Source organism: Dipodomys spectabilis, unplaced genomic scaffold (assembly GCF_019054845.1).
Source record: "Dipodomys spectabilis isolate Male_0828 unplaced genomic scaffold, ASM1905484v1 ptg000141l, whole genome shotgun sequence".
NCBI classification, from domain to species: Eukaryota; Metazoa; Chordata; class Mammalia; order Rodentia; family Heteromyidae; genus Dipodomys; species Dipodomys spectabilis.
The window spans coordinates 2,365,383-2,421,885 of record NW_024870818.1 but is presented as its reverse complement, the minus strand read 5'-3'; the positions used below and the strand labels follow the sequence as shown (position 1 = coordinate 2,421,885).

At 41.1% G+C, this 56,503-nt stretch overlaps 1 protein-coding gene across 1 annotated transcript; it reads right to left on the bottom strand.

Moving 5' to 3' along the window:
• Positions 1–423: 423 nt before the first annotated feature.
• Rab1a (RAB1A, member RAS oncogene family) lies at positions 424–33,428 on the bottom strand. Its single transcript, XM_042691129.1, has 6 exons — positions 33,192–33,428; positions 15,743–15,815; positions 12,508–12,603; positions 5,176–5,271; positions 2,655–2,786; positions 424–2,433 (listed from the first exon to the last, which is right to left on the bottom strand). The coding sequence occupies exons 1-6, from the start codon at positions 33,212–33,214 to the stop codon at positions 2,236–2,238; spliced, it is 618 nt and encodes a 205-aa protein (XP_042547063.1). The 5' UTR covers positions 33,215–33,428; the 3' UTR covers positions 424–2,235.
• Positions 33,429–56,503: the final 23,075 nt, after the last annotated feature.

Below are 56,503 nucleotides of genomic sequence, written 5' to 3'. Positions count from 1 at the left end.
ATGGGAACAAAAAATGGTTGACCAAAAAACAGTTAGTACAAGATAAGCTGGAACATCAATTTTATGTGCTAAAGAGGATTTTTATCTAAGACCAAAACACAGAATGTTGCTGGTCACACCATATTACAGTTACTCTATAAGGATTTCCCAGAGTTTGCCACTTAGAAAATGCTTCATTAGGAAAGTTACTTTATGTTAGCCACTTAAAACATGACAAGTGAAAAGGTTAATTTAAAAGCCCCTAGTAGCCTTGGAATGTTTGTACTTGGAAATTGTGCTAGAAATTGGAATATATTTTTTCCAAAAAGCCAACAGTGAAACGTTACTAAGTTGTGGTTGAGACTATCATGGAGCAAAGAACACGAATTTTCCAAATGCCTGTAAATACATTAATGTTAAATTCATGTATTTTCTTGATAACTCACCAAGCAAGAATCAAGCAAAGCAGATCAGACCAGTTGAACTCTTGCTGTATGAAACTAAAGTCCATGGCATCACACTAATATTTGTTTTGTATCATTTACCTATATTTTAGAAAACAGTTCTGAGCTCTTTCTTCCATTATACTGTATTAAGACAAAAACAAACCATAGCAAAACCTTTTAAAACATTAAAGATATTCACCCAAATAACTTGTTATCTTTAGGAATTTTTCACTTACTTTATGTAAGGATGAATAGATCCAACAAGCACGTCTATAATACAAAGTAAACTATGATTTTATTGTGAAATTCTCATAGATGGAAAATTAAATTGAGTATTTATTCTGTCCATTTCATTTTACAATAATCTTACCACTTATTTTTGTACCATGTATTTCAGTTGCCTGTTGCGTGAAAAATAAAGAAACTTGTAATTTTTGGCTTTTTTTTAACTTAATCTAAAGACCCCATAGTAAGATGTGTTGCCAACAGCCACATCTTAAGCCCCCATTGAAGAATGTTTTGGCTGCTACATATCTAAGGAAACAAACCTTGATCTCTGTCCCTTAAAATGCTAATGTGGGCAAAATGTCCTGTTTCCACAGTAAAAATAAAGACCCTAGGTTTGAAGTTCCTATTTAACAGAATTTTTGCACATGCAAAAATTTCACTGTAGTAAATATATTTCTTTCATCATTCCCATCTAGCAATCGTTTTCAGTTAATTTTTAGGGTAATCAAGTTTCCTGCTTTCTACTTCAATGGTTAAACTCTCCCAACATGAGTTATACACAACTGTGAAAGACGAAATAGTTGACATCTGACTCAGAGCATGGAACAAACATCAGCACACATTCACCTGATCATTTGCCAGTTAGGAAGGGCGTGCTGCTCTCCAACTCCACTGCAGATGAATTAAAGACATGTTGGTCAGCGAAGCCAATGGAGGATCAGAGATGGTAAGCATAAACTTGTTTTACACACAACTTGGGCTCCTTGAACCACTATAGTTGGTTAAGTCCTTACACAGCACAGAAGGCTCCCCCTGGGTTATTTATCAGGTCTGTTATCTAGAAAGCACAGCATCCAGTACATCTATAGTGCCTTGGTTGCACACAATAGTTGTTTTGATTATAATGCAAGGCTCTATTTCCCTTTAGCCATGAGAATTAAAACAATACTTATCACCATACAGTTTGATATACTTCCAATAAGTACAATATTTATTAAACATATCTTCAGTTGTTTTGTTACATAGTGTGCAACAAATTACAATATCTGCAGCCACAAATTATATGCAGAGTATGAAGAAACTATTAATCAGATAGTGTAATCTTTCCATTTATAACTCTACAAGGAAGAACTAGCAAATCAGATCTTACATAGAACATCTCACTAAACTTTATGCATGGAAAGTGACAGACACTGGTTGTGCTGTTTGATACAAAATGGCTGAACTTCATCTTCAGAAGACTAAACCTGACATCTAAACATGCCAATATAAACATCGAAACAAAATATATTCTAACCAACCACGGGAAACAGTCTGGTATCAGGAAAGCAACAAGGATTACACACATTATTTTATAAACCAGCACACAAAGGTTTAAAACAGTTCTGAAAATGAAGTTAGCTGTCTTGAGTCAAGGGAATAAAAAAAAAGTCAGTATTGACCATTTACAATCTCTGACCTTTGTGGAGACGGTAAGAATCTGTTGTAGTGCAGCTACATACAGTACAATTCAGGCAATTTGTTTTTTCACTTGGGTTCAGATTGTGAATTCATTGCTGTGAGAAAAAGATGGAGGCAAATTTTAGCAGCAACCTCCACCTGACTGCTTCACTGGAGTGCTCTGAATTTTAACATTGGACTTCTCTGCACCGCCAGCTGTTGCTCCAGGGCCCATTCGCTTTTTAATCTCTGCTGCCATCGTCATGAAAGACTGTTCTACATTCGTTGCATTCTTAGCACTGGTTTCCAAAAATGGGATTCCAAGGGAATCAGCAAATTCCTAGGAGAATGGTAAAAATAATGAATATTGGGAAATGATTTGCATTTAGTCCATTTCTGCCATTTGAAATGGGTATGAAGGAGGACTAAATTCACTGGATCCAGACACTACACAAACTTTAAGAGTTTTCCAAGTACACATTTTAAAAAGACAGTTTGTGGCCATCGTATGACTCCATACCCTAATCAAAATTCAGACTGAAAATCAGACTTTCAACCTACCTTTGCTGTTGTGTAGTCTACTACTTTCTTAGTGGTCAGGTCACACTTGTTCCCTACCAACAACTTGTTGACGTTCTCACTTGCATAACGATCTATTTCTTGAAGCCACTGTTTGACATTATTGAATGACTCCTAAAAGGGAGACATTTTTAAGAATAATAATACAGTTCTGGACACAAATGCTCTATGGATCAAGTAATAAACAGAAGCAAAGAGCGAGTGAGGCAACTTCAGCTATGAAATAATTATAGCACAAACTGATTTTGTAATATCAGAGGAAAATAGCTTAATATTAATGCAAAAGAGTCAGAGGCTGGCTTACCCCTGTAATCATAGCTATTAAGAAGGCTACGATAGGGCTGGGAAGGCGGCTCAGTGGTAAAGCGCTTGCCTTGCATGCCAGAGGCCCTGGGTTTGATTCCTCAGTACCACATAAGCAAAAAGAAAAAAGCCGGAAGTGGCGCTGTGGCTCAAGTGGTAGAGCGTTAGCCTTAAGCTGAAGAGCTGAGGGACAGTGCCCAGGCCCAGAGTTCAGGCCCCATGACCAGACCCAAAAAAAAAAAAAAAGAAGAAGGCTACGATAGGAGAATCATGGATCAAAGCTAACCAGGGCAGACGTCTGTATGACTTATCTCTAACTACCAAAAAGCCAGAAGTGGAGCTGTAACTCAAGAGGTAGTGTCAGCCTTGAATTAAAAAGCAAAAGGATAGTACCCAGGCTCTGATTTCAAGCCCCAGTGCCACCAAAAAGAAAAAAGAGTCTTGATTTTAAGATAATGTAATTTAAATATACTTTAAGACCTAGAAAACTTGGTAGAATTTAGGTTTATAAATAATATAGCTGAAGTGTTATTATTGAACACGTCAGAAGATGTTACTTGGGCTGAGGCAGAGGGGCACATGTACCTCAATGGTAAACTGCCTGCCTACCATAGGGAAAGCCTTGGGTTTAATCCTAGAAAAGGACTGAATAAATTTATTTTTTTTCTAGTTACGTAAGAGAAAATTTTTCTTTTAACTAATTTCATGGTTATTGGTTGACATTTTCTGAAAATTAACAACTTGTATTGGGAGGAGAATGTTACTCAGGCTCCTATCAAACTGGGCTGAAGAGGTCTTCCTGATTCATCCTCCCAAGTAACTAGCACTACAGACATGACACTATGCCCAGCTATCATTCCCTGCTTTAAAAATCACAGGGGACTAGGAAGGTGGCTCAGTTGTAGAATGCTTGCCTTGCATGCATGAGGCCCTGGGTTCGATTCCACAGGATCACATAAGCAGAAAAAGCTGGAAGTGGCACTCAAGTGGTAGAGCACGAGCTGAAGAGCTGAAGGACAGTGCCCAGGCCCAGAGTTCAGGCCCCACACCCAACAAAAAAGTAATAAATCACCCACTCAATGATTCTAATTTTGAATCTAAATGTATTTCAAAATTAGCTTTGATTTCATATATGAGATTTAACATTTGCTGTAAGAAAAATAAATTCTATTTTTCGTTTAATTTTCTGAAAATTAAAAAAGGTCTAGGGGCTGGGAAGGTGGCTCAGTGGTAGAGCACTTGCCTTGCATGCCTGAGGCCCTGGGTTCGATTCCTCAGCACCACATAAGCAAAAAGAAAAAAGCCGGAAGTGGCGCTGTGGCTCAAGTGGTAGAGCGCTAGCCTTGAGCTGAAAAGCTGAGGGACAGCACCCAGGCCCAGAGTTCAGGCCCCACGACAGGACCAAAAAACAAAAAAACAAAAAAAAAAGGTCTATTAAGTGTCTGAAACCTGTGAAGCCTGAAATCTGTTACATTTCTGACTAACAAAACAGTTTTAAACCCTTGGCCCACATTCTCTTCTACCATATATTCTCTATAGATTTTCCTACCTCTTCTCAATAGCTTATCTTCACTTACTCTTCCTAATACCCTTCTAGAGAATATTCTGCACAAATTTTATTTCTAAACCATATATTCTCCATTGGCAGAGTCCTCTAATATCTCTTTTGGAAATTCCAAGAGGAAGATGCTAATTACCAGACAACTTCCTGTTCATATTTAAAAGGGCAGGAAAACCCACATTTCCTATTTGTTCTTTTTGCGTATTTATTTAGTTGACATTGATGATAACCATATGTTTGAAAACAAATGTAAAATTACTAAATTTTCTATTTACTAAAGGAAAGGAAAATTTTGGTGCTAATCATGGGGCTTGAACTCAACAGCCTGGGCACTGTCCCTGAACTTTATTGCTTGAGGCTAGGACTTGAGCCACAGAGCCACTTCTGGCTTTTTGGTGGTTAACTAGAGGTAAGAGTCTCATGGACTTTCCTGCCCAGGCTGTTGCTTCAAACTGCAATCCTAAAATCTCAGCCCCCTAAGTATCAAGGATTATATGTGTAAGCCATCAGTGCCTAGCTGGAAAATAAATTTTTATGTTTTTTCTGCCAAGTAATAGTGGTGGCTCATATAAAAATAAAAGAACCTGAAATTTATCAGAGTAACTTTTGGCTTCATCACTGTAATGCACAAGAACTTACCTGATCTGTCACATCATACACTACGATGATGCCATGGGCTCCTCTGTAATAGCTGGAAGTGATTGTTCGAAATCTTTCTTGGCCTGCTGTGTCCCACTATTTGAAAACAAAGCATGCAATTCCATTAAAATACAGAGTTGAGGAAGAAAATAAGTCTAGTTTCTATAGGTATGAGAACTGGAATTATAAACTAACTCTTAATGTTCACATTATTAAATTACATAGTAACTGTCAAATGCCAGTAAATCCAGGGAAGATGATGCCAAAAATTTAGCTGGTGACACTATCAAAATTATGAGCTCTTTGAGAGGAGAAACTAAGTCATGCTTTTCATGTTCCCTATAGATGTCAGCAACATGCTACTCTCATGAGTGTAAATGAGACAGGACAGGCAAGGGAAATGAGGCATGGGAAACAGTCTAGAATTAAGAGACAAACAGCCTATTAATGAATAGCTTGATTCAAAGACTGTGTGCTTTAAACATATTCCCCTTAAGAACCTAATGAAATGTGTTTACAAAGAAAAATAACCATGTCAAGGATGGACACATCCTAAAATGGATGGATACCCATGTAATATCTTAAAATTTAGTAATGGGGAGTGGAGGGGCTCTAAAATCTCTGGACCCAATGCTCAAGCAGTGTGATAGCAATACCAGGTGTCTGAACAAAGAATAAATTAGGGTCAAATAATTAGAGTCAAACCTCTAACCTGCTTTTTCACCATTAAAATCCTTGGTGTTCGAGCATTAATCGCATCTGTTATCAAAAATAGCCCTAAATAGTCTGAGCCTCTGTACTACCTAACTTTGCCTTACTAATAAACTTTCTTGGTCTCTACTTAGATTTATTTTAACCATATAACATCACAAGTCAATGATTCCTGTCACACAGAGGATACGCTGATTTCAGACAGGGAAGTGGCCAAAGTCCAACGAACAGAGAAAATCCCAAATAAGATAAACTCATTGGCCAGCACATTTCATAATCACAGAGGCAATGAGGCACTACTGTAGATTAACTGCATGGCACTTTAACAAACTCAGGCAGGTGTTACCCTAATTCTAGGGAAATTAATGTAAGAAAGATGATTCCAAGTTGAGTTTTACAAAGCTCCTTTAAGAATTAATCATACTTTAACCATCTAGACTGCACTAATAATGTTTACATCACTGTACTGGTGATGTGGAGTTAAAAAAAACAAACCCATCTCCTAATTGTTAAAAATTACCAAGAAGCAAACTCAGTTTTCGGATTTAAGAGTCCTTGGCTTTAAGACAGGCAATGAGTTGGGAATGTGGCTCAGTGGTAGAGTACCTGCCTAGCATGCATGAAGCTCTGGGTTCGATTCCTCAGTACTACATAAACAAAAAGGCTGCAAGCGGTGCTGTGGCTCAAGTGGCAGAGCACTAGCCTTGAATACAGAGAAGTTTAGGGACAAAGCCCAGGCCCTGAGTTCAAGACCCTGGACTACAAAATCTAGACAGGCAATGAGAATTTTAATTGCTCTTGAACATGTGCTCACTTTGGCAGCACATATACTAATAATTGCTCTTGAACAACGGCCTCTTTTTTTTTTTTTTGGTTGGTTGTGGAGCTTGAACTCTGGGCCTGAGCACTATCCCTTGAGGCTCTTCAGTTGAAGGCAAACACTCTACCACTTGGGCCAACAGCCCAACTTCCAGTTTTCTGGTGGTTAGTTGGAGATAAGAGTCTCACAGAGCTTCCTGCCCAGGCTGTCCTTGAACCCCAATACTCAGATCTCAGCCTCCTGAGTAGCTAAGCTAGGATTACAGACATGAGCCACCAGCGCCCAGCTAGCTTCTTCTTTAAAAAATATTTTTGTATAACTAGAAGTTAACCTACTAAAACATACTGTTAGGGCTGGGAATATAACTCAATGGTAGATAACTTGTCTAGCACTCAACAAAGTCCTGAGTTCAATTACTAGCACTAAAAAGAAAACGACGCTAACATTTGAGGGAATCTGAAGACTGAAAATTAAGGTATTTATATTCATTTTGTTAAATGTGAGAAAACAATAGCACACAATAAAAAATACAGGTGCCTAAACTGGGTGCTGATGGCTCACAGGTATAATCCTAACTATTCAGGTGAGTGGGATCTGAGGATCACAGTTTGAAGCTAGCTGAGGCAGGAAAATCTATGAGACTCCTAATTACCACCAAAAAGTCTAAGTGGAGCTGTGCTCAAGTAGTAGAGCACTAACCTTGACCAAAAAAGCTCAGGGACAGTGCCTAGCCCCTGAGTTCAAACCCCAGAATCAGCACCAAAAAATTTAAAAAGCCAGGTGCATTCTAAAGCCTTTTCGAGTAAAAATTGTATCTGTTATTTAACATATTCTACTTTAAAAAATCAAAGTGTAAGCCAAGCACCAGTGGCTCATGCCTGTAATCCTAGCTACTCAGGAGGCTGAGATCTGAGGATCACGATTCAAAGCCAGCCTGGGCAGGAAAGTCCATCACACTCATCTCCAATTAACAACCAGAAAACTGGAAGTGGCACTGTGGCTCATGTGGTAGAGCACTAGGCTTAAGCTGAAGAGTTCAGGGACAGTACCCAGGCCCAGAGTTCAAACCCCACGACCAACACCAAAAAAACAAAAATAAAAAATAAAAGTGGAAAAAATATTCTAAAAGGTTTACCATTACATATTTTTTTAAAACCACACAAATCAGCAAAGTTTCATTTCTGGTTTTGTCCAAAGACTGGTTTTGCCTGAGATTTCAGAAGACTATCATCAGTAAGGAGTCTCAAAGTCTTTCCTGACATCCTTAGAGTAACTTGATCTCTGAGTCTCCAACAGGTCTTAAATCTAGGCTTCTTGTTCCAGAGCTTAACACTAAGGAACCATGTACTCATTTTTTGGTTCCAACTATAAATCCTAGGTATTTTTCACCTTTTAACTAACGTTATAAAATGCTTAGCATGTCCCTGGACTATAAAGTTATTTAATGAAAAACCAGTTTGCTTCTCTTCCCTACCAAAGGACCCCTTTCACAAAGAGAGCAAAAGAAAAGGAAAAAATTGTTTTGACTAAACATTAATATGTACTTGTATCCAACAATAGTAAGAAATAGCAGTTAAGGAGCAAAATTTCTGATGTCTCTGCCATTCTAAAAACTTTTCTGACTCACTATCCCAATAATACTAATAATACCTCCTTTTGTAACTGTATTACACTTCATATATAATTTTCTAATTACCCCTCATAGATATTTAGGAGGCACTGAGATCTGAGGATTGAGCTTTAAAGTCAGTTCAGACAGAAAGTCCATGATATTCTAATCTCCAATTAAAAGGGGGTGAGGGGACAGAAGTAGAGCTGTAGCTCCTTGAGTAAAAATCTAAGGGTAAGGACCCTGGTCCTGAGTTCAAGCCCCAGTCACGCGCACGCACGTATACACACACACACACACACACACACACACACACACACACACACACACACACACACGGGCGGGGGGGGGGGTTTAATAGCTATGGCTATCTGGATGCTTGGTGTATATGGGCATTTTTACAAATGTTTCAGGAATGACTAACACATCACAGAAAGAGGCTAGACTCTATGTTGCCCTAGTATATACTAAATGTTTTGTAATCAAAGCCTTTGATAAAGATACAGATGTCACAACTAAACAAGAAAGCTTGAAAAGATCATTAAAATATAAATTGAAAGAGACAAGATTGTGAAAGACTTAAAATATTTGGGAGGGATAAATGCAGCCAAGAAGAATGCAGAGTAAGAAGGTTAAAAAGTAAACTTTTCATTTAAATATTAAAAATATCAAAGAAGTACAAAGTAAAACCTCCTTCCTTTGTAAATTAACAAGCAAACCAAAATCATGAGACTCAAACTAGTAAGTAATATGGCTATTTATTAAGAAAGCAAGTGCAAACTTGGACTTTCTATCTTTCAATCAACACTGAGAAGCATATTCCTGAAGTCCAAAAGAGAGAATTTTTAAAAGAAAGCAATTCAAAGCCAAATGAAGAGAGGATTTATCTTGTGGACTGTATTTTATATTTACCTCATGTGTTATATATTTTAAAAATATTTTAACAAAAAAATATTTAAATAACCAAATTGCAAAAAGTTTTTAAAAACATGCTTCCAGAAAGAAGCAACTAACAAACTTCAGTGATACAGGAAAGGTTTGATAAAAATTGATTCACAGGGCAACAGAAAGAATAAACCCAATTCAAGCAGATCCAAAAGGCAGAAGAATATCAGAAGTCAAGAGGAAACTGCTGGGCTGGGAAGTTGGCTCAGTGGTAGAGCGCTTGCCTTGCATGCCTGAGGCCCTGGGTTCGATTTCTCAGCACCACATAAGCAAAAAGAAAAAAGCCGGAAGTGGCGCTGTGGCTCAAGTGGTAGAGCACTAGCCTTGAGCTGAAGAGCTGAGGGACAGCGCCCAGGACCAGAGTTCAGACCCCACGACAGGACCCCAAAAAAAAAAAAAAAAGAAGAAACTGCTGGGCTGGGAAGGTAGCTCAGTGGTAGAGCGCTTGCCTTACTCCCTTGAGGCCTGGGGTTCGATTCCTCAGCACCACATAAGCAGGAAAAAAAAGCCAGAAGTGGTGCTGTGGCTCAAGTGGTACAGTGCTAGCCTTGAGCTGAAGAACAGCACCCAGGCCCAGAGTTCAGGCCCACGACCGGACCAAAAAAAAAAAAGAGGAAACTGCTTCAGCTCAACGTAAAAAATTAACTTCTGGCTAGCATGATGTGAACTGTTGGCTCTACCACACCCTTCATGATAAATCTTTCCTCCCTTAAATACTAGACAAAAAAAAGAAAAAAACTAACATTGGCCATCTATAAGCCAAGAGATAAATAAAAACCTCAGCATGAAACTCATCTTTGGCAGCACCTTGATACTGAACTTCCAGTCTCTTTGTGAAAACTTAATTTCTGTTGTACAAGACATACATCCTGTGGTATTTGGTTATGGCAACTGGAGCAAACAAACTTGAAAGTTTTGTTGTGTGTGTATGGTGTACACACGTGCACGCAGAGAGACTCCTGGGGCTTGAACTCAGGGCCTGGATGCTGTCCCTGAACTTTTGTGCTCAAGGAACGAAAACAATAACCCATCAAACACTCATTCAGGGGCTGGGAAGGTGGCTCAGTGGTAGCGCGCTTGCCTTGCATGCAATAGGCCCTGGGTTTGATTCCTCAGCACCACACAAGCAAAAAGAAAAAAGCCGGAAGTGGCGCTGTGGCTCAAGTGGTAGAGCGCTAGCCTTGAGCTGAAGAGCTGAGGGACAGCGCCCAGGCCCAGAAATTAGGCCCCACGACGGGATTCAAAAACAAAAACAAAAAACATTCATTCAACTAGACATCATTGGTATCAATATACTGCCCAAAAGTTCACAAAGAGCTCTCACATACAATGTTGTACAAACTGTGCAGAGTAACTCTCACAGCTGTGTTATGAAGTACTAAGTTCAGATATCATCACATTCATTTTAGAGTGGAGCCGAGTCTCAAGAGAGAAAAGGGTAAAGTAAGTAAACTGCATGATTCTCTTAAAAAGTAAATACCAGAAGAGGTGACATTATCCAAAAAGAACTGTACTCATTATCTGACTTGTGAATTGGTAACCCCTCTGTATACCTTAAAAGTAACAAAATTATATTTTTTAAAAAGAACTATCAAAACCAAGAAAATAAATCTAACTCTCCTCATCCTGAATTCAGGACCCTTTCCACCTCAGTGTCCTAAGAGTTTCATAAAAAGAAAAGTTTCTAATTTTCTATATTACCTCATAAAATTGACTACTCTAAAAAATACTTATTTTCTGGGGGTGAGGGGAGGATGGGAAGGGATGGGAAGGGGAAACAAAGGAGGAGGCTACAATGCTTGATAAGAAATGTACTCATTATCTTGCCCATGTCATTGTAACCCCTCTGTACAGTATTTTCACAATAAAAAAAATAAAAATAAAAAATACTTATTTTCTTAAAGACCGTAAGTAAGTCTACAATGGTAATATCTAGACACATGTTCAAGATATATAACTCAACAATTCAGAGCTGAAGGTGTGACTCACGTTGTTACAGAGTGCCTGTCTAAGCTGCTTTAATTGTGCATTGGGAATGGAAGGTGAGAAAGGCAAGCATGGCAGAGGAACCCAACGGTGCATATCACTTGGATCTATCAGTAACTTATCCAAATCATTAAACTTCATCCACTCTCCTCCTTATTTTAAAGTTCTAGCAAGAATGTATTTTAGTGTAACAGGATTAACAGAACATTTGCTGCTCCCTATGCAGGATATGGGAATAAAGATTCCTCGGTATCCATTTTCTGAGTAAAATGAACACATTAAAAAACTTAAGTTTACTTCCAACAAAATTCTTCTTCCTAGAGATGGAACATATCATCTGAAAGAAAAAAAGAAAAAAAAAGAGCCTAGTGCCAGTAGTTATGCCTGCAATTCTATCTACTCAGGAGCCTGAGACCTAAGGATCACAGTCCAAAGCAAAAGCCAGAAGCAGAGCTGTGAGTCGTGGCTCAAGTGGTAGAGCGATAACCTTGAGCAAAAAAGCTTACAGATAGCATCTGGGCCCTGAGTTCAGGCATCAGAACCAGAAAACAACAACAACAAAAAATCATACAGCATAACTAAGTAAATACTTGCCTTCAACTAAACCACGTATAAAGAGCCTCTCCTAGGTTTTATTTAATCTTCTATAGCTCTTAGCAGGGTAAATGACAAACAAAAATGCACATTAGCACTTTCATTTGTAACACAAGGTAAACCTGAACTTGGACCTCCACTGAATGAACTGGGTTTGAACTCTGGGCCTGGGTGGGCGCTGTCCCTCAGCTCTTCAGCTTAAGGCTAGCACTCTACCACTTGAGCCACAGCACCATTTCTGGCTTTCTGAGTGGTTTATTGGATATGAGTCACAGATGTTCCTTGCCAGGATTGGCTTTGAACTGCGATCCTGAGATCTCAGCCTACTGAGTAGCTAGGATTACAGGCATGGGCCACCAGGCATGGCCAGAATGAACTGTTTTATAAACATAAATTTAAATGGAGAGTTGGGAGTATAGCTCAGCTGTAGAATGGATGCTTAGCATTCAAGACAATCTGGGTACAATCTCAACGTAACAAAAGGGAAAGAGAAAGGAATTAATTACAATAAAAATTAGCTAGAAAATTCTTTTTAGCTAAGACAACTGATATCCCTCTATAATATATTCATGATTCTTACAATAACATTCAATTCTGTTAGCGTATTAAATATACGTAAAATACACTCTAAATTTACAAAAATAATTTCCAACTGAAAACCACTTACTATTTGAAGCTTGATTGTTTTGCCATCTAACTCTATAGTTCTTATTTTGAAATCCACACCAATTGTGCTGATGTAGCTTTCTGTATATGTATCATCCTGAAGAGGAAAAAAGTTAATGAAGAAAATTAATGTTCCAAAGAATACAACTAAAATTTTTTACTTAAATTTAGAATTTTTGCTTTTACCTATAATCAGTTTATAAACAGGTTTATAAGATGCTAATAATCACATAGTCACACTCAGGACTTCATGTTCTGCTTACAAAGCACCGGTTAGCAACTTTTCTTTCTTTCAGTTTTATCCAATCACTATTCTTTTCTTTTCTTTTTTTTTTTTTTGTCAGGTCATGGAGCCTGAACTCTGGGCCTGGGCACTGTCCCTCAGCTCTTCAGCTCAAGGCTAGCACTGTACCACTTGAGCCATAGCGCCACTTCCGGCTTTTTTATTTTTGTTTATGTGGTGCTGAGGAATCGAACTCAGGGTCTCAGGCATGCAAGGCAAGCGCTCTACCACTGAGCCACCTTTCCAGCCCTCACTATTCTTTTCATACGTATCAATTGGCAAATTATCATTTAGAAACTTTTATAGTTTTCAAAGGCTACAGAATTTTTTATATATGAGACTGATCTCAAAGTCCTAGACTCAAATAATCCTCCTGCTGCAGCCTCCTGCACGCTATAACTTCAAACGTGGTCCCTATGTCCAACATAAGTTTTCTAACTGCAATTCTTATTCACAACTACCCAAAGCAGTGATCAATTCACTCTTCTTCAACAAATTTCCCTTTGCTCTGCTTACATTATTTTGTTCTGTTTTATTTGCAATACTGGAAAGTGCACCTAGGTCTCATACTTGCTACACAACTCTATCACTTGAGCCATGCATGCCCTCAAGCCTTCTTCCTACAGATGTTTTATTAAGTCTATTGTACTTCATTATGATTTGTTAATTGAATATAGTTCAATTAAGATTCATACTTTTAGGGCTGGGAAGGTGGCTCAGTGGTAGAGAGCTTGCCTTGCATGCTTGAGGCCCTGGGTTCGATTCCTCAGCACCACATAAGCAAATAGAAAAAAGCCAGAAGTGGTGCTGTGGCTCAAGTGGTAGAGTGCTAGCCTTGAGCTGAAGAACTGAGGGACAGCACCCAGGTCCAGAGTTCAGGCCCCACGACCGGACCCAAAAAAAAAAAAAGCAGAAAAAAGCCAGAAGTGGTGCTATGGCTCAAGTGGTAGAGTGCCAGCCATGAGGGGAAAAAAAAAAAAAGCTAAACAAGATCAAGAAGCTCTGAGTTTAATCTTCATTGTACACACCTTTATACACCTACACACACCTACACACACACACACACACACACACACACACAATACTTCCTGGGTTGTTTTACTGTGTAGCTAGTACTGAAAATCTCTGATTTGCATTAATGGGTATCCTTAGAAGGATTTCCTTTTAAACACAAAATATCTCAGGCCATACCCAGATTTAATAAAAATTAAGTGATACCCAAGTCCTTTAATTACAAATAAAGTCAAAATCTTCCCTACATTAATTTGTGCTTCACATAGTATTTTTAAAGACTGCTCAAGTATCAAAGTTTTGGGTCCAGTTGTGGGCCTGAACTTGGGCCTGGGTGCTGTCCCTCAGCTCTTCAGCTCAAGGCTAGTGCTCTACCACTTGAGCCACAGCGCCACTTCCGACTATTTTTTTCTGCTTATGTGGTGTTGGGGAATCGAATCCAGGGCCTCATGCATGCAAGGCAAACGCTCTACCACTGAGCAACCTTCTGAGCCCTCAATGTGTTTTTAAGTAAACAATGTTTATTGTTTTGTGAAGGTCATCCTTAAATTAAGTGGGGGTTGAATGCACAGATCTGAAGAACACCATGACTGTGAGCACTCTGAATCTCAGCATTCCTTAAGGATATTCCAAAATACCAGTAAAAGTTTTAGACATCATTGCATCTGCTCTATCAGATAAATACCAACACAATGAAAAAGGAAAATGTCTTCTTAATATTACTCCTAACTACTTGTGATCTGGGAGTGTGGTCAGTGTTACAGAACAAGTAAGGCTCTGCGTTCATCTCATCACCACAATAAATAATTTACTTGTAATCACTAATGTCCATTGCTATTAGAATAATAGATCTGACCTAATGCACCTAAGAGGATACTGTTAACTCCCCAAGATTCTGATCCATAGTTGGAACCAATGATCTACCTACACAGTGAGAAGGAAACCATGGCAAATTTGAAGACTAATGAGATTGTGAATTATATTATGCCACAAGTCATGTATCTGTCAGTTTCAGCAAACAGAACAAACACTAGGTTGTACAATGAAATCTACAGCAGGACCTATCTTTTTGTTCTCCCAAAATCTAGCTTAAAATTTGTTTCATGTCTCTTTCAACACAGGCCAACTACTTTCCCTCCCTCACTCCAAATGTTTGGAATGAATTATTGCTTGCCATCTATAGAATGTTATACTTTATAACTACACCTCAGTGAATATTTTATGGAGAGGGTGATAGGGTGGCACTGAGTAACCCATATTGGTCTCCAGCTTGAGATCCTCCTGATGTATCTTCTAGATGATGGGCTTACAAGCATGTACTACCACACCCAGATTAATATTTTTCTTTCTTTCTTTTTTTTTTGTGCTGGTACTGGGTCTTCAGGGCCTCATGCTCTCACTTGGCTTTTTCATTCAAGGGTGGCATTCTACTATTTGAACCACACCTCAACTTTTAGCTTTATGCTAGTTAATGACATAGCTCATAGACTTTTCCTCAAGCTGACTTTGAATCATGATCCTCAGATCTCATCCTTCTGAGTAGCTAGGATTATAAGTATGAAGCCACTGATGCCCAGGTGAATTCATTAAGAACAACATCTAATAGTTCTAAGAAATCACTGGGGATATATTCTAGATTTTTTTTTTTTGAGCCAGTCCTGGGGCCTGAGTACTGTCCGAGCCTCTCTTGCTCAAGGATAGCACTCTACCACTTGAACCACAGCACCACTTCCAACTTTTTTTATGTAGTACTGAGGAATGGAATCCAAGGCTACATGCATGCTAGGCAAGCACTCTACCCACTAAGCCACATCCCCAGCCCCATATTCTAGAAAATTTATTCTCAATAAAATTTAGCTTTCTGTTTCCCTGGAAAACATACAGCACTGATTGTATTATTAAGCATATCATTAATTATGAAAGCATTATAATTTCAACTTACTGCAAACCTAAGAAGGAGGCAAGACTTTCCAACCCCAGAGTCGCCAATCAGAAGTAACTTGAATAAATAATCACTGTAAAAAGAAAAAGAAAAACACATTAAGAAAAAAGTATATTCCAAGTTTAAGTTCTGTAAAAACAAATACATAGCTAAGCGTAACAGCTCTCTCTGAAGACTGTAGGTCCTGAGAATCTCATGCATGGCTTCACAGAAGCAAAAATAAAACCAACAGAAGCTCTTTTGATAGGCAGTGATTACAGAAGCCATCATGCAATCAGCACAACTCCAAGGGGAGGAGATAAGGACCCCCAAACTATAAAAATGCCCTAGGAGAGGACTCCACTGGACTCTTTCTTCTTTGAGGTCCCTCTCTGAAGGCCTCACTATTTCCTTTGACTTTCAAATAAACTTACTGTTGATCTTAAAAAAAAAAAAAAAAGTTAGGCAATGCCACCTATGATCTCTGAAGTGAGTGAACTTCCACTTCCAAGTAAAGGAAAAGTAAGTGATACTCATTCTGGAAGAGTTCAAGAGACATATGAGTTCTCCATAGCACAGAATATAGAAAGTTCACATACTACTGAACTATTGTTCCAGCCTATACTATTAGCCTCTCCTTCAATTCCAAGACCAAATGTTTACATATAGCACTCGTCCAATTGAAGGGGCCTTTTACAATCCTTTCTTGTCATTCAGCTACAATTTTCTCCTTAAAAAAAGATAACTAAATTTCCAGAAGCTTGAGATTATAAATATGATGCATTACAAACCTAAAAATAAATGATAAAATCTTATCACCATTCTAAGCTTATATTACTAAAGTACTCTCTAAAAACATTCAGCACTAGGCCCTGGTGAACTGCCAGGACTAATCCAAAAACCTTTTCCAAGAATTTCTTCATGGATCAGAAGACAATGGACTATCTGCCCAAAGTCTCCAGAGAAATCCCTCAAAGATTCTCCCTTAGTTTGTTCAATTCTGTATGTTCTTTTAACGCACAGTAAAAATAATAGTAACAGCAAAAAGAATTTGCAGTTTTTTTAAGAAGGCATATATATGATTTTCGATTCTTTTATGATTTAGTTTCAAAAAGCGTTATCTACTTAAAGCTGAAATTCAAATGTAAGTTACAATTTAGATTCCAATTAGAATTATTATATGTAAGCAAGATGTAAATCCAAAGTAATAATGATAGTAATGATGATAGTGATATATGCCCGATTGTAAAAGGGAGAACAGTAGTAGGAAACAATGGGGGAGGGGAGGGCATGGTGATAGGGAAAGGAGTGAATGAGTGAAATGAGTGAAATATTCTATATACATGTATAAAATTAACAATATATTATAAGCCTGGTGCTGGTGGCTCATCCTGTAATCCTAGCTATTCAGAGGGCTGAGATCAGAGTGAAGGTTCAAAGCCAGCCTGGGCAAGAAACAAGAGTCCATAAGACTCTTATCTCCAATTAACCACCCAAAAACCACAATTAGTGCTGTAGCTCAATGGTAAAGCACTAGCCTTGGGCAAAAACACCTCAGGGACAGCACCCAGGCCCAGATCAAGCCCATGACCAGAGAAAAAAAACTTACCAAAACAAATCTACCATAATGAGCTGGGCATCAGTGGCTCAAGCCTATAATCCTAGCTACTCAGGAGGCTAAGAGCTGAAGATCATGGTTCAAAGCCAGCATGAGCAGGAAAGTCCATGAAATTTCTAACTCCAAAAAGCTACCAAAAAGCTGGGAGTGGAGCTATAGTTCAGAGCACCAGCCTTGAGCAAAAGAAGTGCAGGGACAGCACTCAGGCCCTGAGTTCAAGCCCCAAAATCGACACAAAAAATAACATAATGAGGGGCTGGGAAGGTGGCTCAGCGGTAAAACGCTTGCCTTGCATGCTTGAGGCCCTGGGTTCGATTCCTCAGCACCACATAAGAAAAAAGAAAAAAGCCAGAAGTGGTGCTGTGGCTCAAGTGGTAGAGGGCTAGCCTTGAGCTGAAGAGCTGAGACAGCGCCCAGGCTCAGAGTTCAGGCCCCACGACTGGACCAAAAAAAATAAAAAATAAATAAATAACATAATGAAACAAACTATTAAAAGAAGGAGAATGTGAAAGGACAGAAGATTAAAAAAAAGAAGGTTGAGTTTTATCAAAGTATATTATATCTACGTAAGGAAATACAACAATGAACCCCTTCATACAATTCACTGTAATAAAATTTTTAAAAGATATACAACTCTTAGAAATTATTATTTCTGGGGGCTGGGAAGGTGGCTCAGTGGTAGAGTGCTTGCCTTGCATGCATGAGGCCCTGGGTTCGATTCCTCAGTACCACATAAGCAGAAAAAGCTGGAAGTGGCGCTTTAGCTCAAGTGGTAGGGCGCTAGCCTTGAGCAGAAATGCTGAGGAACAGTGCTCAGGCCCAGAGTTCAGGCCCCACGACCAACAAAAAAAAAAAAAGAAAAGAAATTATTATTTCTGGTAATATAAATTACATAGGTTTATTCATAAAAGGTAATTACATACATAATGTGCAGTACACTAAATATCTTTTATACTTTACCAAATTATCATAGTAGCCGGACATCCATGGCTCATGTTTATAATCCTAGCTATTCAGGAGGCTAAGATCTAAGAATCTCAATCAGCCTGAGCAGGAAAGTATGTGAGACTCTTATCTCCAATTAACTACCAAAAAGCAAGAAATGGCATTGTGGCTCAAAGAGGTATAGCACTTCAGCCTTAAGTCTAAAAACTCAGGGACAGTGCCCAGGCCCTAAGTTCAAGCCAAAGACCAGTACCAGAAAACAAATAAAAATAAAAATATATCTAAATACTATCCAGCAGCAAAACAGATCACAGAATGAAATAAACAGTAGTCAAGGAAATCAGAGGAAGAGGGATATAGACTCAATGGTACAGTACTTGCTTAGCACATAAACTCCAGTAGTGGGAAAAGGGGACCAATTAAAGCTAAAAATGAACTAAATTAACATCCTTCCTAGTTTGAGATTCTATGGGTTTATACACAAAAAAAACATCCTCTGAATAGGTAGTAGACCCTCTTACAATAAAGGGGTGAACTGGGCCACAGAAGATGCCTGAGGTATCATTACCTGAAAGAGCAACTTCTCTACTTTATTTCAGATCAATTATAAGGAAATTATAAGGAAAAAAATGTTTCTTAATTGTGTTAAAAACTATATTATGACTAAAGAAATTAATTTTTTAATCATTTACCAGTGACTACACTTTTAAATTTTTACAAATACAACATATACTATTTGGGAACATTATAAATTTCTAATAATTTATTATTATTCAAAACCATTATAGCGTCTAGGAGCCAAGAGGCTGAGTCAGGGTGATCACTAACTTATCTCCCAAAAAAGCCATTAAAGATATAATTTGAAGAACAAAGTATTCTGCACTTGTGGGTGTTTCACTCAGCCATATGAAAAAAATGAATTATACATTCTATACCAGATCCATGAAAGGCCATCCGAGAGTACTTGTTTCTGTTTAGTTTTATTGCCATTATTATCTGAATATAATCTTGACTTCACTGGTATACTTACGTCTTTTTGACAGGCAAGCATTAACATTTCCAATACCTTTAAAAAAAGTCATTATCATTCGATCATGGAAGAATACTCTTTAAAAAGTTACCAGTTTCAAAATTCTACTCGAATAAACACTTTTCGTGATTAAATTACTAAACTAACTAAAATATGAAGTGGCAGAGATAAATGAGCTTGTTTCTGAATTGCTACTCAATTCTAAAACCCTGAGACTGTTATGTTCACAATATATATTTTTTAAATGTTTAAGAAAATGGAAGAGTAGGGGCTGGGAAGGTGGCTCAGTGGTAGAGCGCTTGCCTTGCATGCTCGAGGCCCTGGGTTCGATTCCTCAGCACCACATAAGCAAAAAGAAAAAAGCCGGAAGTGGCGCTATGGCTCAAGTGGTAGAGCGCTAGCCTTGAGCTGAAGAGCTGAGGGACAGTGCCCAGGCCCAGAGTTCAGGCCCCACGACCGGACCAAAAAAAAAAAAAGAAAGAAAATGGAAGAGGAAAAAAAACAACAACAACAAAACATGTTCATACCTGTAATCCTAGCTAGGAGAGAGGATGGACAGGAACTTACAGTTCAAAGCCAAGCCAGGCATACACAAGCCTCCCCTCTCAACTAATAGGGTATGATGATATGAACTTGTCATGCTGGTTATGTGGCAGGCTGAGATCCAGAGGATTATGGTTCCTGGCTAACCTTTGAGATTCAAGTCTTAAAGGAAGAAGCTAGATGTAGTCAAACACAACAGTGAGATCATGGTCTAGTCAAATGCTCAGGGAGGGGGGAAAAAACCATTTCAAAACTAACCTGTACAAGCTGGGTACTAGTGGCTCACACACCTGTAATCCAAGCTACAAGAGGCTAAGAAGCTAAGATGTGAGGACCATGGTTCAAAGCCAGCTGAGAAAGTCTGTAAGAGTGCGAATTAACCATCAAAAAGCCAGGAGCAGAGCTGTGGCTGAAGTAGTAAGTTTGAGGGTGTGTGTGTGTGTGTGTGTGTGTGTGTGTGTGTGTGTGTGTGTGTGTGTGTGTGTGTGTGTGTGTGTGTGTGTGTGTGTGTGTGTGTGTGTGTGTGTGTGTGTGTGTGTGTGTGTGTGTGTGTGTGTGTGTGTGTGTGTGTCAAAGAAATTGCCTCCTATTGCTGCTGGCTGAAGTAGTAAGTTTGAGGGTGTGTGTGTGTGTGTGTGTGTGTGTGTGTGTGTGTGTGTGTGTGTGTGTGTGTGTGTGTGTGTGTGTGTGTGTGTGTGTGTGTGTGTGTGTGTGTGTGTGTGTGTGTGTGTGTGTGTGTGTCAAAGAAATTGCCTCCTATTGCTGCTACCTGCTAACAAAATTTGTATGCTAAAAAACTTGATTTTCCTAGCCGGGCACCAGTGGCTCATGCCTGTAATCCTAGCTACTCAGGAGGCTGAGATCTGAGGATCATCAGGAAAGTCTGGGCAGTTAAGTCCATGAGACTTTTTTTTTTTTTTGGTCCAGTTGTGAGGCCTGAACTCTGGGTCTGGGCACTGTCCCTCAGCTCTTCAGCTCAAGGCTATAGCGCTCTACAACTTGAGCCACAGCGCCACTTCCAGCTTTTTTCATTTTTGCTTATGTGGTGCTGAGGAATCGAACCCAGGGCCTCATGCATGCAAGGCAAGCGCTCTACCACTGAGCCATCTTCCCAGCCCGAGACTTTTTTTTTTAATTGTGAAAATACTGTTCAGAGGGGTTACAATTACATGGGCATCCATGAGACTCTTATCTCCAATAAGCCACTAGAAAACTGGAAGTGGCGCTGTGGCTCAAGCAGTAGAGCACTTGCCTTGAGCTGAAGAGCTGAGGGACAGCGCCCAAGCCCAGAGTTCAAGCCCCACGGTTGACCAAAAAAAAATTTTTTTTTTATTTTCCAGGAACTGGAAACAAGGTTTTTATTTTGTTGCTGTTTTTATTTTCTTTTTTTTGACTTGTTTATCTGTCTTTGGGAAGATAAGAAGGGGCCCAGAAATGGAGGGACAAAGGTGAACAAATGCAGCAGTGGTACTCACTAGACACTATGTTGAAAATGAACTATATAACTTGTGGGCAGGGATGGGAAGTAAAAACTGGGAGAGAGCAAGGGAAGGGGTGACATTGTCCAAAAAGTCATTACTTATATAATTGCAATCCCTCTGTATATCACCTTTATCATAACAAATTTTTTAAAAAATGATTGCACTAATACCTAATTAGGTTTAACAGAATTAGACGATTTCTCCAAAACATCTATCACAGTGTCTGGTACATTAAAGGAGCACTGTAAGTGGCAATTACTTCTCCTTCCTCCCTTTGAACCAAGAGGTAACTTAAAAACTAAAATTATTTTAGAGGGCTGGGAAAGTGGCTCAGTGGTAGAGGGCTTGCCTTGCATGCATGAGGCCCTGGGTTCGATTCCACAGCACCACATAAGCAAAAAGAAAAAAAACAGAAGTGGCGCTGTGGCCCAAGTGGTAGAGCGCTAGCCTTGAGCTGAAAAGCTGAGGGACAGCGCCCAGGCCCAGAGTTCAGGCCCCATGACCGGAACCAAAAAAAAAATAAAATAAAATAAAATTATTTTAGATATAAAGATTAAACATCATTACCCAAAGCTTCTGTTCAGAGGATGAGTAGTAACAAAAGCTAGCAGGATTTTATCTGAAGTCAAAGTTTCAAATTTGCCTCTAATAGATCCAAGTATATAATTAAACCAGCCCAGCTGGGTGCCGGGCCTGTAATCCTAGCTACACAGGAGGCTGAGATCTGAGGATTGCGGTGCAAAGTCAGCCCCGGCAGGAAAATCTGTGAGACTCTCATCTCCAATAACCACTAGTAAACTGGAAGTGGCGCTGTGGCTCAAGGGATAGAGCTCGCCTTGAGCTGAAGAGCACAGGGACAGCGTCCAAGCCCAGAGTACAAGCCCCACGACCGACAAAAAAAAAAAAATTAAACCAGCCATAGCTCCCAAAGCTTGGCAACACACTAAATAGTACCAAGGTCTCCAAGCATATCATCTACAAGAAGTCAGTTCTCTACTTCATTTGCTTTTTTTTTTTTGGGGGGGGGGGGGAGGGGTCCGGTCGTGGGGTTTGAACTCTGGGCCTGGGCGCTGTCCCTCAGCTCTTCAGCTCAAAGTTAGCGCTCTACCACTTGAGCCACTTCCAGCTTTTTTTCTTTTTGCTGGGGAATCGAACCCAGGGCCTCATGCATGCAAGGCAAGCACTTCACCACTGAGCCACCTTCCCAGCCCTTCATTTGCTTTTTATTCACAGAAAGAATTCATGAATTACATGGCCCCAAATATAAATATACAAGACAGTCAAATCGACAGAAATAAGAATGCATACAAATTACTTCAACCCTTCAGAATTTAAATTATGACTTAAAATATTTTGGGGGGGAGTGGGCACAGGGTCTCCCTTATCAGGACTTAAATTATTTTGGGGGGGAGTGGGAACAGGGTCTCCCTAAGTTTCCCAGGCTGCCTTGGAACTTACAATCCTGCCTAAGCCACCCAAAAGGCTGTGATCACAGGTATCTGCCACTATGTCCAGTTCACAAACCCTTCTTAACATGTGTTTAAAAAAATAAAATTGGGGCTGGGAAGGTGGCTCAGTGGTAGAGTGTTTGTCTTGCATGCCTGAGGCCCTGGGTTCGATTCCCCAGCACCACATAAGTAGGAAAAAAAAAGCCGGAAGTGGTGCTGTGGCTCAAGTGATAGAGCGCTAGCCTTGAGCTGAAGAGCTGAGGGACAGCGCCCAGGCCCAGAGTTCAGGCCCCACAACCAGACCCAATAAATAAATAAATAAATAAAAATAAAAAAGTGGGGGACTGGGAAGGTAGAGTGCTTCCCTTGAATGCATGAGGCCCTGGGTTCGATTCCTCAGCACCACATAAGCAGGAAAAGCCGGAAGTGGCACTGTAGCTCAAGTGGTAGAGCACTGGCCTTAAGCTGAAGAGCTGAGGGACAGCACCCAGGCCCAGAGTTCAAGCCCCACGACCGACAAAAAAACAAAACAAAACAAAAACAAAACACAAGAGTTAACTTGTTACCTAGGTATATGGCATAGTGGGAGAGAACTTCCCTAGTATTAACAAGGTTCTGGGTTCAATCTTGTGCGTAGCAAAAATTAATATAAAGCACATTGATTTGTAATAAGTGTTCTATTATGTTAGAATATCAGTTATTTTAACTACTTTGTACAAGCTCACTTCAGCAGCACACATAAAACAGTATTTTCCAAGTTGTAAGCACCTGTAGCACAGTTCATGTTTTATAACTGAAAATAACAAAATAAACAAAAATGTTTGAAGCTATAGCTCAGTGGTAGAATACTTGCCTCGCTATCATTATCCTAGGTAAAGTATTCTCTATGTGTGTCCTGTGTGTGTGTGTGTGTGTGTGTGTGTGTGTGTGTGTGTGTGTGTGTGTGTGTGTGTGTGTGTGTGTGTGTACACACAAGCACAGGAAGATGCGGGGGTTAAATATAATTTTATTATAATAAAGGTGGTGTACAGAGGAGTTACTATCTCACAATTCAGGTAATGCATACATTTCTCTTTTGGACAATGTCATCACTTCCTTGGCTTTATCCCAGTTCACAGGAAAATTTTTCTTTGTTAAAATTATATAGGATTCTAGGCATTTACACAAAGTGAGACCAAAGGAGGATACTATTAGGGGAGAAATACAATGTCTATGTGCTCTGATCATATAAAATAGTATTTATCAAAATGAACTCCAGAAAATGGAAACAAGATTTTTTTTCTTTGTTGTTTTGTTTTGTTTGTCTTTGGGAGGGTAAGGGGGCATATAAATGAGAGAAAGGGTAAACAAATGCAGCAGTAGTACTCACTAGCCATTATGTTCAAAATGGACTATATATAATTTGTGGGTGAGGACAGGAGGGAAAAACTAGAATAACAGAAAGAGGTGACACTGTCCAAAAAGAAATGTGCTCATTATTGTACTTATGAAACTGTAAGCCCACTGTATATCAACTTCATAATAACAATAAAAATATTTTTAATTTAATGGGAAATATTTGGAAGCAAGGCACTAGTGGCTAATGCTTTAATTACTCAGGAGGCTGAGATCTGAATTTGACCAGGTTAGAAGCCAGCCAGGGCAGAAAAAAAAATCTAGGATTCTCTTATCTCTAAGTTACCAGCAAAAAGACAGAAGCAGCATTGTGGCTCAAGTAGAAGCATCAGCCTTGTGTGAAAAATCTAAGTTGCGGTACATGGCCCTGAGTTCAAGCCCAAGTATTTACATAAAAGAAAAAAAAAAGAAAATATTTGAATGGAGCAATTTTTTTTTGGTCCTTTTTTTTTTTTTGTTTCATATTGGAGCCTGAACTCTGTCTGAGCTTGGGCACTGTCCCTCAGCTCTTCAGCTCAAGACTAGCACTCTTATCACTTGAGCCACAGCGCCACTTCCGACTTTTTCTGCTTAGGTGGTGCAGAGGAATCAAACCCAGTGCCTCACGCATGCAAGGGAAGCACTCTACCACTGAGTCACCTTCCCAGCCGGCAATATTTTTTTTTTTGGAAAGAGGGATATAGGACAGACTAGATAATCAAAATAAAATCAGGTCCAAAAAAACCAACGTTTTAAAACTCAAATGGAAAGATAGCTCATTGGCACTACACTTAACTAGGATACACAAGGCCCAAGTACCACTTCAATATTGTAGTGTGTATATGTGTGTGTGTATATATATATATATATGTGTGTGTATGTATGTATGTGTATATATATATGTTGTAAACATATACATATATACATATATGTACATATTCATGCATATATTTTAGATGTCCTAGTATACATGCCTATAAATGGGTTACAAATAACTGTACTAAATCAAAGAAATGGAAAATATAGGCTGAATAGAAAGGACAAAGAATAATTCCACTTAAATACAACTGTTAGGCAAAGGAAAATATATTCTCTAAGTCCATAATACTTCTTGAAAAATGCAATTATATACTTGGTTATTTTTAAAGCTAATTTGAAGTACAAACTGCAAAAATATCCTTCAGAAAATGCCCTAGCTGGCACATATAGCAGACACATATCAAACAGTGACCATTCTTATTAAACTGTGATGTTTCCCTTTGCAAGCAAAAACATGCACACACAAAATTACTCATTAGAATTAAGAGTCTGCCAACATGCATGCACAACTGGAGCCTATCTATCTGGGTTTAATAAGGCAGGATATGTGGGCCGTCTGAGCCAACCAATCACAAAAGAACCCACAAAATCTTCATTTCCAACCTAGTTTTTCTTCTCAGAACTGGGGTTTGAACCCAGGAACTCTAGCTTGCTAGACAAGAGATCTGAATCACATCCAAGCCCTACCATTTTTGAGACAGGATCTACCTAACTTTACCCCACAAGTTTTATGCAGTGATTACAGATACCCACAATTACAGATATCTGCTGCCACAAGGCATCACATCAAATTCCTACTTCCTTGCACTGTGTTTTTCATGTTTCAGTCAGCCAACAAGCCAATAAACAACTTTTCCAGGTTCTCAGAAATATTTTGTTTTGGAAGAAAAAATTAGAAATACTTCCAGAGTGGTGGGGGCGGAGGTAAGATGAACGTTTTTCTCCCTTCAATTCTATTCCAGATACCAAAGAGCAATCTCAGTCAGTATCTACAAGGGAAACAAAAGAACAGTCTGACTATTCATTTCTCCCTCTAAAGAAAAAAACAGACGGAGGTAGAGCACGTTCTGCCCCTATCTCTTACTAAAACTCCAAAGGGAAGTTTGGACAAAGAATAAAACACTGGTAAGCCAAACATTTAAGATACCTCAATAACTGATATACACACCCTTTTTTATTTTTCTGTATCTTGAGACATTAAAAGTTGACTATTTAAGCTTTTTCTTTTTCAATCTCAAAACCTTAACTAGGCAGTAATGGCTCACACCTGAAATCCTTGTTACTAAAGAGGTAGAAATCTGAGGATCGTGGTTGAAAAGCCCACGAGACGCTTAATCTCCCACTATCAAAAAACCAGAGGTGGAGCTATGGCTCAAGTGAGAAAGCACTAGAAAAAGCCTTGAGAACAGGACTTGAATTCAAGCCCTACAAACAGCACAAAAAAAAAAAAAAAAACAACTTAAGCACTTCTTTTTTTACTCTAAACATCTTCATATATTAGAAGAGGCGAGAGTAAATATTAGCAAAAGTATATTGTCTTTACTACAAAAAACAAAATGACCATTATAATTACAAATAGTGAAACAGTCACACTGCCCATAAAGGAACTTACACACAGTCAAAAGACTGCTAATAGGATGTGAATATAACAAAGTGCTAAGTGCTGGTGGCTCATACCTGTAAACCTGGCTACTCAGGAGGCTGACAGCTGAGGATCATGGTTTGAAGCCAGTCAGGGCAGGAAAGTCCTTAAAACTTTTATCTTTAATTAACCACCAGAAAAGCAGAAGTAGCGCTTTGGCTCAAGTGGTAGAGTGTTAGCCTTGAGCAAAAAGCTCTCAGGGAAGATATGTATTCAAATGTTTTTTTCTTTCATGCGATAGTTTCTAACACATTTATAAGATTATTTCTTTGTTGCTTTGTATGTCCCTCCAGCAAGGTATAACCCCTGCTTTCACTATATTTGATGTTGGTATAATTTGTGGAGGGGAAGGGAAAAACAAATCGCTTAAATAGGGATTTAGGTGGACCCACTGCAACAATGAGATGTACAAGTCGATATGTCGAAAACAAACTTTACAACTTTGGTGGAGGGGGGAAAGAGGTTTGGGGGGGAGGATGGGAAGGGATGGGAAGGGGAAACCAAGGAGGAGGCTACAATGCTTGATAAGAAATGTACTCATTATCTTGCCCACGTCATTGTAACCCCTCTGTACAGTATTTTCACAATTTAAAAAAAGTGCTCAAGGACAGTGCTCAGGCCCTGAGTTCAAGCCCACGACTGACCAAAAAAAAAAAAAAAGAAAGAAAAAACACGATGCAATACTCCAGAACCTGGGTTCAATTCTTAGCACTACTAAAAAAAATAAAAACAAAAAGTAGTAACAGCTGGATGTTGGTGGCTCAAGCCTGTAATCCTAGCTACTCAGGAACCTGAGATCTGAGGATCGCAGTTCAATGCCAGCCTGGGTAGCCAAGCCCATGAGACTCTTATCTCCAACTAACCACCAGAAAACCGGAAGTGGCATTGTGGCTCAAGTGTTAGAACACTGGCCTTAAGCTAAAGAGCTCAGGGACAGCGCCCAGGCCCAGAGTTCAAACTTACCACTGACAAAAAAAAAAAAAAAGAAAAGAAAAGAAAAGAAAGTGGTAACAATAGTAAAGTCTAAGGACATAGCTCAAGTGACAGAACACATGTGAAAGACACTGGGTCCAGCCCCACCAATTTTTTTTCAATTCTTTAAGTTTCCCTATAACAATTATCACTTTCACACAAACAAAAGTCTTCAGATATATTTCATATATACAGCCACTAGAAACTTAAATTACCCGAAGAACTACAGATATTAATTTTCTATAGCTCTAAAGACATTTTAAAAGTCAGAGTATACACTATAATACTAGTCACTTTTCTTCTTTAAGTTCTGTTAATAGGCTAGGGGTTTGTATGTAACTCAAGAGATAGAGCACTGTTTCCTGACAAGTACTGGCTCTGGCTTTGATCCCAGCACCTCAAAACATTAAAATTAAGGTGGGTGCCAGTGGCTCACATATAAAAAAAAAATTTTAATTAAAATTAAAAATTAATTTAAAAAGCTTAGGAGGAAAGCAAAGGGATGACATGGTTCAAAAAGAAATGCACTCATTTACCTGACTTATGAAATAATAACTCCTCTGTATAGCACCTTAATAACAATAATAAAATTATATTTTTAAGAAACTAAAGAAAAACAATATGAAAGCCAGAAATGGTATTATTAATAAAATTATGCTGTCACAGAAACATAACTAATTAACTTGCTTTCTAATATGTGCATGCACACTGATGCTTATACTCAGGGCCTGGTAACTTGCTTTCTAATATGTGCGTGCACACTGATGCTTATACTCAGGGCCTGGGCACGGTCTCTGAGCTTTTCTGCTCAAGGTTAGCACTCTACCACTTGAGCCATAGCTCCACTTCCAGCTTTTGGTAGTTCACTGAAGATAAGGATCTCACAAACTTTCCTGCCCAGGGTGGCTTTGAACTGCAATCCTCAGCATCCTGAGTAGCTAGGATTAAAGGTGTGAGCACTGGAGCCTGGTGTACTTTCTAATACTTTTAAGGGGGAAAAAAAAAACTGAAGCAACAACACTTGACAAAAAAAGAAAGGTCATATATTCTTTCAATACCCCATTACAGAAAAGCAAACTTTAAAAGACTGATAAAATTTTGACACTGTGGAATCATATTTAGTTAGCACTGCTAACTGGGGCCTGGGCACTGCCCCTTAGCGTTTTTGCTCAAGGCTGGCACTCTACTACTTGAGCCACAGCTCCACTTCTAGCCAGAAGTGTGTGTGGATATACTGGTGATGAGTCTCACAGATTTTCCTGCCCAGGTTGGTTTCAAACCTCAATCTTCTATCTCAGCCTCTGAGTAGCTAAGACTACAAGGAATGAGCCATTAGCACTGGGAAGAACAGAGTAGGAAAAGCAAAAAACAACATAAATTACTTAAAAATCTTTCTGCACCAAGTAACTATAGAACTACTATATTAGCTTCTACAGTAGCTCAATGGTGCACTCAAAAGTACCTACGTTTCATTTTAAACACAATCCTTAGTTCAAAGACAAAAGTAGTGAAAATAATTTTCTTGATACCAAACCAAAAAAAAAATCCACTAGAAGCAAATAGATTTATAAAAAATGTTCTGGTATGAGAATAATGTTAAGTATTTCTTCTTAAGTATTGTGTTAATCACTGCCTGCCTTACTACCTCCTCAGAAAATTAAATCATACTTCAGATCTCCAGAAAAATGAAAGCTTTGATAATTTCCTTGTTTTTCCAGTTAAAATCATACTACTAGGACCTTGGCTCAAGTAGTTTGAACCCTGAGATCAAACTCCACACTACCTGAAAAAGTTTACACTTCCAATGTATTTCTGGAACTAAAATACAAATGAGTCAATTACCCTACCTTAAAGATAATCTTTAAGGCTGATTCTCCCAAATCAGCCTAATAATACAGGAAGCATTCAGAAGAATAAATTAAAGTTGTTTTTTTCATGTATTTTTTTCTCCTCACTGCTAAACCAAAAGCTAACAAGGATCATAAAGAATATTCAGTAGTAAATTGACCAACAGGTAATCATAGGTCAACCAACATAAAGCTATAATCCTATTCATCCTAAGACAATCAAGCTTTTGTCAAGATGCCATTTTCATTACCAAATTTAGAGCACTTATACTTGTTTCTCTAAAGGCTACATTATTATCAATAGTAGTATTGTTATTAGTATTATGATGATACTTGAAAGTAAAGAAACATCTGGGGCCTACTTGTAAATATTAATATGCACTATTCATTAGTTATTAAAACATCTGGGAATCTGGAATGTCTCTATTTAAAGTTTTAATTTAAGAGAAAGTGTAAGATTCTAATGTTTAGAACAGAATGTTAAAGAAAATGGGATTTGGAGTGCTAAAATTCTATTGATTCTCTATTTTCCAAATTTTCTCTAATTACAATGGTAACCAACTTCAGTAAAGACAAGAAAAAACTGTTATGGGCAAATTTCTAAAAAGTTGATTGCCTTTGTGATATTCTCTACAAACATATCTGTCACCTCTACTGAAGCAATTTTCACTAACACTTATGCAAAAGTTTCCTAAATTCTTAGATTTCATTACCGTCTAGAATGCCAATATAGTAGGCCAAATACTGACAAGTGATTTTGGATTTCTGTTGAAGTTAGTACACTAAAGTCCTCAAAAAGATGATTTGGCAGTCTTAAAAATCGCTATCCTTGCCATTCCTCTTTCTTCTCCCTCTCCAAAAATTATCAGGGGAGGGAGGGAGGGAGGAAGAGGGAGAGTGGGAAAAGGAGAGAGGGAGAGGGAGGGAGGGAGGGAGAGAGAGGGAAGGAAAGAGGGAGGTAGGGAGAGAATGAATGAATACTAAGACTTAAACTCAGGGTCTAGGGACTGTCTAAAGAGGGAGGGGTGAGGGAGGGAGAGAGAGAGGGAGGGAATGAATACTAAGACTTGAACTCAGGGTCTAGGGACTGTCCCTTAGCTTTTTTCTCTGAAGGCAAGCACTCTACCACTACAGCTAGAGCTACAGCTCCACTTCTGGCTTTTTAGTGGTTAGAGATAACATCACACAAACTCTGCCCACACTGGCTTTGAAACACAGGACTTATCCTCAGAGTCTTTTAACTTTCATTTCACACACTGAAAGCAGGAAATGTTGCTCTTTTTCTATTTCTCCCTACTTTAATCATGTTAGAAAAACATAAATCTTTGCTAAAACTTTGAAAAAGAAAAATCATTCTCAATCCCTCTGCTGCTCCACATTAATTGCTAATAACTGTTAAAAGTGTCTTTTCAAAACCCAACAGCCAACCACAACACACTACAGTCCTCTGAAATCTTATTGCTCTGATCTATGCTAAACATCTGGAATGAGCTTTATCTTTGGTATTACACATTTTTTAAATTTATTTTCTATATATTACATTTATCAGCTCCTTGGGTAGGACATGGTAGTACATCAGCACTAGAGAGGATGAGACAGGAGGATCTCCAGTTAAGAGGACATGCCACCTGGTCTATTTAACAAAACAAACAAACAAAAAACCCTTTTAAGTTAAGGTTCACATTTCTAAATCCTACCACTGCTAAAAACAACTTACTTGAAAATGATTTCTAGCACCTAAAGAGTGCTCTTAATAATTTTTCAAATTTGTTTACATATTTTTGAACTTTACCATTCCATTAACAGGAATGACTCCTACTATACCATTTTACAAATGGAGAAACAAATTCAGAGGTTGAATAACTTTTCTAATTTCTGTTCAACTAGTTAATCAAGATCTTTTTACTGCATTAAACATATGTAGAAAATATGGGAAGCTCCTGAATAGCAAATGCTCACAAATCTCAATAAAGTAGCTCTGTCCACCTTTGCTCAACTGTGCAAATGTCCTCGGAGGCCTTGATTAAAAAAATTTTTTTAACTACCAACATAGCAAATATGTTATTATAAGACCACTAATCTCAACTTCTTAAAGTACACTATTTTTATTAAATGTCATGGCTCCTGTTTAGTGAAAGAGACTCTTCAGGATCAAACCACAGTATTACAAAACTTGAAATCAGAATGCATTTTTGCAAGAGCCATGTGACACACACATGACAGGCAGTTAAAATGATGATGGATGGATCTTTTAGGGGACAATGTTTAGCTGTGATTAACCAAAGCAGCAAATAAACTAAACGTTTGAAAAACACCAATTTCTGCTTTTAAAAAATTTCCTTCTCCTTCTAACGGCAGCTGACACTAAAGAGGCTTCTGAACCTAAAGAAGACAATCAATTACATCTCTAGTAGTTCATTACTTACTGTTCATGTACGGGACCTTTATGAGGATTCTTTTTTAATACCACTGAAGAGAGCCCAACAAAGTCTTCCCAAGTAAAGTGAACACCAGTTCACATGAAAGGTGCCAGGTAATAGCTAGGCACTGATGGCTCACACCTGTAATCCTACCTACTCAGAAGGCTGAGACCTGAGGCTCACGGTTCAAAGCCAGCCCAGGCAGTAGTCTCTGTGAGACTCTTATTTCCAATGAACCACTTAAAAACTGGAAGTGGAGTTGTTGCTCAAAGTGGTACAGCAGAAGAGCTCCCTGAGTTCAAAGCCCCAAAACCGATTTTTTTTTTAAAATGCCAGGTGTGTCACATCTGCTCTGGTGACTTCTTGAGTCAGCAAGAAAAAGGAATGCATTAACTTTTCATGACACGTCATGGAACCTCATTCCCTATCTGCAAACATTCAAGCAGGTAATACAAAACCTACTGTTCTATCATAGGTCCCATTCGTTTCTCTATCAACTTGACAGCAAAGTCTTGCTGTATTCTCACAGTATTAGAAAGATATGCCTCGGGCTTAGTGGTGGTCGGTGTTGCTACGGTTGACCTACGGAAGACCAAATGACTTAGGTGCCCTTTAAAAAAGAAAAAAAACAAGCTCACAGAAACAAGGGTGTTGTGGGGGGAGGGGGGGGAGGAGGGTGGAGAGGAGAAGCAATGGATCGGTGAGTTCCACAACTCTTCGAGGAGACCACTCAAAGAAAACCAAGTCATTTACACGGCTTCTCACTCAAAAAAGAAACTAAGCCATTTAAATCGCTTCTCACCATGGACTCATTCTCCTCAGCCCCACGCAGTTTCCGAAAGCATCCATATTACCTGAGAGCGGGCAGGCAGGGTGCAAGGGCTCCGGGGGCTTGTCCACCCGGCTGGAGATGGACAGGCCCAGGCCGGATCCACCCAGCGCTGCTGACAGCTAGCTCCGCGGAGCGCGGGCGCAGGGTCTGACGGCGCCCTCTGCGAGAGCGCTCCCCACCCACCCTCCTCCCGGGAAAGCCAAGTCCTCCCGAAAGTCACGGCCTCCCGGCGAGCTCGCCCTTCCCGCCGCCCCTCCGCCCGACTCCGGCCTCCCCCCACCCCCTCCCCGCGGACAGTTCCTCCGCCCCGGCCCGACCCCGGGCGGCTCACCCCGCGGCCGAGCCCAGCCCGGCCCGGCCCGACCCCTCCCCCGGCCGCCCTCGGCCGCCAGACAATGGGCCCCGGCCGCCGGCCTCTGCGGTGCCGGCGCTCCCGCGCTCCCCCGGCCGCCCCAGCCCTCCTCGCCCCTCGGCGGGCCCGGGGCTGCCCGGCACTCACTATTCGGGATTCATGCTGGACATGTCACTGCAGCTGCCGCCGCCGCCACCGCCGTCCTTGCTGCCGCAGCCGCCGCCCTGACTCTCCGCGCCACGGGTAATCGAAAGAAAGGAATGAGATCGGCTGTTCCGGTAGAGCAAACGTCTTCCCGACTCCGACCCTTAGAACACAATCAGCAGCCGCCGCCACTCAGCTATCGCTTCCACCCAAGATGGCCGCCGGCGAACCAGGAAATAGGGAAGCCTCAGACCAAGGGGCCTTTACACAGCCCAAAGGGCGGCCGTGTCGCGCGGCACGCCGGGAAAGAGAGGCGCGAGCGCTGCTGTGCGCCCTGAGGACCCAGGTGCGGCGCGGCAGTCCGCACTCAGTTTCCCGCCAGGCGCTGCGCCCAGAGCGCATGCGTACTTGACAACTTGTCGCCCTCCCCATTCCCTTACTCCCTTACTTCCCCACCCTTGGCCCCTCCCTGCTCCCCTCCCGGCTGACTCGCTGGCTAGGACTTCGCTCGGACTCCCCCTGGCGGATTGGCTGAGGCGGAGCGGACCCGGTGACGTCATCAGTGAGACGTGGCAGCAGGGCGAGTCAGCGCCCGCGGGGGAGGGCATCGGAGGGGGGTTGGGATGGGCGGAGGGCGGTGTCGGTGGCCTCGGAGGGTGGGAGTGAGGGGAGACCCTGCGACCGAAGGAAGGAGGGGCAGACACCGGAGGAACTGGCGGAGGCTGGGAGGGAGGGAGGGGGTCTGGGGACTCGCCTGGCAGGTCCTGCCTCCCGAGCGGCTTGGGCCGGGCTGAGGCCTGCGCCTTCCCGCTGCTGTGAGGACGTCTACGCGAAGGACGGCGGGAGTCAGGCGGCCTCTGCTCCAACACTCGGGCTGTCTGGACAGCCTGAAGTTGACCTTCGGTTCTCTTCCTCTCACCCAAACCCTCTGTGTTGGATCATTGTCCGATGTAGGGCCACACACACTCCTGTTTTCCTTTGTGGTGATTTCTTACCATTTCTCTTCCAGACCCTGAATAATTGCAGTGGCCTCCAGATGGACTCTGCTTCCATGCCTTCTCTACCCCAGCCCATTTGCACACACGGACAGATCTAAGTTTCTCAAACAGGAACATCCAGCCTGACCCCACAATGTTTCCTGACTCCACATTCTGAGTATAGAACACAGCCCAAAGTCATCCTAAAGCAGTCTTCCTGCCCTGGTCGTAGCCTTCAAGTTAAATTGTGCCCTATTGATTAGTTATTACTTAATTCTAAGTTGTTCTGCAAGATTTGGAAAGTAGTAAGGGGTAAAAACATGCAATTCACTATAAAATACGACACCCACACAACTGGGAATGACAGCAACATTTTTTAACCTTAAGGTCTTAACTTGATTAATCAACTCAGGAATTTGAATCTCTACTAAACTTTAATACACTATCTTGGGTTATTCAGTTACAAAGGGCATTGTATAATACATTGTCCAAAGTTTAGCTTCCAACTTGTTCTTAGAACCCAGAAAATGATCCTCTAGACATTGCAAAATCACTTAAAATACCTCTGACACTAAAATATGCAAAAAAAAAAAACTTATTTCTACCCTTTTACTACACCCTTAATACCAAACTGGCTTTTTGAGCCATAGTTGACAACCTCATCAAACTGAACTTCTGAAATGAACATGGTCATCACGCCAGAAGGACCCGACTGGGCTGGGTGGCTCACGCCTGTAATCCTAGCTACTCAGGAGGCTGAGATCTGAGAATCGCGGTTCAAAGCGAGCCCGGGCAGGAGAGACCGTGAGACTCTTATCTCCAATAAACCACCAGAAAACCGGAAGTGGCGCTGTAGCTCAAGTGGTAGAGTGCTCTCCTTGAGCTGAAGAGCTGAGGGACAGCGCCCAGGCCCAGAGTTCAAGCCCCACGGCCGACCAAAAAAAAAAAAAAAGAAGGACCCGACTGGACAAATAAATGAGCACCAAAAATATTCCATATGCTGAACTCCAAAGCTCCTGACACTTCCTACTTATAAGTTCATAGAATTAAAAAAAAAAAATCAGAAAAGGGCCCACGAAAGCCAGGCATGATAGTTCACACCTGTAATTCTAATTACTCAGGAGGCTAAGATCTGAAGATTACAATTCACAGCCAGCCCAGCCTGGAAAGTCCATGAGACTTTTCTCTCCAATTAATCACACACACACACACAAAAAGCCAGAAATGGAGCTGTGGCTCAAATGGTAGAGCACTAGCCTTGAGCACAAAAGCTCAAGGATAGTGTCCAGGCCCTGAGTTCAAGCCCTACAACTGGCATCAAAAAATAAATAAGAAAAGGCCCAAGAACTTGTCATGAGCCCACAAAAGTTTTAATCTCTCCTTCCCTTTGACATATACCTCTCAACTTCCTTTAAGTTTTTCCTTTCCCCAACAAGGATTGCCTACTAATCACTCTTAACCTGTGAGGGAATCGTGATAATTAAACAATGTAAACTAGACATCCAGTGACTTTGAGGCACTTGGCAAATGTTAACTACTTTCTGCCTTCGCTCAGCTGCAAGTGCTAAGTGTAGCTGCTATGAACCAAAGACAGAAAGTTCCATATCTTAGTTATGGTGTTGCAATATGCAGCTCAGCTTAGGAGTGGTGCGAAGATGTTTCCTACCCTTACTGCAACTCATGAGTCATTTACATTAAGACTTCCTTCCCAGACCTAAACTCTTAAAATCATACTTAAACAACTTTTGCTGACTTAAACTTTGACATATTTTATGTTTAGATAATTAGGAATAGCTACCTTTTTTTGGTGGGGGGCGGGGCGGGGAGGGCCCTTGGGGCTTGAACTCTGGACCTGGAGTGCTGTCCCTCAGCTCTTGAGCTCAAAGCTAGAGCTCTACTACTTGAGCCACAGTACCACTTCTGGTTTTCTGATGGTTTATTGGAGATAAGAATTTCACAGCCTTTCCTTCCTGGGCTTGCTTTGAACCATGATCCTCAGATCTCAGCCTCCCGAGTAGCTAGGATTACAGGGATGAGCCACTAGAGCTTGGCTAAGCTACCTTTTTTTTTTTTTTTTTTAATGCCAGTCCTGGGGTTTGAACTCAAAGCCTGAGCACTGTCCGTGAGCTTTTTTGCTCAAGGCTAGTGCCTTACCACTTGAGCCACACCTCACTTTCAGTTTTAATCAGATATGAGTCTCAAGGGACAGACTTTCTTGCCTGGGCTATCTTCAAATTGGGATCCTCATATCACAGACTCCTGAGTAGCTTAGGTTACTGGCATGAGACACAGGTACCCAGCTGAGGAATGGCTATTTTTGTACCTCAGATTAATAAACTCAGAATAATGTATTAAAAGAGCACGTGTTCTACTGGCTGCCCTAATGTTGAATCAGAACCCTTCCAGGGAGCTAGAGAGGTTAGTGGTAGGGTGTCTCTCTGTCATGTGAGGCTACAAAACAACAGAATAAGAAAAACACACCTCTTCCAGGACTGTTTGGCTGTTTCGGCTTTCTTCACACACACCCCTACACCCCTTTCCTCTTTTCCCTTTTTCAGGTATTTATGACTTGTCATGTAATAAATGTATTTGGGACTTGTGCTTGAGTATCTTTGAGCAATTCAAAGATGATTACATCTCTTTCTTCAAGGAAATTGCTATCCAGCATGGAAGAGATAAGTACACAGACAAGATCTATAGGGAAAATGTAAAAATAAATTTAAATGAAATGAGCTGTATAATGGCAGAAATCAGATCAGTGATTGCTAGGAACTAGGAATGAGAGAAAACTGTCTGTAGAGACATAAAGAAACTTTCTGATTTGGTGGAAATATACCATATCTGTATTGTAGTGCTGGCCAAAACTACTAGTACTTGGGTTTGATTCCGAGCAGCACCAAAAACAAAAACAAAAAATCTCCCAGTACTAAACAACAAAAAAAGGCTAACAAGACAGAGGCTAATGGCTCACACTTACTTGTATTCCTAGTTACTCAGAAGGCTGATATCTAAGGATCACCATTTGAAGTCAAGCCAGGTAGACAAATCCTCAAGACTTATCTCCAGTCAACCAGGAAAACATGTAGAACTAGAAATTTGGAAACTTGGCCCAAGTGGTTTAGTGCCAGCCACAAGCAGAAAAAGCCAAACCAGAGCTCAAGGTTCTGAGTCCAAGCCCCAGAACCAGGACAAAAAAAAAAAAAAAAAGGTAATTTAAAGCCATCCACCACTAAGGAAGAGAAGCAGGAGGATCACAAGTTTGAGGTTAGCCTGGGTTATAGGCCAGCCTTTGCTATTTCAAAACACCAAGAAGTAAAATACAAAATAACACGGGACACTTAATTGCATATAAATTATACTTTCATTGTAAGGCAGACACGAAAAAATAGCAATAAGTAAAAGTACAGAGGTAGGAAACAATTTCACCTCAGAACAATTGGGTTCCTTTCATGAAGGAGGCAGTATTTGAGTTAGACCCTGAAAAAGATTAAAATGTTAATCATTGGCAAAAAATGAGAGAGAAGGAGTTTATAAGTTGAAGGGATGATAATCACAGATGACAGGAGATAGGGAGTTCCCAAATCCTGCTAAAAACTTTTCAGTAGACAATGGAGAGCCGAAGCCTGTAAAGGGAGGGAAGGTTAAGGGTGTCAGCTCAATGTTTTATTTGTTCTTTGAAGTTATGTGGAGCTTTGGAGGTAGAGAAACTGATTAAAAACTAGATTTCTTTAGGCCAAACTTGAAGTGTCCAGACCTAAGCCAACTGCATCTAGAATGGATGGGCAGACAAATTCCCGAAAAGAGGAGATAGAATCTGAAGGGGAAAGGAGGAGCTACAGATTACCCAGAGATATCCCATTTACCAGCCCTGAAGGAGAGGATCTAAGAAGGGTAAGGAGTGGCGTGGAGAAGGAAAATGCATTTTATGTAGATTGAGGTCGTAGTTAGAGCTGCTCTTTGTGCAAAAAAATAAAAATAAAAATACAAGGACGACCAGAAATCATTTTGCTGAATCAGCGTAAAACAAAACAAACAAGAACAGAAGTCTGTCAAAAGTGAACAAAGCCAGACACTAATTAATATGGTAAGAGAATATATTGGCTTCATTCAGGAATAACTGAATAGGGCACAGGTGCCAGTGAGAAGAACTCAACTTCAGGGAAGCTAAGCAGAACACTTTAAAGGCTGACTTGTGTTCCGGGAAAAGGGCTTGAGGGGAATTAAGGAGCATTAGTTCTCAAGACTAGGCCATCTGGGGTTTGTTCCTTATCCCGAGGAAAAACAAAAGTTTTGCCTCTGTCACTACAGCCAGTGGTGCAAGTTAGAGTTAGGTGCCTAATAGTCTGGGAGGGAGAGAGCAAGAATTATCTCCTTAAATGTTTGTGTTTCAAACAGAGGCTCTCACGTCCTTGAAGAAAACGTTCTAGGCAAGAGATTTAGATCTCAAAGGAAAGAAAAAGGGTTTATAATCACATGCTTTTTAAAGTGTATTTAGCTTGGGAGTGGCCTGACTGCCCGTCACCCTGTTTGGGCTAAGAGGAAGGAAATGCTCTCAACAATATGGGATTTGCTGGGGAAGGCATTTTATCAGAGCCTAATTCTAGGTTATCCTTGAGTTAGTGTGTTAATGTCTATACATAGGTATGCATGCATTTGTGGGGAGAAGGTTGATGGAACAAATCATTTGTACTTAGATTTTACAGCTCTTAGAGATCAAACTTGAGGCTTTGAGAAGAGAAATTAAAGGTTCTGACTACAGTTTAGATCAAGGAGAGGGTCTTTGTCAAGACAGAAACCTTAAACATCTGTAATCCCAACTACTTGACAGGCTGAGACATAAGGATAGTGAGTTTGCCCTGCCTGCAGAATGTAGAGATACCCTATTTGTGTAAAATAACAACAACAAAATTGAATCCTCTCCCTTTCCCCCCTTCCCCACACAAAAAAAAACATCATATAAAATGACCAATTACCTGGGCACTGGTTGCTCACACCTGTAATCCTAGTTACTGAGGGGGCAGAGATTTGAGGATCACAGTTCTAAGCCAGCCAAGGCAGGAAAGTCCATGAGACTCATATCCAATTACCCACCAGAAAACTGGAAGTGGTGCTGTGGCTCAAAGCTCTAGAGTGCTAGCCTTGAGTGCAAAAGCTCAGGGACAATACCTAGGATCTGAATTCAAGCCCCACAACCAAAAAAACAAAAACAACAACAACAACAAAAAACAATTACCATCAAAAGATTTTTTTGCTCGGGGATGGGAAGGTCAGTGGTAGAGCGCTTGCCTTGCATGCTTGAGGCCCTGGGATCGATTCCTCAGCACCACATAAGCAAAAAAAAAAAAAAAAAAAAAAAAAAGCCGGAAGTGGCGCTGTGGCTCTAGTGGTAGAGCGCTAGCCTTGAGCTGAAGAGCTGAGGGTCAGCGCCCAGGCCCAGAGGTCAGGCCCGACAACCGGACAAAAAGATTCTTTTGCTCAATTTGATAGAAATCATGGGAAGACAAAGTGAAGCTCAGTTTAGTGTTATCAGCTCTCAGCTCTGATTGTTAACTTTCAGTATTATGAGCTCTCAATGTTACCAACTCTAAATACCACCAGCTCACCCAAGGGCCCCTCTGTTCTATTTGGTTTTAAAAAATAATATCACAAAAGGCAAAACAATACTATCCAAATAAGATTTTCTTGGCTAAAGTGTAAGGAACAGAGTTCCCAGATGCTCTCTGAGGAGTTCAGGAATGAAACTTATGTAGGGATAGGGTTTGTAGGCACACGTCACTATTAACTGCAGAATTTTGGCACCATCATGCCAGTTCTGTGCTCTGAACACCGGGGTTTACCCTTGACACAGTAATCTTTGTGTGCATGGTGGGTCTGTTGCACTTCCCTAGAAAGAGATGGGAGACAGGCTCACCCTAGTCATTCTGGGTTGCTGCAGGAAAGTCCCTGGTAAGCTCTAGGGACACTGGTAGCTGCGGGAGGCAATTGCACAATCAGCAGTTTCCCCAGCAGCCCAGAAGTGGAGAACAGCTGCAACCAAGTACTAGTGGCTCATGACTATAATCCTAGTTACCCAGAAAGCCGAGAGCTGAGGTGAACAGTGTGAAGCCAGTCTGGGCAGCAAAGTCCAAGAGACTCTTAAATGAACTAGCAAAAACCTGGAAATAGAAGTGTGGCTGAAATAGTAGAGTAACATCCTTAGGCCTGAGTTCAAGCCCATACCAACACACACACACACACACACACACAGAGTGAGGGAGAGAGGAAGGGAAAGCAGGATTCAGACTTGCTCTTTTACATCCTTTCCACTCAGTCCTCATGGTGAGCAGAACATGATGGTGGCTGCAGCACCTGTGTCACTAAAATGTCACAGAATGTTCACACAGAATGGAGAGTTGGAAAATGTTGACTATAGAACTCAGTATTTTTTTTTTAGACTAGAAAACTAAGCCCTGTGGAGAAGAGCAATAACCATCAATTCTGACTCCTACTCCAATATTCCCATTGCCTTTAAAATTCTGTGCTCAAACCCCTGGAAAGGAAGAGAGATAATTGCCTTATCAAACCTAATCATCTTTTTAACACACTAGATAAAAACCAAAAGAGGAATAGTTTGGTCAATATTTACTTTCTGGTCCCCTCCAACAGTGCTCTGAAAATTCCCAGAAGCTTCAGTCATCTTCTATTTAGTGTTCAGTCCCAGAACTAAGGATCCAATTCTAATAGCATCCTTTCCTGTAAGCTTTCCCTGTCTACTTTGACCTAGAATAATCTTTCTGAGCTGTCTTTTTTTGTTGTTATTGTTGGTTGTGGGGCTTGAACTCTGGGCTTAGGCGCTGTCCGTGTGCTCTTCAGCTCAAGACGAGCACTCTACTGCTTGAGCCACAGCACCACTTCCGGTTTTCTAGCAGTTTATTGGAGATAAGAGTCTCACGAACTTTCCTGCCCAGGCTGGCTTTGAACCACGATCCTCAGATCTCAGCCTCCTGAGTAGCTAGGATTACAGGCGTGAGCCACCGGCGCCTGGCTTCTGAACTGTCTTCTGAACTCTTTCAATTCAATTTCAACACTGTAGAGCCTTGGTATCTGTAGGTATATTGTTCTAAGGAGACTGCTGTTGAAGAAAAACAGAGAAAGTTCAAAATACGTAGTATTAAGTATAATACTGGTTTGATTCATTTGATTGATTCATTTTAATTGATAATTCATTTGATTGGTTCATTGAATTGATTCATTTTCTCATAATGCCTCTGACTTCCCTAAAGACATTAGACATTCCATTATTTTTTTTTTCCTGGCCTTAGGGCTTAAACTCAAGGCCTGGGTGCTGTCCTTACACTTGTGGCTCAGGGCTAGTGCTTTACTACTTGAGCCACAGGTCTAATTCCAGCTTTTTTGTGGTTAATTAGAGATAAGAGTGCCAGTGACTTTTCTGCCCTGGCAAGCTTCCAACTACGATTCTCAGATCTCAGCCTCCTGAGTAGCTAGGATTACATGTATAAGCCATAAGGGCACAGTGACATTGTCATCCTTCAACAAGCCTAAAGTGTTTTATCACTTAAATTAAGCACATTATCTTCTATATTGCTTTGGGGGCAACATTTGCTTTGGGAGAAGCATACTTTAGAAAATTAAGATTAGATTACACAACAGTTTTAAACACAACTAACAATAACTTGGGCCTGAGAGCCTCTTTTCACCAACTGAGCTGTGTAACACACACAGGGGATTGAAACTTTTGTTATTGAAATTTCTCTTGATTTGATTCATAGATTCATTGATGTGGTCAATACCACATGTCAAAACCATACATACTGCCAGTTGCCAGCGGCTCATGCCTGTAATTCTTACTCAGGAGGCTAAGGTCTGAAGATCACCATTGAAGCCAGCCTGGGCAGGAAGTTCCATGAGACTATTTCCAATTAATCCCAAAAAGCTGGAAGTAGAGCTGTGACTCAAGAAGTAGAGCCAGGCGCCGGTGGCTCATGCCTGTAATCCTAGCTACTCAGGAGGCTGAGATACGAGGATCGAGGTTCAAAGCCAGCCCGGGCAGGAAAGTCCATAAAACTCTTACCTCCAATAAACCACAGAAAACCAGAAGGGGCGCTGTAGCTCAAGTGGGAGAGCACTAGCCTTGAGCTGAAGAGCTGAGGGACAGAGTTCAAGCCCCACGACCGACGACAAAAAAAAAAAAAAAAAAGTAGAGCACTAGCTTTGAGCAAAAAAATTCCCAGGGAAAGTGCCCAGACCCTGAGTTCAAGCCCCAGGAGCAGATAAGCAGCTATATGACAATATGAGAGTGCCATAGGAAATCCTGTTTGGGTAAGAAGGTGGAGTTGCAGCTCAGTGACAGAGCACTTGCCTAGCATGCCTAAGACACTGAATTCTATCCCCTGCATTGTAAAAACATCACAAAAAAAGCCCCTCCCCCAAATCTAGTATAGTTGGGTGATGTTTCCTGAATTTGGATAAGTGGAAGCATGAGAAAGTGGTAGATTTTTTTCCAATTCACTTTGCCACAAAAGGTTCAGCCAGAAAGTTTTGGGAAGAATTGCCATTGCATACTCCATGAAATCCATTTTGGTCTCTTGCATATTCATTGTTAGTGAAATGAGTCCCTTCCCATAGCTTGGTACACTCCTTCCCCTCTCCATAGCTTAGCATGCTCCTTTCCTAGGCAACACTAGGCCCAGTTAGCAAAAGCAGTAAATAATCAGCCTCCACACACCCCCCCCTTACCTTCTCTGGGGCAGCTACCCATATAAGGCAACAGGAGCCCCTTAGAGTGACCTTCAGGTATGGGCAGTTGCCGGACCCCTTACCTACTATTTGGACAGCAGCCATAAATCCTAGCCCACCATGATGAAGCCCCTGACACACACATCCATATCAAGGTCTCTGTCTCCTAGCCCCTTATAGCTCCTTCTAAACCTCCTAGGTTATATAGGTCACCTCAGACAATAGCCCATTCTTCTTCTTACTTCTGTATGGTTCTGGCAAAGTCTAATTTTACCCTATCATTCATTGATCCACTCACCATTCAGTAATTATGTACTAAGTACTTACTTGGTTCAGACATAGAGTTTTATTAGTGAACAAAGCTGACCAGGTTTATAGCTTCATGGGGAATGTAAGTTCTCATGAGACAGAACTATCTGTGATGAATATTTTCTCAGATGTAAGGCATTATTGATTTCTATCCTGAGTTCAATAATAGTTTTCAGAAAAAGGAAAGAAAAGTAGTGCTACAATATTAAATATATACATTGATTAGATATTAGCATCAAAAATAATTCTTCCAGCTGGGAAGCTGTGACACATGCCTGTAATCCTAGCTACTCATAAGGCTGAGATATGGTGGGCCATAGTTTGAAGAAGCCAGCTTGGGCAAGAAAGTCCAGACTCCATTTGAAAAATAACTAACAAAGGGGCTGGGAAGGTGGCTCAGTGGTAGAGCGCTTGCCTTGCATGCCTGAGGCCCTGGGTTCGATTCCTCAGCACCAGATAAGCAAAAAGAAAAAAGCCAGAAATGGCGCTGTGGGTCAATTGGTAGAGCGCTAGTCTTTTTTTGGTCAGCCGTGGGGCTTGAACTCTGGGCCTGGGCGCTGTCCCTCAGCTCTTCAACTCAAGGCGAGCGCTCTACCACTTGAGCTAGAGCGCCACTTCCGGTTTTCTGGTGGTTTATTGGAGATAGGAGTCTCACAGTCTCTCCTGCCCGGGCTGGCTTTGAACCACGATCCTCAGATCTCAGCCTCCTGAGTAGCTAGGATTACAGGCATGAGCCACCAGCACCTGGCGTAGAGCGCTAGTCTTGAGCTGAAGAGCTGAGGGACAGCGCCTAGGCCCAGAGTTCAGGCCCCATGACTGGACCCCCCCCAAAAAAACAAACAAATAACTAACATAAAGCCTGACTGAGGGCATGGGTCAAGTGGTAAAGGGCCAGCTAAGCAAGCAAAGTGATCAAGTTGGAGGCCATGAGTTCAAACCATGGTAGAGGCAAAAAAAAAAGGCTCCTCCAAAGCAATATGCTGCTAAAACAAAGTTTATTGCTTATGTGTTAATATAGAATATTATCTAAACATATTTTGCCACATCTCAGAGTGGGTACAGGCAAAATTGGGCTATTTATTAAACTTCAAAAGTTTGGTATAAAGTGAGGTCTTTCAATGAGGAGAGAAAGAAGTCTTGGTTAGCATTTGAATGGGATCACATGTAGTTTAGTATTGGTAGATAAAGCAGTTTGAGCCAAGGTATTCAAAGAATCTTGAAATATAACTTGTCATCTGATGAGTCTTTCTGGAATCACCATTAAAGTTATTTACAATTTTTATCTTCCTGATTATTTTCCTGGACTAGCAGTTATCCTAATGAAAGTAGTAGTAGAATAGAGTCATATTAAATATATGTTAGGCCATGGAGACGGTCTCATAATTCTATGAAAATTGTGTACTTTAGAAGAAATAATTACACAACCAAGGATATGTAATTACAATTACAAAAGTATGCTGTGGAGAAATAGAAGATGCTATAAGAGAAAATGTCTGGGTCACCTCTAGTTTTATAGGTCAGTTAAAAGCATCTTTGAGGAACCTATATTAGAACCAAGGCAAAATGATGTTTGGCAATGAAGAAATGGAGAAGTGGTGGTGAAGGAATGAAAGAGCATGTGCAAAGGTAATGTGGCAGGAATTAACATAGTATTTTTGTGCACTGGGAAAATGAGCAAGGGTGTACACAGGAAATGAGAGGGAAGGCACACACGAGAAGCCTTATAGGGGGAAGGTTGCATTGCTGTCCTCTGCTATGCTTCAGAGTGATTCGTTTTGAGACAAAGAACACTTTATGCTTTGATATCAGAAGCTGTGTCCCAGAATCATGATCAACATTGATAGCCATAAGGATGGTGATGAATGTGCCTTCGTGCTGAGCTACTTTAATAGCAGCAGATTCAAATTGTTGCCCAACAATAGCAAAACCAGTTCCAGAAAATCCTCCTACATGAGCTCAAACTTGTGGTCAAACAGGTTTTCTGGAGTCTGATCTGGAGATCTGACTGTGGCCAAAAGGATGAAAAGAAAGCGGATAAGTTTAAGAAAAAAAGAGTTACTGGGGCTGGGCAGGTGGCTCAGTGGTAGAGCGCTTGCCTTGCATGCATGAATGAGGCCCTGGGTTCGATTCCTCAGCACCACATAAACAGAAAAAGCCGGAAGTGGCACTGTGGCTCAAGTGGTAGAGCGTTTCCCTTGAGCTGAAGAGCTCAGGGACACTGCTGAGGCCGAATTCAAGCCCCACGACTGATTAAAAAAAAAAAAAAGAGTTATTGCCAGGCGCTGGTAGCTCATGCCTATAATCCTAGCTACTAAGGAGGCTGAGCATCTGAGGATCATGGTTCAAAGCCAGCCCGGCAGGAAAGTCCATGAGACTCTTATCTCCAATTAACCACCAGAAAACTAAAAGTGGCACTGTGGCTCAAGTGGTAGCATGATTGTCTTGAGCTGAAGAGCTTAGGGACAGAGCCCAGGTCCAGAGTTCAAACCCCATGACCAACAACAACAAAAAAAAAAAGATTTATTTCCAGTGTTTGAAGTGAGTAAAATAACTTTCTTTTTAAATTTGGGTTTAAGGAAGTAAAGCTGTGGCTCAAAGTGGCAGAGTACCACTATCTTTGAGCTAAAACAGCTCAGGGACAGTGCCCAAGCCCTGAGTTCAAGCAAAGCAAAGAAACAAAAAAAACAAAAACCTAAACTAACTTTGGGTTGGGTTTAAGTCATGCTTTATAGATTTATTTATTTATTTATTTAGTTGGTCATGAGGCTTGAACTCTGGGCCTGAACACTGTCCCTCAGCTCTTCAGCTCAAGGTAAGCACTCTACCACTTGAGCCACAGTGCCACTTCTGTATTCTGAGTGGTTTGGTTTATTGGAGATAAGAGTCTCATGGACTTTTCTTCCAGGGCTGGCTTTGAACCTTGATCCTCAGATCTCAGTTTCCTGAGTAGGTAGGATTACAGGTGTGAGCCACCAGCGCCCAGCAGGAATGTACTTTTCTTATAAGGCAAGGGCATGGACTGCGACTATAGTGAAATAAGTAATTGGTTAGCATTAACAGCTTTGAAAAAGGATTAGGCACAGAGAACTTCATAAACATGAGAATTAAACTAGCTTGTTCAGGAAATTGGCTGTCTAATCTTGATTTCTCAAAAGGCCAGGTAAACAGTTCAGTTTCATTTTGGTGGATGGAACTTTAGCATGATTGGGGCCATTTCGATTTTTTTAGCTAAGCTCACTGTTGAAGCTAGTGCAGGACCTAAGCCTAAAACAATGAATTATTATAGTTTTACTTATTTATCTTATGTGCTTTTTAAAAAAAATTGTTTCAGTACTGGGGCTTGAACTCAGGGCCTGAGTACTTACTTGCCCTTTTACTCAAGGCCGTAGCTTTACCACTTGAGCCCCGCTTACATCTTTTTTGCTGGTTAATTGTACATACAAGTCTTACAGACATTTTTCTTCCCTGGTTGACTTTGAACCTCAGATTTCAGCCTCCTGAATAGCTAGGATTACAGGTGTGAGCCACCAGTGTCTGCCTCATGTAATTTATTTATTTATTTATTTATTTTTATTTTTTATTTTTTGGGTCCAGTCGTGGGGCCTGAACTCTGGGCCTGGGAACTGTCCCTCAGCTCTTCAGCTCAAGGCTAGTGCTCTACCACTTGAGCCACAGCTCCACTTCCAGCTTTTTTCTTTCTGCTTATGTGGTGCTGAGGAATCGAACCCAGGGCCTCATGCATGCAAGGCAAGCACTCTACCACTGAGCCACCTTCCCAGCCCTGTAATTTATTTTTCATTGTTGTTTTTTAAATTCTTCTGCTTTAAGCATTCTAAGTATATGAGGATGTTTTAATACTACATAGTCAAGAGAAATTCTTTTTTTTTTTTTAAATTTTATTTTATTTGAGAACATACTGTACAGAGGGGTTACAATTACATGGGCAGGATAATGCATACATTTCTTACCAAGCATTGTAGCCTCCTCCTTTGTTTACCCTTCACCTCCCTTCCCAGCCTCCCCCCTCCCCCCCACCCAATCATACCCCCCCTCCTCCACACACACCAACATTGTAAAGCTGGTTTTGACATGACATTTTGTACTTCTCATTGTTGCAACAGGTCCACCTGAATCCTTAAACAACTTGTTTGTCCCCATCTCCTCCACATGTTATACTGACATCAAATATAGTGAAAGCAGGGGTTACACTGTGGGGGAGGGACATACAAAGCAACAAAGAAATAATCTTATAAATGCGTTAGAAACACATGCATGAAAGAAACAAAAACATTAAAATACATATTTAAGGGTTCGTTTTCCTAACAACACATTATCTGACCTTTTCCGCTTGACTCATACCTATACTAGATATTGCAAATAAGGGAAACCATGGGACCTATGTTTCTTTGGGCCTGGCTTACTTCACTTAATATAATTTTTTCCAAGCCTTTCTATTTCCTAACAAATGGGGAGATGTCATTCTTTCTGATGGAGGCATAGAATTCCATAGTGTATATATACCACATTTTCTTGATCCATTCATCTACTGAGGGGCATCTGGGTTGGTTCCATATCTTAGCTATGGTAAATAATGCTGCAATAAACATAGTTGTGCTGGTAGCTTTAGTGTGGTCTTTTTTGTAAACATTAGGGTAAATGCCCAAAAGTGGGATTGCTGGGTCATAGGGGAGTTCTATGTGAAGTCTTTTGAGGAACCTCCATACTGCTTTCCAAAGTGGTTGAACAAGCTTACATTCCCACCAACAATGAAGTAAGGTTCCTTTCTGTCCACATCCCCTCCAGCATCTGTTGTTAGAGTTCTTGATTTTTGCTGTTCTAACTGGAGTGAGGTGATATCTCAATGTTGTTTTGATTTGCATTTCTTTTATGGCTAGGGATGTTGAACATTTCTTCATGTGTCTATTGGCCATCCTTCTTTCTTCTTCAGAGAAGCTTCTCTTTAAGTCTTTCGCCCATTTATTTATTGGGAAGTTGTTTCTTTGAGGATTTGTTGTTGGGGGGTTTAATTTTTTGAGTTCCAAGTATATTTTAGATATGAGACCCTTGTCCATTGTATGGCTAGTAAAGATCTTCTCCCAATCCGTGGGCTTTCTATTGATCTTGCTAGCTATGTCATTTGCCCTGCAGAAGCTCTGCAACCTTATGCAATCCCATTTGTCCAACCTTTCTTTGATTTGTTGTGTTTCCAGGTCTCTATTCAGAAAATTTCGGCCTGAGCCAAGGAGACCTAGGGTTTCTCCTATTCCATCCTGTAATGTTTTCAGAGTGTCTGCTTTGAGTTCAAGGTCTTTGATCCATTTGGAGTTGATTCTGGTGCAGGGTGATATATAAGGATCTAGCTTTAGTTTTCTACATGTAGTTAACCAATTTTGCCAGCACCATTTACTGAAGAGGCTGTCTTTCTTCCATTCTATTGTTTTAGCTCCCTTATCGAAGATTAGATGGCTATAGGTCTGTAGGTTCATTTCTGGGTTTTCAATTCTATTCTATTGGTCCTGAGGTCTGTTCTTATGCCAATACCAAGCTGTTTTGATTACTATGGCTTTATAGTAGAGTTTGAAATTTGGTATTGATATTCCTCCAGCAGTGTTCTTTCCGTTGAGGAGCGTTTTTGCTATTCGGGGTCTTTTATTGTTCCATATGAATTTTTGGATTGCCTCTTCTATTTCCTTGAAGAATGAGGGTGGAATTTTGATAGGTATTGCGTTGAATTTGTAGCTAGCAGGCAAGAGAAATTCTTAGTGCTCTATATAGTTGTTTTTTTTTTTTTTTTGTCGGTCGTGGGGCTTGAACTCTGGGCCTGGGCGTTGTCCCTCAGCTCTTCAACTCAAGGCGAGCGCTCTACCACTTGAGCTACAGCGCCACTTCAAGAGAAATTCTTTACTCAGGGAATTCTTCATTCTGACTTTCCATATTCTTGTAACAAGCTACCCCTAAATAAAATAGCTTAAAAGATCAATTTCTTTTTTCTCCTGGCTTTTCAGGCTGACTGGATTCAGCAGCACTTCTTGCTTTGTATCTGTCATGCAATTGCGTTTCTATGCCATCTGGGTTCAACTAGGTCAGATGTGTGACATGATGAGCTCACCTGCCTGGCAGTCCACAATAAGTGTTGGTCAAGAGCACAGGAACACCTACCTGTGACTTCTCTGTCTAACCTGAACTGAATTCTGAGAGGAATCAGCCTAGGAGCAAGCATTCCAAGAAAGTTGCTGAAGCTAGCAAGGCAGTAATAGGTTATGCCTGGGATTTCCCTCATGGTGTTTCTGCCATTCCATTGGTCAGAGTAGTACCAGGGCCTTCTAAGACGAAGGGGGATGGATTTATGGAGTCTTGAATGAGTAACAAGTTCTCATTGCTCATTACATGTGAAGTGGGTGACATCATTGCTGCAACCTTTGGAAAGTATAACCTACAGAACTGACACAAGATAAGAATTAAACAGAAGCTTGTGCCAAGCCTTATAGGAAAAATGAGAGGAATACAAAAGAGAAAGGTGTATAACTCTTGTCTTTGGGAAGACAAGAGTTGGTTGTTGATAATGTTAAGTTTACACTAGGCAAGTGAATTAAAGTATTTCCAAAACCAAATACCAGAAAGAATAGTCCAGATAGAATATACAGATCTGGCAGGCTCTTCTGAAAAGTAGAAACTCTTATGTGAAAACTCAAACTTGGGGCTATTTTAATGTGAAGGATATAGGGTGTAGCTCAGTGGTAGACCACTTACCCAGCATGTACAAACTCATGGATTTGATCCTCATGCCTTAAAAAAAATATGGTGTGTGTTGTGGGGGAGGGAGGTAGTAAAATCAATTACACAAAACCCACAAATGCCCAATTAATTTTCTATCAGTTTTCTAACTCATAACTAAAACACTGTAAGGTACTTATATATAAATGACAGCCAATTATATTTGGATGATAAATACTTAAAACATTCGCTTCCTGATTGCCAAACACTGAACATACAAGTTAATAAACACTTTGTATCAAGAACCGTAGAGGGGACTGGCAAAAAGGCTCAAATTTTACAGCTTCTGCCTAGCAACTGCAAAGACTTGAATTCAAATCCCAGTGCTGAATAAAAAAAAAAAAAAAAACTGAACTGTGAAAGGTTTGAGATTTTATCCAGATGACTTGCAGGCTCACTAGTCTGTGACAGTTTTGTGGAAACTGACCACAATGAATGAATCTCCTTGAGAAAGGGCAGTCTATCATTTACAGCAATAGCGGTAGCCAGACGCCCCATTTTCCTACAGTGGTTCCCCACTCCCATTCTTCAGGTGGCACACTGAGGTCCAGGTGATCCGTTCACATGTGGGAGGGTGCATCACAAGAGAGAAACTACAAGCTCAGGAAACTCCAGTTTTGTACAATGGACAGCAAGCAAATCTAACATTCAACCTTTGCCCAGAAGTGCAACACTATCTTTATTAGACTGAATAGCAAGCAAGCCTTCCTTTTCCCCTTGAGGGAAACACTGTTGTCCTTGAGTAAATATCACGGGACAAAAGATTGTTGGTGCCTCTACTGAGAACGAAGCAGGAAGCAGAGAGGTCTAACAGCATCATTCCTAGAGTTTTTGTGGGTAGTACCAGCTTATTGCCTAGATTGAGCTATAGCCAAGTAATGTTCCTTGTTGACATTTGGCATACTTTTTTATATCCATTTTTAAAATTATTAAGTAGTTGCACAATTGGCATCCTTTTTTTGTTTGTTTTTATGCCAGTACTGGGGCTTGAACTCAGGGCCTTGAGTTTTGCTTAGCTTTTTTTACTCAGATCTCAAACTCTTGGGTAGCTAGGATTATAACTGTGAGCCACTGGCCAACTGACCAGCCCCTGGTTTTCTGAGGCAAGCTCTTACAACACAGCCTGAGGCCCAGCCACCTGAGTGAATTCCCTGGCTAGTTCAGGCATGTGCCACTGTATACTTACTGAATGCATGTTCTTTCAGAGTTATACAGAAGTACTGTTTAGCAGACCTAATCAAGGATGATTCCACTGTCAAGGAGAATGCACCATTGAATCACTCTGCTCTTTATTATTTAAAGCTGAAACTCCATAAATCTCCTTGTTAATGAATGGCTTGCTTTCTGTATGGCAATGATTTGAATTTTTTTCTTCCTTTATAATATCAATTGATATATTGGTAAACTGAGTGAAAGACTTACAAAGTTCTTGAATACTTGACAACTAGTGCTCAAGTGCTAGCATGATCCAGGCACACATGGCTCATGCCTTGTAACCCTAGCTACACAGAAGGCTGAGATCTAAGAATTGTGACTCAAAGCCAACACTGGGTAGGAAAGTCCATGAAACTCTTAACATTAATTAACTATCAAAAACCAGAAGTGGTGTTGTGGCTTAAGTGGCAGAGTACTAACTTTAAGTGAGACGCTAAGGAATAGTGCCCAGGCCCTAAATTCACGTCTCAGTACCAGCACAAAAAACAAAACAACAAGCCCGGCGCCGGTAGCTCATGCCTGTAATCCTAGCTACTGAGGGAGCTGAGATCTGAGGATCGCGGTTCAAAGCCAGCCCAGGCAAGAAAGTCTTTTTTTTGGTCCGGTCGTGGGGCCTGAACTCTGGGCCTGGGCGCTGTCCCTCAGCTCTTCAGCTCAAGGCTAGTGCTCTACCACTTGAGCCACAGCGCCACTTCCGGCTTTTTTCTTTTTGCTTATGTGGTGCTGAGGAATCGAACCCAGGGCCTCAGGCATGCAAGGCCAGCGCTCTACCACTGAGCCAACTTCCCAGCCCTAGGCAAGAAAGTCTTATCTCCAATAAACCACCAGAAAACTGGAAATGGAACTGTAGCTCAAGTGGTAGAGCACTAGCCTTGAGCTGAAGAGCTGAGGGACAGAGCTCAGGCCCAGAGTTCAAGCCCCATGATGGACAAAAAAAAACCAACAAAAAAACAAAAAACCTGAGGTGTCTGTTTATTGCCGTGCAACACATTAACCAACTTATATCTCGAGTCCCACCTAACAATCTTGTTTTTTTGTTGTTGTTGTTGTTTTGTTTTGTTTTTGCTAGTCATGGGGGTTGAACTTAGAGCCTGAGTGCTCTCTCTTAGTGTATTCACTCAAGACTCATGCTCTAACACACGTAAGCCATAGCTCCACCTCTGGCTTTTTGGTGGTTAATTAGAGATAAAAGTCTCACAGACTCCCAACCAGGCTAGCTTCAAACCTCCATCCTCAGGTTCCTCAGATCTCAAGTCTCCTGAGTAGCTAGGATTACAGGCATGAGCCACCAGTGCTGTATTATCCATGAGACTTTTTTTTTTGGGTCCGGTCGTGGGGCCTGAACTCTGGGCCTGGGCGCTGTCCCTCAGCTCTTCAGCTCAAGGCTAGCACTCTACCACTTGAGCCACAGCGCCACTTCCGGCTTTTTTCTTTTTGCTTATGTGGTGCTGAGGAATCAAACCCAGGACCTCAGGCATGCAAGGCAAGCGCTCTACCACTGAGCCACCTTCCCAGCCCCTCCATGAGACTCTTAACTCCAATTAACTAGCACAAAGCCAGAAGTCAGGGTAAGGCTCAAGTAATAAAACACCAGCCTTGTGTCTTGGGGGTGGGAGGGACAAACAAGAGCATGAGGCCCTGATTTCAAGCCACACTACCACATGTATATGTGTGTGCGTGCACACATGCATGCCAGTCTTGGGGCTTGAACTCAGGGACAGGACACTATGCGTGAGCTTCTTTTGCTCAAGGCTAGCACTTTACCACTTGAGCCATAGCTACACTTCCAGCTTTTTCGGTAGTTAAGTGGAGATAAAATCTTATAAACTTGGGGCTGGGAAGGTGGTTCAGTGGTAGAGCAATTGCCTTGCATGCCTGAGGCCCTGGGTTCAATTCCTCAGCACCACATAAGCCAAAAGAAAAAAAGCCGGAAGTGGTGCTGTGGCTCAAGTGGTAGAGCGATAGTCTTGAGCTGAAGAGCTGAGGGACAGGGCCCAGGCCCAGAGTTCAGGCCCCACGACCAGACCCAAAAAAAAAAACTTATAAACTTTTCTGCTTGGGCTGGCTTCAAACTAATCCTCAGATCTTAGTTTCTTAAGTAGGTAGGGTTACAGGCGTGAGCACCACTGCCTGGCTACAATAAAATATTCTTTATGCACATCATGATAGTTACAATGAAAAAGTCAGATGAGCTGGGCGCTGGTGGCTCACGCCTGTAATCCTAGCTACTCAGGAGGCTGAGATCTGAGGATCACAGTTCAAAGCCAGCCTGGGCAGGAGAGACCGTGAGACTCCTATCTCCAATAAACCACCAGAAAACCAGAAGTGGCGCTGTAGCTCAAGTGGTAGAGCGCTCGCCTTGAGCTGAAGAGCTGAGGGACAACGCCCAGGCCCAGAGTTCAAGCCCCACGACCACAAAAAAAAAAAAAGAAAAAGTCAGATGATTACAAGTATTGACAGTAATTTGAGAAAAATGGGGGCCTTCATGCATTGATGCTAAGTATGTAAACTGGTAAAGCTGTTTAACAAGACAATCTGACAGTTCCTTAAATAATTTAACATAGTTACCATAAGATCCAGATGTTGCACTCCTGAGTAGACAAGAAAAAAGAAAACATGTCCACACAAAAACTTGTACATAAGGGCTGGGAAGGTGGCTCAGTGGTAGAGCACTTGCCTTGCATGCCTGAGGCCCTGGGTTCGATTCCTTAGCACCACATAAGCAAAAAGAAAAAAGCCGGAAGTGGAGCTGTGGCTCAAGTGGTAGAGCACTAGCCTTGAGCTAAAGAGCAGAGGAACAGTTCCCAGGCCCAGAGTTCAGGCCCCATGACTAGACCCAAAAAACAAAACAAAAAAAAAATACATAATATACATAATATACTCAAAAGATGGAAATAACTCATATACCCATCAACTGATGAATATTAATACAAAACATGGTAAATTTGTTTACTTGAATTTTATTCAACTATACATAGGCTGGGGGGGCAGGGTGATAGAACACTTGCCTGGGAGGGGGTGAGGCTCCCAGGCACTGAAGAGAAGATAGCCAAGTGTGGTGGTGTGTGCCTGTAATCACAGCATAATCTTAGAAGGCACAGGCAGAAGCTACATAATGAGACCCTATCTGCAAAAACAGACAACAAAGGAGAAGAAAAAGGAAGAATAGGAGAAGGAAGAGGAGGAAGTAGAGGAGGAGGAGAAGGGGAGGATAAAGGAAAGGAGGGAGGGCAAGAGAAGGAAGGAGAGATGGAGGGAGGGAGTAAAGAGGGAAAAGAGAGAGGGGAGGGAGAGGGAGGGAAGAAAAGAGGGAAGGAAAGAAGGAAGGAAGGAAGGAAGAAAGAAAGAAAGAAAGAAAGAAAGAAAGAAAGAAAGAAAGAAAGAAAGAAAGAAAGAAAGAAAGAAAGAAAGAAAAGGGAAAAAAGCAAATCTGATAAATGCTATAATTTGGACATATGCTAATTGAAGGAAACCAATCATAAAAGCCCACATGATGTACGATTCTAGTCATGAAAGTCCAGAATAGGCTATTCTGAAGAGACTAAAAGTAGATTAAGAATTGCTTAGGAGTAGTGGAGGAGGATGAGAGAAAGGGACATGATAAGAATTGAAGGCTATTGGGTTTCCTTGTGAAGTGATGGAAATGATCTAAAATTAACGGTGGTGACGGTATCACCTACCTGTGAAGACACTAACACCTACCACGTCATACACTCTAAATGTGTGCTATGTGAATTGTACCTCAATAAAGCTGGTTTTTACAAAGTAAATGGTGTGATTCGTTGTATCAAATGCTCTGGGGGCAAGTTTGGCTGAGAAGGAAGGGTCAAAGAGATGACTAAGGCAAAAGTGGTATTGAGACGTTATTTTTAAAGATTGAATAGTACTCTTGCCAGGTGTCAGTGACTTTTGCCTGTAATCCTAGCTACTCAGGAGGCTGAAATCTGAGGACCGTGGTTCAAAGCCAGCCCGGGCAGGAAAGTCCGTGAAAGTCATCTCCAAAAAACCATTCAGAAAAGCAGAAGTAGCGCTGTGGCACCACTTCTTTAGCTCGCCTTGAGCTAAAGAGCTGAAGGATAGTGCCCAGACCCAGAGTTCAAGCCCCATGAGCGACCAAAAAAAAAAAAGATTGAATAGTACTCTTATCTCCAATTAACCACCAGAAAACTGGAAGTGGTGCTGTGGCTCAAGTGGTAGAGCTCTAGACCTGAGCTGAAGAGCTCAGGGACAGTGCCCAGGCTCAGAGTTCAAGCCCTACAACTGACCAAAAGAAGAAAAAAAAGATGAAGAAGTTATCTGATGGCTGATACTCTTCTTTGAGAAGACCTGGCCATCTGAAGGAGTGGAGAGGAAGATGGAGGGGTCAAAGTCTTAAGTGGTTGCTTCTGAGAGATTGGAAGAGTGACTTTGCTATTGAAGAGATAGAGAGCTAAGTAAGCATTTTGTCTTTCCAAGGCTTTTTTGATTGTTTGTTTGTGTTGTTGTTGTTTAGTGCTAGGAAAACAAGAGTCCTCATGCATTAGTAGAGATAATTCTGAGGATTAAACCCAGAGTCTTACAAATACTATACAAGCACTGCTAATTTCATGAAAATAAAGACATCTGAGAATATAGGAAAATATCTGAGAACAGTGAGGACTTAATGTGCTAGTTCTTTTTTTGTTGTTGTTGGTCGTGGGCCTGAACTCCAGGCCTGGATGCTGTCCCTCAGCTCTTCAGCTCAAGGCTAGTGCTCTACCACTTGAGCCACAGCGCCACTTTCAGCTTTTTCTGCTTATGTGGTGCTAAGGAACTGAACCAGGGCCTCAAGCATGCAAGGCAAGCTCTCTACCACTGAGCCACCTTCCCAGCCCCTGTGCTAGTTCTTTAAATACAAATAACTACCTGGGGGTCAGGTGAGAAGAGATCAAATCAGCACTGGTTGATTCTGAGCTTCAAGTTTGTTTGTTTGTTTGTCAGTCGTGGGGCCTGAACTCTGGGCCTGGGTGCTGTTCCTCAGCTCTTCAGCTCAAGGCTAGTGCTCTACCACTTGAGCCACAGCACCACTTCCAGTTCTTTCTGCTTATGTGGTGCTGAGGAATTGAATCTAGGGCCTTGTGCATGCAAGGCAAGCACTCTACCACTGAGCCACCTTCCCAGCCCCTTCAAGTTTTTTTTAATTAAACAAAAAAGCAATTGTTCAATTTTTCCTCTGACCAACACATACTTCCTTAAATCTCTGCTGCATCCTGAGGAGCCCTAGAACCTTGAGGGGCTCTTCCACATGTTGGTCAGGGTAAGGCAGGGTCCAAAGACCAGGAGAGT

Bases quoted from the DNA above. Each gene is read 5' to 3' on its own strand.
- Rab1a (XM_042691129.1), bottom strand. From the start codon at position 33,214: ATGTCCAGCATGAATCCCGAATA. The intron at 12,604-15,742 runs GTAAGTTGAAAT...TTTCCTCTTCAG, and splicing joins GCCTCCTTCTTAGGTTTGCA to GATGATACATATACAGAAAG. The intron at 2,787-5,175 runs GTAAGTTCTTGT...TCTCCCTTTTAG, and splicing joins TGTATGATGTGACAGATCAG to GAGTCATTCAATAATGTCAA.